The following is a 60,366-nucleotide window of genomic DNA, read 5'->3' as shown; positions in this document are numbered from 1 at the left end:
TGTGAATAATGTCGCAGAATATTATTATTATTATTATATATTACTATACTACCAAATAAAAGATAGCAACGTAATATTATATATGAAGCTTGCTTCATCCCTAAAAATACACGTGACTTTTATTATTCCATTATCACTTTTTAATGTTCCAACAGATTTGGATTTATGGGATCTATGGAATTTTACATCATTTCGAATGACAAAGCTATACAATTGTTTGTTTGCGATTCTGTTGGCGTATAACTACAAAAATTATAAGAGAACAACGTGAAGTGTTGTACTAGACTCCTTTAAATGCGTACGAATAACCGACAATATTAGCCATTTGGCTGATCGGCTGGCGTTTGTCGCTAATGACTTAAACACGAAAATCGACCACACTTTCGCAGAATACATTGGCATCGTAGTGGTAGCTTTATTTATAACCTACGTATAGGATTAGTTATTTATGCGCAATCTAATTAGCGTTCACAACAAAATCATGGAGTTGTTTTTATTAAATTTAATTTGAAAGTTTTAAACTATATACTGCTATAATCTAAAAATTATGAATGTAGTTATTTCATTATATAAGTTTTTGTTTCATTAAATGTTAAAAATGCAATAATTAAGTTTAATCAATTTTTATATAACCATTTTTTCATCATAGCGAATGTGTGGTAATTATATTCTTTACATTTATAATATTTTTACATGTATAATATCATCAATTAAAATTAAGCGTTGGCAACTTGGCAGTTGGCAACACTAATGGAAATATCTTTATGAGTTTCTGCTTTGTACTCATGTTCTGCAAGAAAAATGGAAGCCGTGAGTGTGGAAGCCGGTGGAACTAATCATTTAAACAATGTTTTATCTGAAAATGAAATCGCCGACATACCAAACAATGTTGCAGATAAAATTAATGCATATATTGATCAAAAGTTTGAAGAATATCTGACGTCCAAAGCTTTATGTGAAACAAGTAAATCACAAATAGGTAGGTGCCGGTCTATTGATGCATTATAAAATACCATTCGAATATTTACTAAGCTGTGAATTTACAATGGAAAGTTATCAAAATCGTATTCAGATTTAATGCGAATTTGGTTTCATTTTTTTATAGAAGGAAATAAAATCATTACATTTTTTTGGATATGTATGCAATTTAATGAAATCAATTAAAACATTAAAATCTATCGACATTTATATATGCAATAGTTTATTTTTGTATAAAAAAATTGCTGTACTTAAACATACCATTTTTTTAAACTACCTTACTCTTTACTTTTACCAATCTGAATAATACATATGTTGGTTACATATTATAAATTCTAATAATTTATATTAAAAATCAACATTTTAATTTTTATTAAGACCTTGGATTTGTTACAGCCATCATTATAAAATGGCAATAGTTACATTAGAGACTATTTTACATTTACCAATAAATAAATAATTTTAAGACTAAAAAATTAATTAATAAAACTTTTCCTGTACAGGATTACATAAATAACATACATTTTAAAAATAACTAAATCAATCCAATCCTTCTATAGCATTTTATTGCTATAGAAAGGTAAGTGAGTTTGAGCTCTTTCTTAAAGTCGTAGGTTAGATAAACTAATTGAGAACAACTGTTTTAATTTAAATGTAAGTCTAGTTATAATACAACACTATTTCACTTAATCACTTATATTCACTTCCATTTTACTTCCAAAGTTCCGATAACAATTTAGCCAACATTTAAAACACCATTTGTTTGCAAATCCATAATGGATATGATAGATTTTGTGTAAGATCTCGACCAATATCATGTCAAGTTCTGGCTGGTTTTTTTTTAATTCAAAATATCTGTTTATAGTAATACTAATGTAATTAGTTGTGCACAGCATATTGCAGTGCTTTTTTACATTTTGTGCAGTTGTAAAAAATTAATAGGTATTAGTCCTCTGTGATACTTACATTACAAATGATGTTAACTTATGTACATGATATCCTATAACAATTACGTCCACCACTGCTGTGCCCACCATGTTTATTCAAGGTATATATATAGGGTTATTAAAAAAACATTTTACTGACTACTACTATATATCTATGTACTATATATATAATACTAAGTATAAGAGTAACTGTTCTGTTTTGTTAAACTAAGGACTATTTCCTCTAACTTTCTACGGGTCCAGCTTAATTGACAACTAAATATAAAATATACCTACATTTTATTCCTTATAATGCTTAACAGTAACATATTGGATAAGTTTAATGATAGATTTAATATTTGATTAAAAACTGAACCTTTATTGGCTGCCTCTACTACCATTGACCAATGACCATTTAAATGAAAAATTAATCTGACTTTGTTTAGTGTTTGGAGATTAATCAACTATATCTGAGTTTTCTTTTACATGAGAGATGTATTATTTCTTTAAGAGATAATTTATATAGAAATAATTGTCAATAAAAATTGTTTTTATTTAAGAATGTATGTACAATATAATATCAAGGACTCAATAATATTACTAATATTATAAATATAAAAGTGAGTTTGGTTTTTAATTTGTTTTTTACACTTTCACAACTTCAGTCAACATAAAATATTTTTTCAAAATTATGAGGTACTTGGCCAGGTTAGAACCCTCAATCTTTAGTTAAGATGCACATGCTTTGACTGAATCTATAGTTTCTATGCTTTTTATCTCAACTTTACTTGTATAATCAGGATTTACTTGAGGATGATAGAGCTTTGGGCAAGAATATCTTTGTATATATTGTTCATCCACACATCAGATACCATCAAATAGCAATACTTAGTATTGTTGTAACCGTTTAAAGGGCGAATGAGGCAGTATAAGTAGAGGCCCAAAGGTCAGCGCTTATGGCACAATTACCCGTCTGTCTACCTATTATATCCTAAGATATTTTTTAATCAAAGTCATATAAAGTATAAACACTCGGGAAACAATCTATTCGCATGTAATTGCATTGTACAATATAGGTCTTGCATATTTTTTTACGCGTATATATATTTTGTAATGTTTTTAAAACTGCTATTTTTTAAAATTAATATGTTGTTAATGAAATATTTGTTTGCAGATGAAAAAATTGCAGTAGCCGGAACCACTATTCGTGAATACAAAACTCAATATGAAGATGCTGCTAAAAAACTCTTGGCGGCTGAAGAAACAATTGAACAACTTGAAAAACAAGTTGAATCTCTTAATAATGAATTGAAACAAGCTCAAGATAAAATTTGTCGTTTAGAAAATGAAGTCATAACATTTAAAAGCTCTAGAGATTCTGCTGTTGATGAACGAAATGATTTGACAAGAATATTACAACGGCGTGACGCTGAAATTGAAAGGCTCACTGCCACTGAAACATCATTATCTCAGCAACTTCGCGCTGCTATCGATTCCAAATGTGAAGCACTAGCATTAAATGATGAGATACAAAACAAAGAACTAACCTTACAATATCGAGAAAAACGGTTAGAACAAGAAAGGGTATTACTTAATTCTCAAATAACTGCATTAAGTGAAGAGGTCAATAGGCTAACTTCTGAATTACAAACAATGAGATTAAATAACACAAGCAGATTGGTAAGCTTAGAGACGCAACTTACTGAAAAACTCGAAGAATTAAATGTAGCAAATGAGACTATAGAACAATTAAACGAAATTCGAAAGAATTTAAACAATCGTGCTGAAAATCTGACACAACGTTTAATGGAACAGCGAGAGATAGAAAATAAAATGTCTGAAAACTACAAAAAAGAATTAGATGCAAAAACTAAATTGGCTGATTTGTTTAAAACTATGAATGATGATGCGGAGGCAAAAACTTCTGAATTAACTGAAGGTATTGCTGAATTACAAAAGTTATTAAATGAAGCTACAGAAAAATATGGAGAGTTAGAAACAAAATATAAACAGAGTGAAATGGACCATGAAGAAATTTTAGAAAAAAAAAATGAAATAATAGCTTCATTAAAGCATGAATTAGAAAATGCTAATGATCTCCTAAAGGCTGCTTCTGCTCAAAAATTGGAAACTGCTCTTAGTGATATTGCACCATCTGCAGCTATTGCAAGTAAACTATTGAAGTCAGGTATGTCTTTAACTCAAGTTTATTCACAGTTAGTAAAAGTGACAGAAGACTTGAATGAAGAAAAAGAGCATAATCAACGTCTTGATGCGACTATTAATAAAATAGTACAAGAACTAGAAGATAAAGTTCCCATGCTACATAAACAGAAAGCTGATTATGAAGTAGCAGTGGAGTCTAATACTGCCTTATCACAACAAATGGAAAATTTGGTATTTGAAAATAATAGATTGAGAGAAGATTATGAAGAAAGTTCTAAAATAGCTAACCATTTCACTAGGGAAAACAATAGATTAAAAGGTGAACTCGCTGATTTAGGACGGCAAGTCTGTTTCCTGTTAAAAGAGATAGAGCATAACCGAGGAGAACTTCTTAATGGAGATCATGACTTATCACACAATACATCAAATCCTGGGAATTCCTCTGATTTGAATTCTTCCCGAGTTATATCTAAAACTTTAGTAACATTTGGTGATATTCAAGAGCTGCAGAGCAATAATCAAAAATTGTTGAGAATGATTCGTGAATTAACAGATAAACAAGAAGAGCTAGAAAGACACAAAGAAGAATTTGAAAGTGGTGAAATGCAAAATAAAATTGAAACCTTGAAGCAGAGGGTTACAGAATTAACAGAGGCTCAGGAAAGGCAAACAAAAATGGTAAATGGGCTCATCAGACAACGCGATATGTTTAAAAAACTATACCATGACCATATGAAAGGTAAACGTCTTGAAACATCGTCTCTCTATGACACTTCTGACTTAGAAAAGGGCGAAACATACACCATGGATACAACACCAGACAATTCCCAAAAACCGTTGAATACAGATATTTCATCTTTTGAAGCAAAATATAGAGAGACAGAAAAGCAACTGGAATTATTAAAGGAAGAACATAAGACTTATAAAGAAGAGAAGCTTACTAATGAGAGAATGTTGTTTGAACAAATTGACAATATGAGACAAGAAATTGCTAAATTGACAGCTGCCAATAGTAAATGCGCTTCAACATCAGAATATAATAATGAAAGATTAAAAATATTACAAACAAATGTAACCACTTACAAAAAACAAATTTCCTCGCTAGAAGAGAAAAATAAAGCGTACAATGCTACCATTGCCAAACATGAAGTTTCTTTGCAACATTTAAGAGATGAAGTATTAAATTCACAAGGAAAGCTAGCAGCTGCAGAAATTCAACTTGACAACTTAAAGCTAGAAAACAAGTTATTAAAAGACACTGAGTTAAGGTTACAAACGGAAAAAGAGATATTTAACCGAGAGAGACAAGGACAATCATTACTTCTGAAAAATTTAGAATTAATAAAAGCGAGCTTAGAACGCGTTGAAGCAGAAAATCGTGCTAGAATAGAAACTAGATTAGATGAAGCGACTCGGGAATGTGCGGCTTTAAGGAGAAGGTTACAAGAAGAGCAGGATAGATTTAGAGAGCTAGCATCTCATCTAGAACTTCAAACTGAAACTGCTAAATCACGCATGCAAGAAGAGAAAGATGCTGCAGATGCAATGAGGAACGAAATTCAACAATTGAGGGAAGATTATGCTGAAAAAAGTAAGAGCAATGAAGAATTGCAGAAAAGACTCAAAGTAGCTCTCGATCCTAACACGGATGGATCACTAGATATTGTGAAAAAAGTAAAAGATTTAGAGCACAAATTAATCAACAAAGACATTGAGATAAAATCACTTATTGAACAACTGAATTCAGCTAAAGAACATATCAAGCAATATTGTGATATTTCTGAAAGTGCTGAAAAAGAATTAAGAATTCTTAATGATGAATATGAAAAATACAAAATGGAAACAGAACTGAAACTAACAGACAATAATAAAAAAATTCAACAACTTGAAGATAAATGTTCTGAATTAGAAGCGGAGTTATTATTACATGCAAATGGAGAGTATACTAATGCAAATATTTCTTTGAAAAATGAATTGATAGCTGCTCAAGAAGAATTAAAGAATGCATTAACTAGCTTTGATACTTGCAAAACTGAACTTGACGTTGCGAGATCTGAAATTACTAATTTATCGGCAGCTGTTCAAAAAGCAGAAGAAAAGTATACCCACGAAATGATATTACATTCTACCGATATTCAGACATTATCACATGTAAAAGATGAGTTATCCAAAGCACAAAATCAATTAAACGAAATTGTAGCTTTGAAAAATAGTACTATAGAAAAAATGGAAACGGAACGATTGTCATGGATAGAAAGAGAAAAACTTCTTACAAGTGAAAATGAGCAGCTCGTTCAGCGTTTTAAAGATTTAAATAGTCAAAACTCTTTATTACATGACCAAATTCAGGCACTAGGCACACAATTATCCGTGTCTCATGCCTCTAGATCTCGTTCCGAAAGTATGAATGAATCTGCCAATGATTCAAATATAAATATATCTGTCAGCGAGGAAGACGGTAAGTCCTCTGAACAACTGTTCCAAATAGTTAAATTTTTACGGAAGGAAAAAGATATCACCATTGCCAAATTCGATATTCTACAAGCTGAAACTATGAGATTGAGGTCCCAATTAGAAATTACTGAAAAACAATTGGATGATTGCAAATTAACTTTAGCTTCCGAAAGAGAAAAGTCTGAAGTAAGCATGGTAACTGTTAATAAACAATCCGATATTTTAAGAAAAATCGAGACATTAAATGCGCTGTTAGACAGTAATAAAATTTTGCGAGAAGAACGTGACACTTTAACTCAACGTGTTGAAGAATTAACAACTAATATTAAATCTTTGGAAGATCAACTATCTCCATTGCAGGATGTAATATCGGATATTACATCGAAAAATGAAACATTACAATCTGAGAATACTTCTTTAAAGGCTGATTGCGCAAGATGGAGAACAAGAGTCAATGCTTTAGTTGAACGTGCCAACAAAACTAGTCCTGAAGATTGGAAACGTCTACAAAATGAACGGGAAACTCTTGCCAAAATGTTAACAAACGAAAAAGAAAATCTTAGAAAAGTTAACGAAGAATTAGGTACTCTTAAAGTAGAAAAATCTAAATTGGAAGAGCAGTATAGTCTTCTTTCGCGACAACAGAACAACCTGATGGAGGAAAACAAAAAGTTGCAAGAAGAACTACAAGTACTTAAAGATGATATGGCTCGCCTGACAGAAGAATTAACAAAAGTTAAGTCCGAATACGGTTCCGCTACCGATATAAATACTAAGTTAACTGAAGAACTTTCTAATAAAGAAGTTTCTCTAAATGATATAAAGAATAAAGAGATGCAGATCCGAAAGATTGCTAAAAAATATAAGGCTCAGTATGAGGAATTAGTAAAAACGGTTGAAGATGAGAAGAAAAAGAATGAAGGCGAAGCAACTGCAGCTAGTGCATTATTAGTTGAAACTAATAAAAAAATTGAAGAACAGCTGAATGAACTTCAAGCGCAGCTAGCATTAGAAAAGGCTACTAATGAAAAACTAAAACAAGAACTTGAAACACTAAAAACCGCTAATACGGATAAAGAAGAAAAGGCAAAGCAAGTTTTAAAGCAAGCTAAAAGTAAAATAGTTCAATTGACGGAATTAAAGAATACACTTAGCCGAGAATTAGATGAATCACGAAACAAAATTGGGACTATTGAACAGAGCACTCGTGACGAACAAGACGCAAGGTTAGAACTTATAAAATCACAGTATGAAGGACGTCTGACACGCTTAGAGAAGGAGCGTGTAGAAGCCCAAACAGAACGAAATAGAGAGGTTGAATCTCTTATGCAGAAAGTTAACATACTACAAAGACAATTAGCTAATCAAGCATCAGCATCCAAGCAACAAGTCACAATTGAGAAAACTACTACAGATCCACCAACGGCAAATATTAAACCAATGGCCGGTAAGATCGTATTATATATTTAATATAAAGTAAATATTAAACAATTTATTTATTCAATTCTTATATGAACTTATAACACTTTAAGGTGTAGCACAGCAAAGTGTTTCGGCAAGTAGGCGCGGTGGCGAGACACCTTTAGCTTCAATACGACCTATGGCACAAGTGGGCCCTACCGCCCCACATGATGCACATAGTACAGAGTACATGCCAGCATCCTCGTCGCGACCTTTGCCAAGATCTGCCATAGCGTCTACCGCTTCCGCTGCCTCTGCCGCACCACCAGAGTCTACTCAGGTACAATATATTAATTAATTCTTGAAGGAATTTATAGTTCGATTAGAAGTCATTTCAACTTTCAAAGTAAGAAATAAGATTTTTTTGAATGACAGGATAAGTACACTATACTACACACACACACTAACAGCCTGTTAATGTCCCACTACTGGGCTAAGGCCTCCTCTCCCTTTTGAGGAGAAAGTTTGGATGGCTAATTCCACCACGCTTCTATAATACAGATGTGGCATAATTTCAATGAAAATAGACACATGCAGATTTCTTCACGATGTTTTCCTTCACCGTCAAGCACGAGATAAACACAAATTAAGCACATGAAAATTTAGTGGTACTTGCCCGGGTTTGAATCCACGATAATCGGTTAAGATTCACGCGTTCTCACCACTAGGCCATCTCGGCTATTACGGCTACAAGAAAACGCATTAAATAAAATTAAATATTTCAATTTACAATTGCTATTGTTATTATTTGTAAACAATTCAAATATATAATTCAAATCAATTATATATATTAAAGACCATTTATATATTACATTCTCCTACCTTCTGCTACTATACTTACTGACCCCTGACCTGACAATCAATTACAGTAGCGATCGTTATATTATACCTCAACGCTTAGACTGTTTTGTACCAAATTTTATCAAAATCGATTCAGTGGTTTAGCCTTGAAAGCGTAAGAAACACAAGACTTAAGTTACTTATGCATTTATAATATTATCAAGAAATAATCTATGTTGTTTACAAACACTCAAGGCCAAAAAACAAAACAAAATAGAATTGCAGTATTAATCATCTTTTTCTTCTACAGACCAATAATCTGACGGCAAATCTATGTTTTAACATATTAGTATTTTTAATGTCCTTCACCTATTCATCGAATTCATTGTTGAATGGGTTAAATATTACCAAAAATGCGTACATAAAAAAGAATAATGTATCCATTATTGTAATGGAAACTTACATAAAGCGTTTTGAACGTTTTGTTCGAACAGTTTGTGTATAATAAAGATCTCACTGTATCAGTCTCATAGCATTCCAATTCAAGCAACAACTTCCATATAATGATATATTAAATTGAAAAATATTAAGCTGTAGGTATATTATTTAAAATGCAAATTCAATCAGGTTTTTTCATTTATCTATAATTTTTGCCTCATTTACTGTATTGCCTAGTTAATTTTTTTTCACAATACAATGTGCATGACATTAAATTAATTAAACATCACCATCACATTTCCATACTATATTCAATATTCAAGAAAAATATTATATGATTTAAATGTTAAATTTGTTTACACTATTTTTCGAGTTTCTTGGTGACCCTTTGAAATATGTCTTATTTACATATAATAATTTAATAATTAGCGAAATGAAATATTACTTTTTGGAAGTATTTTGATTTACAACGAACCCACCAGCATTCGAGCAGTTGAAGTTTACACCTTCAACTTATTACCAAAAAAAAAAATTGGAATAATAACAGTGATTTTGTAAGTTGCAACATTGCCAAATAGTCTTTCAATAGCGAGCAAAATAGTCTATAAAATCAAGAAGTTCCAACTAAAACTGTTTCGCTAAGTAATATTTAGTTACTTTCTGAAAAAAGATATGTATTTGAAAACGAATAGTAATAGTGTTATTAAAAAAGAAAAAACGAAATTATTATTTATTACCTTTTACAGGACATGGATACAAGTGAAGTCGGAATGGGCAGTTCGGGGTCTAGTGATAGTACAGCACAGTCTTCTTCTCATTCCCAAGCACCACAACAGGTTCATATTATAAACATACCTTTGAAATATTTGATTTGATTTAAAATATTTGCCAAACATGTCATCAACATTATTATAATAATAAAAATAGCAATATTATGACAATGTATACATTTAAAATGTAGCATTTTAATCGTGATTAAAATGTTTAAATTCAAAGTAATTCAACTAATATACAAAAACATCGACTAGGCGGTGGCCCTAGTTATGCCTCGTATAGAGCAACCGACTGGTGCCAGCTCAGGCTCGGTCGTCGCTCCGTCAGCCAGCTCAGCAGTTCCCGGCGTCACCAGCGCCGCGCCACAACCGGCACCTGCACAGCAACTCACCGGTGGGTATTGATGTCATCTTTGATTAAAATATTTAAGTTACCGTTTGGTCTCATTTAGATGCCAAGAAGGTAGTCTTAATAAATAAAAATCAAGTATTCCGTTTCATAATAATACTAAATTTACTTAAAGTGCCTTATTTATTCTTTTTGTGAATAAATTGATTATATAATAATAACTCCTTATTTAAAACCATAATTTTAAATAAGGAGCTGTGAGTGCGAGCCCGACCTCCGCATCGACGGCAGGTGGTCAAACTTCGGGTGTGAGCACGTCGCACGCTGCGCCCTTAGTCAGTACGTCGCACGCAGCGCCCGGCGTGAGCACGTCGCAGACGGCCCCTGGCGTGACCACCACACACACGACTCCGGGCGTTAGCACGTCGCACGCGGCTCCCGGTGTGAGCACGTCGCACGCGGCGCCCGGCGTGAGCACGTCTCACGCGCTCCCTGGAGTTAGCACGTCTCACGCGCCGCCCGATGCCCGGCCACCGAAGCGCCGCCTGCAGCAGCGCCCCGTGACTGCAAAGCGAACGAGGGTACAGGTGTGAAATATATTTGTCAGATCCAGAGGTTTCTCGAAACTCAGAATCTCGGGTCGAATCAGTTTTACTGTCAATATAATTCTCAGTAGCACGTCAGATTAAAAACATTAAAGTTTTTTTACAGTATAATCGTTTTTATAACATAGTATAGGTTAGAAAATATTAGAAAGTCATAAATTTTTATCAATCATTATTAGGGATCCATCCTGATAATGACAGAATATAATACAAAAGCTTAGCAAAAACTAGATTTTAGGGCATTTAATACATTATTATATCAATTAACTGTAAAGAGATTTGTTAAACCAAAGACAAAAAAGCCGTAAGCCTAAGATGTAATTAGCAAAAAAATGGTAAATAAAAAAAGAAATATAATGTCGACATAAAATTAACATAATTATTTACTGTTGAGAATTTAGTAAGACTCACTAGCTAAAATAATAATTACTATTAAAATAGTTGGGCGTGGCTAAAATATCGTAATGTCGAAGTTCATTTGTATGCTCTGTGCGTCTTAATAGATAGAAGACGAAATTTACAAGTAAAGGCAAGCTGGTGGTATTAAGTACGCATTGCAAATTAACATAAACTTAAGTTAATTTTTTATGTTATCACTAGAATAGAATCAATCTCATGGAGCTATTATTTAAATTTACAGTAGGCATTAGGAAAATTAAAAGTATATCAATATAATATCTCTAAATGCTTAAAAATGCTCCAGTAATCATCATATATTTATTTAAATAAAACTTCGACAGGGCTTCGAGCGTTCGGTAGAGGTGGAATATCAAGTGCCAACTTCGTCGCGCTGCGATCAAGACGATGAAGGTGTCATTGTAGTAGATTCTGAGGAGGACGACGAGCGATGCACTGGCACTATGTATAGGGTAAATTAAATATCATCTTTTCTATTTAACTCATAAAGTTTTTTTGGCTTGGATATACTGACTAGGTGATTTAAATCTGCTTACATATTGGTTAGTGCACTTGTCCTTTTGTTCAGAAGTAAAAATATTTTTCATAAAAAGGGTATAATATAATGATATACGTATTAATTATATAATATATGTATACAAGGATATTTGTAAAACACTAATAACTTTGCAGGGCTATATCACTAACACCATAAACAAGAACATTTGGTCTATGACTTTCTACAAAACCTGATATTCCAAAAATAGCATTTCATTCTTTGATGCTCTTAAATGTCTGTATTTAGTAGTTACGTCACGCCTTTCGAGCCTTTTCAAAATAATAACTTGGAAACTACTTACATTAAGTATATCTGAAGGATATTTTTTTATAAATGAATTATTATCATGAATTTATCTGATTTTTTTACAATAAAGTGCCTGGAAAAACAAAATATTAACTATCTACTATTTTTTGTTAAAGAAAAATTATAACATGTTACCATTATTTGATAAGTCTAGCTAGGCTTGTAGATATACTGCATCCATAGTCACTTCTTACTTAACTAAATTTAGAGGCAGTCCTTAACCGTAGTACGTACCGAAAATCGGTACGAGTACGAAAAAGTCTCAATCGTTAGTAGTTAGAGAAATATATTTTGTCAAATAATATAAATAATACAAAAACAATGATTTGACGAATTATTAAAAGTCGAAGAACAAAGTTGTCGCTTATGTCAGTAATGTGGCCCTGTGAGGTAATTGATCTTTTACAAATAACCCTTATTATGAAACCAAAACATAAAGGCTTTTTTTTAGGAGGGAGAGGAAGACGAAGAAGATATGGAAGAAGAACAGGATGTAGAAGGTGAAGAGGAGGAAGAAGTTGAGGGTGACGACGGAGAAAATATCGTTCGCCAGGTATTCTTTAATTGTCCCGCTTTTGTTAAACTTTTTGTGAGTGTAATATAGTAGCACGCCTCCTATGCAACGGGAGAGCGACGAGCGTACAGATGTTATTGGAACTAAGCCTAGCATACAAACGTTTGGCCGGACCCTCAGGAGTCGCCAGCGCAGAGCCCTGAGGCGGGCGGTGTGGCGGACGACGGTGACGAGGGCGAGCTGGGCGACAGTGGCTCGCACGCCGCGCCCGAGCCCGACAGCGAGCCCGCGCCCGCGCACCAGCAGATGGAGGCCATCAGCAGCGGCACCGAGCGTGAGTTGCTTTATATTATCGCTTTCAAAATAAGTAAAATATTCGAATTGTCTGTCTAAAGCTTTATATAAATAAAACTGGTCTACACGCACTAGATAAGCAGTTGCGACATGGAGAAAATTTGTTTTCATTTAAGATGACCATGGCTCTCCTTCGACCCTCAGGGTCAAGACTCTCTTGGATTCCTTTTCAATATAATTTTAATTTTCAGCAAGTGGAGCTTTATCGCTAGGTGGGAACGGTGGTGACGATGGCGATGACGGCATTGTTCCTTCCACTCCTACGCTATACGTCCCTAGGCGAAATGACGGGTATGAACAAAGGCAAATATCTTAAATCTTAAATTAGTCGTCTTAAACTGATAAAAACTATTCGAATTAAAAGAAAACATCAACACTAAATGAAATACCATCCTAATGTTTTTTTTAGTTTATTAATTCCTAGTATAATATAGGTGAGTAAAACATAATATTTAGTAGTAGTTTATAGAAATTAGAAAGAGTGGATTGTCTAATGAGTTCGTGTGTTCGTTCGCGACAGGTTCGGCGAAGCGGTGGTGTCGCCGGTGGGCGGCGCGGGCGCGGAGGGCGCGGGCGCGGCGGGCGCGCGCTTCACGTTCGCGGAGGCGGGCGGCGCCGCGTCGCACCACGACACGCACGCCGACCTCGCCGCCGCGCTGCCGCCGCCGAACGCGCACCACGCGCGTACGTACCGAGCCTCCTTACTGTTCCTAAATAACGTGCAGCAACGTCCCGTGACACTTCTTACTGCTGTGAGCCGTGTTCATCGTTTCATCTGCCTTTTAAATATGAAAACAGTTGTTTAGTTTTCTGTTCACTCCAGCATAAGCGCCAATTCTACTCGTTAATCGGCTATCAAAAGCGTCATGATCAAAATCGAGACCCTCTTTACATCGTTGGTTACAGTGATTTGGCAGAACTAAAAGGTTATGTATATAAATACATCGTATTCTTCATAAAACTACGACAGCTGAAATATCTAATGAATAATTTGTAACTCGTTCAAATATAAGTTATTTATTTAATGTCTACATATTTTTGATTTTACTATGTGTTATATAATACAATGAAATATGGATTCGATGTTAAAGTGATAGATACATTAAAGTGTACTGATATACATTAAATACTCTTATGAAGCTTCAAAATTTAAGTTATCAATCTTATAAAGTACTCAAAGACATGTTGAATTGTAAAATTACATAACCCAATTCAAGCATTATAAGCTTAAAAATATCATGTATAATGAGTTCTGCGTTTTTGGAACTGAATCAAGCTCGCGTCTGCCGGGTAGCGGTAGGGTCGTAAATCTCGCGAGATGTTTGATGAATGAAACATTGATATATAAAAAATCCAAGGTACACAGTCAAGAACACAAGTAACACTCGAAACCGTCACCAAACACTCGGCAATTCTTTATATGTAGTTATAGTTACGCGCATTGCTTAAAATTGTTTTCACAAAGCAGTGTACAAAAAGCAATAAAGTTTTACAACCGAAATTAGCCGGTAGGACAAGGCATTTTTATACGACATTGAATTAGTTTTTAAGAGTTTGTTAAATTGTGTTCTAAACACGTATTTATACTTTTATCTCAGCGTAAAGACGTTTTGGATAGGATATGTGTATAAATCAATGAAACAAATATTTACTGGTAAAATTATTTATTTAATTTTTTGGTTCAAAAAGTATTAGTAGAACATTTAATCGAAACTAAGCAGGTATCTATTTAGTTTAAGGTGAGCGAGCTACCAGCCCGGAAAACTTTTTTCAAGTTTCAGGGTGTATCTACTAACGGATATCTACTAACTAAAAGGATCACTCTTAAAACTTTAAAAATATAATTATTTTTTAAACTGACATGGCAACAGCATGAATCACATTAATTTACTTGGAATAAATTTAGTCTATTGTAGAGTTGTCTTTTTGAATTCGATTTTAGGTTTTCTGTAGTTTTCTCTGCGATATAATGTAAACGAACATTTATAAGCTTCCTATAATCACTTTTATACGACTTATTTTTAAAATGTCTTAATTAAAAACTATATTATAATATGTAATGTATAAATATTTGTAAAAAAACTTTAATATAAAAAAGTTCAAAATCATTAATTAAAAAAAAAACATAATTAAAAAAATCGACTCCGTTCGAATCGTTAACTAAGACAAGGGTCATTTGTATTATATGACAAAAACTAAAAGCAGGTTGTTATACATAGTTCTTACACTGACAATGCGGTCATTGAAATTTGCCGTATTATACTTGGACCGATGAGTGAAGTTTTGAGACAAATTAAATCAAAATCACATATTGCGTTGTTATCTTAAACAAAATCAATAAACACTTTTACTTACCGTAAATACGATATCCCATTCCTTTTTAACGTTCTTTGGCATTTTTAACGAGCGTGCAGTGTGCAGTGGCGTTGCGAGTGTGTATCTTGAGTTTTTTATATATCAATGCTTCGAAATTAATCAGTAGATTATATGTTCAGATTTCATATAAATTAGCAGAAACATTCAACCATGCAGGGGAAAAACAGTGCTTTATTATTTGAGCAACTCTTAGAGGGTCCATATTTAATATAAAACCTTTAACACTACAAGTTGAAAAATAAAATTATTTCTAATAAAAATAAAGTTACTTTATAAGAGGCGATGCTAGCTAGAAAAGTATATATTGAGTTTTTAATTATTTACGAAGTAATTAGTTAAAGGATATTAAGACAACGGTTAATAAATAAAAATCATTTAAAAAATACCTAATCATACGAAATTATATGAACGAATGATAAATTATGTAAGGATATATTCGTTCGTCCGTTCAAACAAAGTCAGGTCGTAAAATAAAACTTGATAATTCCAAATAATCGTAGGAATAAATAGTACGAATGATACGAAAGATCAGAGACGAATGTTTTACTTTTGTATACATTTCAAAACTATAAATTCATTATTGCTATGCATAAAAGTAATCAATATTTTGAGATTTTAAAATTTTTATTTCTTTAAAATTAAATAATTCTTTTAATTTTTTTTTTTTCGTTACCTACTTTACTATATATTATAATTAATTTTTTATCGAATGTTAGGTAACTTTCTATATTTTTTACAAATATTTCATATTCCATATTATATACAAATTAATAAACAAATATATATATTAAAAAATCTAAAATTTTTGACAAAACTAAAATAATGTATTTTTTTCTGTAAAAAATCATTCTTCCTCCATTCGTTTAATTTAATAAGTTTAAAGAATTTATTTCTCATAAAGAATTACAGAAATTCACTTACATGAGAAAGTTACAAACTAATATAAAAATCTAAGCGTACAGTGTTACAAAAATTCATAAGAAAGAAGGTAGATGCAGAAATTTTTCGACGATCGACGAGCTTGTTAAACATATCGCCCGCCGTGTCACCTCAGGAATACAAAAGTATGGATGCGGCATATTTATTGAAATCTGTTCATCATTTTATTTGATTATTATTATTATTATTTTTATTAATATATATTTTCCTTTTTTTCCATTTTCTTTTCATTTTTTAGACAGTTTTTTTTTTTAGAATTATTGTTTTATCATTTATAAATATTTATTGTACTATGTTGTTTGTTATATAAAATCTTAGACGTCTTTTGAAACTTGCCATTGATGTGGGCTCTTTAATGTCTCTCGGTAACCCGTTGTACAGCTTAGCTCCCTCGAAAGTAATTTTTTTTTTCCGTAATTATTATTACTTTAATACCTCCTTAAAATCCAATATAGTTGTTGTTGTATTAGTCTCACGAGTGCAGTAGTCACGATTGATTTACTTTAAATTTGGATAGCATTCTCTCTTAAAGTAAGCTGATAATTACTAGCCGCAGCATTGGGTTTCAATAAGTCATAATTAAAGTCTCCAAAAATTAACATTCAACAACAACAAACAACATAACATGTAGTTGCAGTGAATACTCCTCGAGAAATTCACTTGAGTTTGTTCTGTCAGGTTTATATATGACACCTACATCCATACAATACTTGTCAATATGTACCCAAAGAAAGTGGTTATCATTGGTACAGCTTTCCTCTAGAAGATGGTGATTTAAGCTGTCATGGACAAACATTGACACGCCACCTCCCCTTGAATGTTGTCTAAAGTTGTAGTAGTGTGAGTATCCAGGTAATTGAAGTCTACTAGCTTCTTCCTTATCTTTTATCCACGTTTCGGATAGAGCAACAACCCCCCTTTTTCATATTTAATGCGTAAGTTACACTCTCCATTGGCAGTTCGGTGTTGGAGCTCTGTTTGTAGATTCTTTAAAAATTCTCTTTGATAGGGTGTCTGATCAGAAAATATCTTAACGTTACTTAGTCGTACAGTACTTTTATTACGGAGTAGTTGTTTCGTAATTTTTTCAGAAGAGAAGCAGACTTTTATAAGGCGAGTTTTAGTTGGTTGGTATCTGCCAAGTCTGTATATTTGTTGAGGGTCAGGACAGTCGTTGATAAGTAACTTAATTATTTTTGATACTTCTTGTATATCATGTTGTGCTCGGTCTGCACTATTGTCAGCACTGGATTCTGTTATACCAGCTAAGATGATGTTTTTGCTCCTTATATTACGTTCTTGACATTCATTTATTAATTTTTCATATGATTCACATGTTACTAACATTTTGTTGCTGTCTTGTGTTGCAGATAGTTTATGTAGGTCAATTTCAGATTCTAAAATCTTGACTCTTTTTTCCGTGTCTTGTGCAGATGTGACAAGTTGGTGCATGTTTTTCCGTAGTTTGTCTTGTTCTATGGTCATACTGGCCATGGTGTTGCTAATAGTATTGACCTGGTTTCTAATTGCGGTTACGTCCTGGCAAAGCTTATTAATGTTGTCGTTTTGAATGCTACTGGTTGAAGAAATGAGGGCCATCATATCTGCCATTTGTTTTTTTAACTCAGATAATTCATCCATGACACAGTCATTTTCACCGTGGAGTTTACGTTTGTTTCTGAAAGTAACTTGCGTAGTATCAGAAGCAGTACTCATGTTCAATTGGGAATCACTTCTTCCACGGCATATGCCACCTCCATTTGGTGAGCGCAGTAAACTATTCATAGTAGCTCCGTTTTCTTTGAGTCGTTTGATAGCAGATGTTGTTACACCGTACAAGCGCGCGGCAGACCAAAATGAATTCAGAGTACTTAGAACTAGGATTTACTTTTGTATATTACTGTAAATTAATTATTTTTAATACACAAACAATACGTCCACACTGTACGCTTGCGCAATGCGATACAATTGTCAGTTCATCTAAAAATGGCGTCTTGAATTTCGGCAAAACTGTTTTCGAAACTTTGGAAGTAAATTTAAAGTGGATTTAAGTAATTAACTGAAATATTGTTGTATTACAAATGAAGATATATTAATCAAGAACTGTTTGTAGTGCATAATATAGGGGAGTTATCAGCAAATAACTTTGAATATTGAAAATTACGGTCTGTTTTTATTTATTCCTCTTTTCATTGGAATAGAATATACGTCTTTAAGTGCATAGTATTTTTTTTTATATGCCCCGGGATGGCAAATGACTCTACTCCACCTGATGGTAAGTGGTAGTAGAGTCCAAACGCGACGACGGCCAGTACAGTCGGGAAGAATGTTCTGTACTAGCCGTCCCCGCCTTGCCGGCCTGCAAGATGCCTCTTCACGCCTCGTTTGAAGGAACCCGGGTTGTAAGAGGAGGGGAACACGTGAGCTGGTAAGGAATTCCATTTTTTGGTAGTACGACAAAGAAAAAAGTTGCCAAATTTCTTTGTGCGCGATGGAATTGATGTCACAGTTAGGCGGTGACATCGAGAACCAGCTCGCGTGGACTTAAGAAGGAAGGGAGAAGCAGGAATTAGAGAGAATAATTCCTCAGAGCACTCGCCGTGATACAGTCGATAGAAAGCGCTCAGTGCTGCTATCTCGCGACGCAATTGTAAAGGTTCAAGGGTGTTTGTGACCTTTACGTCGCCAATAATGCGTACTGCACGTCGCTGCAACCGGTCCAAGGCCTCCAGTAGGTACTTAGCGGAGCCATCCCAAAGGTGCGAGCAATATTCAACGCAAGACCGTACCTGTGTTTTGTATAACAGGCACAGTTGTTGTGGCGAGAAAAAACGCCGCACCTTGTTCAGAACTCCGAGTTTCCGTGAAGCTGTTTTTATAATAGCCTCGATGTAATCCCTTGGACTAAGGTCGCAGCGAACGTCCATCCCCAGCATGGCGATTTTGCTTTGTATCATCAGCGGTGTGCCACAGAGGGAGGGATGAGGATAAAATGGTGACTTTTTCGCTGTGAGAGCGCATACCTGTGTTTTCTTGGCATTAAACTCAACAAGATTATCAGAACCCCATTTGGCGATGAGCTCTAACGTCCTATCGAGTTCAATGACAAGATTCTCCCGCCTCTCCTCAGTTTCCGCCCGCCCAGCCACTGCGCGTCCGTGGCATCCACCATGCACTGTACTATCATCTGCATAGCAATGTATGTTCCCAAGAGAGAGCATATCATTGATATGCAAAAGAAAGAGTGTGGGAGATAGCACAGATCCCTGGGGGACGCCAGCATTCACTACATAGAATTGTGAAGCGCAACCATCTACTAAAACACGAAGGCTACGCTTGTGTAGGAAGCTGGCAATCCAGGTGCATAGCTGAGCAGGCAGACCATATGCCGGTAGCTTGGAGAGAAGACTTCTGTGCCAGACCCTGTCGAAAGCCTTGGAGATATCGAGGCTGACAGCCAACGATTCTCCATGCTTGTCGATAGCTTCACCCCAGAGGTGTGTTACGTACGCTAGAAGATGACCTGTGGACCGTTTTGGTCGAAACCCGTACGATTTACTAATAGTGTATTTCAGATGTAAATAAAAAAAAATCATTAGGTCTCATATTTTATTTGTATCCAGGAGGTGAAGGTGGCGAATCTCGTGAGTGGGAAGAATCCCGCGGAGAGGAAGAAGCCGCCGCTGTCAGTTCACAGGGAAGCGAACCATCATCGCCTCCTCAAGTAAAACTCGCTTTATCTTTACAATTTTACTGGGATTTACAACTTTATAGGCTAGCCTAGCTTAAATGTTCAAGTTTAAGTTGTAATAATAATAGCTTAACTTCATAATACAATATAACTATTTCTGCATTTACTAAAACAATACAAATCTTATTCACTGGTGGTAGGGCTTTGTGCAAGCTCGTCTAGGTAGGTACCACCCACTCATCAGCTTTTCTACAGCAGAACAGCAGTACTTGGTATTGTTGTGTTCGGGGTTGAAGGGTGAGTGAGCCAGTATAATTACAGCCACAAGGGACATAACATCTTAGTTTCCAAGGTTGGTGGCGCATTGGTGATGTAAGCGATAGTTAACATTTCTTACAATGCTGATGTCTATGAGCGTTGGTGACCACTTACCATCACGTGGCCCATAAGCTCGTCCGCCTAGCTATTCTAAAAAAGGTTGTTAAATTATAAGAATGAGGGAACAGAGTGTACAATGTTGTACATGTTTGCATACACAATTATACATATAAGTTCTGCGTAGTTAGCTTTTCAACTTTGAGAGAGACTACAGTGGCCGATATCGATCACGAACATCTTCACATTGTTATTATATTTTTGCATACTACACTTTCAGGACATTCCATTATGTAGTATACTCATTAAAACTTACTAAACTAACACAATACATGTATTATATATTTTTGTAATGGACTAATGGCACGAAATAAAAAGTTATTATTCTTATTTTTGTACTGGATTATACTTTAATATTTGAGTAAACATTTGTATTAACATTTTCAAATATTGACGTCATCTCTACTTCGAGCAAATAAAGTTGTTCTAAATGATAAATAAAATGCTCCTTTACAATAAACTTTCTTTTATAAAAATGATATTATATTTCTAATACAAAAACTAAATGACTTATCCATTATGACATAAAGATATAATGTTCTTACTTATGCATTAATAACCATAATTATTGGAGGACGACGTTCAGTTGAAAAACAATAATATATTGTGCCTCAGGTGGCAGAAGAAGGTCGCGAGGCGGAGGCGAGCGCCGCTCCGCGCCGCGCCGCGCCCGCTCCCGCTCCCGCGCCGCTGGTGCCGCACACGCCGCACTCGCCGCACCAGCGCTGGATGCGCGCCGCCGGTACACGAGCCCACATCATACATTATCTAAACTAAAAACACAATCATCAAGCCTTGAAACATGTGATGAGTCTGTGGTTTTAAAATCAGACTATTAGACTAAATTTACTATTCTTGTCGCTATTTCTAAATTGCTATCATTTCTGAAGTTAAATAATTTTCACGTTAAAATGTCTTTAAACAAACGAGGCTAATTAAGACATCAGTCCCACCTGGTCTAATTCCTATTCCTAGACAATACTAAATCGTAACTCCCAGTCGAAATAATGCCATTAAGTGTAAAATACATTAGGGTCTCGAAACATAATCATTAGTAAGAGCGAAGTCACAATATACTTTATTTGTTTATACTTACTATATATGTTTGCACTTTATATCGGACTTCAGAGGAGAAAGAACCTTCGATGTGAAAGAAATGTGTCTTAGGGGTAAGTTTTCTTAAGGCATTAGGTAACTAAATAAATACTGGAAGGCCTGGCGATTCGTTTATTATTGAAGAATCAAATAATAATTAACAACTTAGTGTCAAGGACTGATCTCAGCAATTCTACGTATATAACTGTGATTAGAAACCTCCCAATAACCGGCCGCGACTTAAAATGCCTTCAAAGTTAGACTCGCACCTGGATGATGCAGTGAGAGACTTCAAAAAGATAGTTATTAGTAATTTCCTTTTCGCCAAGTTGCGCAGTTACGTTCAAGTCTTACCCTGCGACCATACCAAGTGCGATGCAATATTTCCTTTATAACACAAAGGCAATATGCACTTGTTATGGTACATAATATGGCAAACTGAGAAAGTCGTAACGAATGTAAATAATTACTCCAGGCATTGTTTGAGAACATTATATCTCATTCCACCGAATGCAATTTATGTCAAAGTTGTCCTTCGGGAACACTTATTCCTATATGATAAAACTCCCGCAACTGCACAAGACATGGTATATAGAATAATTTGACAAAGCATCGATAAAAATACTAAAAATAAAAGTATATCTTTGTTTGTTGTGAACGCAAACACTGCCACTGCTTTTTATGTATATGCTCATAATCATACCTACAAAACATATTCTTATATTTTAAACACCCAATAACCTCAATTGCCAATACTAATATTGAATGTCTAAAGAAATAATGTTCATTAATATTCATCAGACAGCGAAAGCGGGACGCGAGGCCGCGGCATGCGAGCACGAGGTCGGCCGCCACGAAGATCACACAATTACTCTAGATTCTAAGCCAACGCGGTGTATTCGGTAGTATTATATTATATTATATTATATTATGTCTAGTTACATGTGCTAAGAATATTAAGACTTTTTTCATATTATCATATTAATGTCAACATTATAAAAACAGGCCATAAAAATCTGTCATGATTTCACAACTATTAAAATATCTTTCCATGTAATTATTGATAAGCGATTTATATGTAGTAATTTAGATATGTTATTTAGATGTCTTAAGGGCTGATTTTTTATCGCCTTAACTTTTATCAAAAGAATTCGTTTGACATCTTGACATAGAACTTGTGCATAGAAACTGTCAAAACATTAATTTTATTTGATATCTGATAAACGCGACTGGTAATTGAAAAATCAGCCATAAATAAAAAATAGAATCTTTTTCAAATACAATTATTTAGTTAAACGAAGAATTGTGGAAGAGTGGTAGAAAACTACTGTCAGTGTTTGTGTTGAATAAGTGTCTACTTAGTTCTTCGGCAACAATTCCATATTTTAATTATTAAAATTATATAATTGTCATTAATATAGATTTAATGAATAAAGTAAACAAATCTACAGGTGTTATTATTTATTAGAGATAAAGATTCTTCATAAATCAGTTGTCTGGTTTCCAAAGTACAAGCTTTGTACAAGCTTAATTTGGGATCAGATGGCCGTGTGTGAAAAATGTCCCAGGATATTATTAAAAGTAATATATTATTATTAAAAGTCATAAACAAATATAATACAATATTACTATCAGTAAAAAAATAATTGCAAAGTATATTTAAAAACATGAAGAAAAAAAGACTTAATTAAAACGCAAATATACATTGTAAACAAAGCCATTTCTTATCTTATCTCAATTAATGATGCGCAAACTAACCAGGATTATTCAGACAGTCACCTTCGAATTAGTTATAAAAAGTAAATAAGTGTTTTTTCTGCTCGTAAATATATAATCACTTGCTTAATTATATCCCTCATATAGGATTCACTACGAGGTCAACGTTTTATGTCGTATTTTGTTATTTTGGCTGTCATGATTATTGTTTATATCTCTTTGCAGCAATTTAAAGTATGTATTTTTTAATTGTTTTTAGAAAGAGTTTTAGATGAAGCTATAAAATATAAGCACTTAATACTAATATTTAAATAGAAAAGAATTATCATTGTTATTTAAAAATGAGATTAAACTTTTTGCTAATATTATGCCCATTAAAACAATCGCTATTTATAATTAGCGCCACTTAAATTCTGTCGCCAAATTAAATATATTTGCTAAAATTCTATTACATCATCAAAGGTCGTTATGTTTTCTTTAATTTCTTTGTAAGTTAAACGTTTATACTTTTAATGTCGTGTACATTAAAATCACATTAAAGTACATTATAAATTGATAGCACCATGCGGAAAGTTTCATAGCACAATTACTACTTATATGAACCAAGTCCAGTCTATCTCAATCTCAGATACATAATCGATTATTTGGTTGGTACCTACGCCGCATGCGTTAAATCTAAAAGATATCCATTTATTAAAAAAGGTGACTGTCTGACAATAGTTACTAATAAAGTATTTAGTTTTTAAATTATATTTTGATTCAAACAAAATGTTCTTGGAATTATTTTAACTTTATTTGTTTTTATAAAATTACACAATGTAATATCAGACATATGAATAAACTCATCTGTATTCTTAGTTACTTATTTACCTATGCGTTGTTGCCAAGGTCACACTCGTCGACAAAGTTTAATTTTATTTACCTGCCTACCTGGTGTAACTTAATCAGTAACAGGTTTTCCGATAAAACTCGACTGATAGTTTTGTAAAAAAACTGTTTTTTTATTTTATATAAATCCTGATTGAATTATAATGCATAATAAACAGAATATTCTGACAAAAAAAAGTTTAATTATTCATCAAGATACCTCGAGTACATCATAAAACAATTGGTATAGGATAGGAGTAATAATGAATACAAGAAATGTATTTTAAATAGATTTATTGTTTATTACATAAATGTTACACTCTTAACCAAACAAAGAAATTGGAATAATAGAATACTTTCGCCCATGTAAGTGTATTTTGCTAAAACTATAATAACATTGCATTTACAAAGATGAGAGAAATATTAAATCGCAAATTAAATCAATTATCACCTTTTAAAAACATAATACATCAATATTGCTAAAGCCTTATAATTAAGACAACCATATGGATAGAAAATTTTGCATATGGATGTTAAAGTGAATTTTAATTACAAGAAAAAATTAGCCGTACACATTTTCATCGGAAAATGCAATGTAAAGGAAAAAGTCTTCATCGTGATGTTCTTGATACAACGAGCCCATTGTTGCAGAAGTGGGAGGTATTACGTTGTTAACAAAAAAAAACAATGCATCTTCAGGACGTAGATGGATCCGTTTTCTGATCAAAAAGTAAAATTGGCCCACGGTTAAATCGGATGGCACCAAATACTTTTTTTTGTCGAGATCTCCCAGTCGAGCTTTGGGGGCTTTCTCCACAATTACTGGAACGCGATCTGGATATTTTCTGCGTATTTTTTCGCCCTCGGTCTTTCTCTTCTCAAAAGAATGTTCTTCTTTATATTGAAATTTCATTTTAACGTAATATGCTCACTGTAATTTGCAAAATGATGGTTACAAATTTAGATTAGATATTACGACTTGTTTTTTGTTTTTGCGTTATTGTTTTAAATGCAATGACGCAATCAGCTGATGTGACAAATAACAACAGATTATATACAAATACAGATTATATTGCTTACAGATTTTAAAGTTGTGTTTTATATTAAATTATACAATACCATTTATTTACTCTTCTTTAAGCTAGTTTGTAATAAAAAAGTATAAATTTTACTGTTCATATACATAATCATTGATAATTTGAAATGTACCTTACCTTCCACAATTAACTTTCAAGATCATTGATTGATATTTATTTTGAGTAAGTTAGATGGTCATCGTCTATATACCTTTTCAATACAGTAATTATTATAATAATTCCTATGGGCTTTTCATAAATTTATTATTATTAAATAGGTTTTCAAATTTTACTCAAGTAGCTAAAAATGGCTTCTTTAATAGTCGTATGCTCGAGTTCATTTTTCACACATTCGCTGAAATATTACAAGATTGTGTTAAGTGTATGAAACGTTAATAAAATAGTCAATTTATACAAAAAATATATTTAGTTTTAGTTTAAGTGTAAATAATAACAAAAAACAGTTCTGTTTAATTATTTTAAAAAGTAATCAAAAACATAAAATATAATAGATATATAGATAATAAATATATAGATAAAAATTGAGCTATACTTTTAAAAATGTTAATTTTAAAACACTGATAATACAGCTGACTGTTTTTTATACGTTATATTATTCTTAAAATGGAAGGTAAAGGTGAAGACTATATTATTTAGACAAGCTGAAATATATCCAGCAGTAAGCTGAAAGGAACAGTTGTCAAGTTTGACAGTTTGTGTGGTAATTGTGTTTATTGTTCAATTTTTGCTTATTTTTATGTTAGAAAACGATTCTAATCCAGTGAAAAGACAGAGAAACAATCCTTATATCATATCGAAGGTTCTACTATAGCGCATTATCGTATTTCGTAGTTTCTCAGTGATGTTTATTTATGCCATAGCATGACGGAACTTTATATTGCATTAAAATCCTGAAGATAATAGGATTTTCCAGTTTTTATCATTTATAACCTATAATTATTTATCATGAAGGGCTGCACTAATGTAGACAAATAAATACGAAGTCCAATAATAGCCTACAGTGCTTCGTTATATGTTATTTTAATTTATTCGTTCTCTTATTTATAATTTCCTAATGACAACATTATTATACATTCTTCGTGAATTAAACAATATTATTACATTCCGAGTTAAGAGGTTAATATAGAAATATATATGGCAACCATTCTTTATTGATGATTGGAATTGGATAGGAGAATGCTTATCCAGTAATATATAAAGATGCTGAAGTACTATTGATAACGGAAACAAAAACAAACAATGCAACGGGTTTAACGGGTGTAGTTGGAAAACAAAAAAATATTTTAATTAAAAAATGTATAATAAATATTAAAAAGCAAAATTTAATAACCTCATTTTGTTTTAAATAAATTCTGAAAATTATTTATCTCCCAAAACAGGGAATGCAGTTACTATAGCAACATTAATCGCACACATTAACAAACTATCTCTGTCTCAATCGCGGTTTCACGGCCCCTTGGTCTATTAGTTTATCTGTCTACGAGTTTTGTAAAGACATGACAGATTTGAAGAAGAAGAAAGATTGTGACAGGTGACAATTCTCACAAGAGCCGATGCCCAAGGAATCGAAACCACTATATGTCTTTTGTCTTGTTTGTTTAACTATCCATTATTAACGGTTATTTATTACAGTCTTAACTAATTTAGACCTTACTTACAACCTAAAGCTAGTCAGTTATCGTACCAGGGCCCTTAAAATTATCGTACAACAGGATATTGATTATAAAATACAATATATAGTATACAAAATCACAACAATAATTTATTAGAAATAATTTGTAATTACAGTTAAAATCAGCAGTACACTAAAAAAAAAGGTCATCCGCTCCAAGATATGAAGCGGCTGCCATTGTTCCGAAGAAAGAAATTAACCAATAGATGGTGGTGGTAGTAAAAACAATTTTCAAGTTCAAATTTGTGTAATTATCAAATATTACATCATAATGGAAATTATCGTACAATCTACGTACAATAGTAGTGTACTATCGTACATCGTACGTAGTTATGAAATTATCGTACTTGTACGATAATTATCGTACGGTTGTAAACCCTGCTCACAGGTAGCCTGGACGCTTGTCTAATCAAAAATGATACCATAGACAATTTAGTACTTTTTTAATTATTTGTTATTTCTAGCAATTTCCACGTCGTTTAAACTTAAATCAGCCCTTAAACTGATTAAACCTGGTTTCTTTCTGGTTAATTTATGAACTTTAGTTAGCTCAATGATCATTAGGTTAACGGAGAAGTTTCAGTCCATTAAAAAATAAGCTTTGCACTATGACATAGTTCTAAAATGTGTTTTTCAGACGAAGTCTTTAATGATTAATGATTGCTGTATATTTTAAACACTATCATACATTAAAATAATAGTAGAGTGATGTTTAAATATTATGAAAAATAAAAATTATTTAAGTATTGAATAGCACAAATTAACCACAAAAAAAATTGCGTAAAAGATTGTGCTATTATTTTATTTTTATTTATGTAAGCTTGAAACTTTGAAAACAAAACAGGCAATCATAGGGAATGCCGACAGAAGTGAAAACTTGAAACTGTTAAAAATATTTGTCCATTCTCTTGGCATTTCAAGTAATTATTCTATCCCTTTTTATATTATAGCTTTTTATTCATCAAAATGCGCAGTAAGTCACAAACTCAGTACAAAAACAGCTTAATTTAAATAGATAAAAATAACAGTTAAAATACACTTATATTATTTGTATCTACTGTTAGTATTTACATAAATTATAATTATCCTTGTGAATTTCCACAATGCTTCAATTATTTGTACTTTCAACGATTTCATTATATTAACTATCTTATCTAGTCTATCCCTTACGGTAAACTAGCACAACGCGCCTAAAGAAATTTTCACTTCAAATAAACTATTTCTTTACGCGTTAGAACGCAAAAAAACATCGAAGAAATATATCTTAAAAAAATATATATAGTATTACTAATCACTCTTTTGTCAATTATGTAAATCACTTGGAAGATTTTATTCGTAAGCCAATTAAACCATTTCGGATGTATTTAAAAGTAAAACACAAAAATACGAATAGTAGCGCACCAACAATGTTATATCACTGCCACGGCCCTATGATCTAATGATCATAAGGCCGTGATCTAATCCGATGATGATATGAGAGTTAATTTTTACTACTACATACATACTCTTTCATAAAACTGATTCAACCTCGAATTTTCTCTGTACTTTTACCAAATAGCAGGTTAATACTAGGCTTAGCTCATCCACTCGATTTTTTTTAATCTTCGTAAAGAAGCAGGTTTACTTTACCATGGAAAGATCAACAATACAATAGTGCTAATTTCTCAACTTTAATTTGGTGTTTTGACATTCATCAATAATTAAAGGCATGTTTCTGTTTAGTCCATATTCAGTGCACATTTTGAATCAATCATTCGGTCAGTTTTTTGAAAAAACTTTTATCCCTACATTAATGTATTCATACTTGTCTAATTCTAGTAGCTAGAGCCACTTTGGTGCATCTTATATTAATCTTTTTTAGTAGAAGTATAACTTCACACACTACTATTTAATATTAGTTACTATATGTTACTTGTAGCTCAAACGTGAAATTTGTTTTGTTATTAGTAAATATTAATATTATAAATTTTATAAAAATATTTTTATTGCAGTCCTACTCAGTACAAGATTATATAGACTGGATTAAAAGTAGCGAATTAGTATTAGTTTAACACAAGATTTATAGGTACATTAAATTGCATAATTAATATGATAATATGGTTGACTTTTAATAAATAATATGGTTGATTTTATAATTTAATTTTAATACAAGAGTAGCTATATCAATCTATATCAATTTTTTTTTGTAATTTGACGATTCAAATGATAATGATGATGAGAGACAACGCACATGAAGTACATTTATTTGAATAAACAAATTACCAATATGAATAAGCAATACACTTTTTATTATTTTATAAATGTAAATTATTGTATACGGATTTCTTACCTACGTTTTGGTTTTGCAAAAACTATAACAAAAGTTACTTTTTTTATTAGGTAAATATATAATTGGTTTTATTGCTATCTTCAAGCATTCATATAAATATTATTTTAATTAGGAAAATCATACTATAGGTCTGTATTTTGTACAAATAATCTACATTATTTTGTTTATTTCTAATATTTTTAACCAGCAAATAAAGAGTATCGCAAATTAATATAGAAATAATTTTGTTGATAAACATATAATAAAAACTAGCAAGTGGCAACATTTAATTGGCTTCTTGCTTTGCTCATGGATACAAGTAGAAGCGATTCATTGGTTTATTATTGTGGTTTTCGCGTTTTCGCATTAATATTGTTATTGTCTTCACTTGTAACTATATAATTTAATAAAAAATGCGTAAAAGAAAGTCACTTAAGAAAGCGGATGATGAATCTGATGCCTCTGAACCTGGGGCTGAACCAGAAGAATTCCAAGATTCGGGAGAGGATTGGACGCCGGATGCCGATTCGGTATGTTTAAAACTATGTGATTATTATTATGAAACATAACAAAAATCTACAATTAGTTACAAATAGATTTTATGCATGTATGTGTCAAAACTTAAATGGCGCGTGGTTTTGGAAATATTTTCTTAACATACTTTACGTTAGGTTAGGTGGCAGCGCTATTTAACATACGCTCGTATCTCTAAACATTCTCAACATTTCAGTTTTTAAATTTATCATATGTTGTTAAATTCTAATACAATTATGGTAACACTTCTACACTTTAGTACATTTTTATGTATGTACCTTCTTACAACTTTTGTTGAGATGTATAAATGTGTAAATGTGTAAATTATTTGATTGTATTAATCATTATGGAATTGCGACATTAAAATATGTAATCATTAAACACAACCTAATCGAAGATCAGATATATATTATTTTTTATATCTTGGAACAGGCATTATATTCTGGGTTTAAGATTGATAAGCTACTTTTACATTGAGTTTCCTTAACGGACAGATTGATATAAAGTAGAAATTCATAGAAATTAATGAATATTAGAGTCTACCAAAAAATAATAATTAATAAGTGTTGCTGCCAGGCCACTAACGAATCTATGTTCCAAAATGGGATCACTTTGGTATTGTTAATGCAGTGAAAACTGTTTTTGTACCTCGTAGTTTTTCTTTGCTCAAAATACTACAGATACTATCACTATTTGCTTTTATTTAATGTTATGTGCTTTTTTTGTAAAGGGATATAGCTTAAAATGTACTAATAATATATTATATTGCAGTTGAATTACATATTTATTAGGTGTATTTAAAAATTGTCGTAGAATGAACAACCTGCTCGTGGGGGCCGGAAACGTAAATCAAGAACGACTTTAAACAATTCTAAAAATAAACGTAAAAACTCATCATCAGAGGAAAGTGAAGGAGAGGGAGAAGAAGATGAAGAAGAAGATGAGGAAGGTGAACTAGATGAGGAAGAGGGTTCAGATGATGAAAAAAATGGCTCGGATGGAAACAAGTCTGATTCAAGTCAATCTAAAGATATACCAAAGCATTTTCATGTAAGAATCTTGCTATTAATAGATAAAACTAGTAATTGATTTTGTTACATTGAACATTATTCAGGAGTCTGGATCTTATTTGGCAATATTTGCTGTTGTTTGACTTAAACAGGCTCAGCATTTAGTTGCATAGCTTTGATAAAGTCAGTATAATCCAAATCAAATTTTAAAGCTTATAAATGTTATGGGCATCTGTTTCTTATTTAATTTATTTTTCAGTCTGGAAACTTTGTGTTGTTAAAATCTGATGTGAAATGGGATGGTGATACAGTAATTTCAAAATTGGATGAATTGAATCTATGGAAAATAGATGGAAAAGCTTTATTACAAAAATTCATTCCAATGGAATCAAATGGAAAAATTTTACACAAATGCACATGTGTGGTTAGTATTTTTTAAAATGTTTTATATTTATATATGTACATGTTTTAATATTTTTAAAACTGTATTAATGTTTATAAATTATTCTTCTCCAGTATTCAGGATGGAATGTAGACAACCGTGACAATTACTTCCCTATTACTGAAATTTTGGACCGAAATCCACGTACAGACTCTAAGGAAATATGTGTAGCTTTAGATCTCAATGATCTTATCAAAGTAAGAGACAAGTAACATGTGCAGTTTTTTACTTAATTCAACTAGATAAGTCTAAACCAATGTAACAAATAAAATCTTTTTTTGGCACTCCATTCCAATTTACTTTGTGTAATTCATTTCTAAAATGGGAATTAAATGTTCATTAAATTTAACTGGGGTTTAATTTAAATACTGTATTTATTTTAATTTATATGGTTTTAATGTGGTAGTAGAAAAAGCTAATGCAATGTGAGGAAAGAAATCCTTGTGTCAAATTTAATAAATAACTAGAGTATTTGTTATTTTCTTATATTATACTTCCTTTTTTCAATTTTAATTTCAACAGAAGAAAGTAGGTTAAGAATTCATTTTAAATACTCATTTTTTATATAATTTAGTAATTTATGTGCATATACAGATGTATGTTTATAGAGTATTTACCCTATTTGTATGGTACAGTTACATTATATAATTAAAAATAGTTTCATCAATTATATTTCAAACTATTCAAAAAAATTCATAATTCTTTTACAGTAAAATGTGTATAATGATGGTAAATAAACATGTAACTTTGAAATCATTAGCATCCTTTTAATATCAATCTTTTCATGATTCTAATTGTACTTATTGTTAGATAAAATTTATAAGAATCAAAAATTACAATTTGGCTTTTTAAAAATATTTTAAGACATGGAAATGGTTTAAAAATAAGTAAGAATATTACAATTCGTAACAATAAATTCACACATACTTCCGTTGCTGTATCGCTAGGTCGTTGTTATAATTCAACTATTCACTTACATGAAGTGACAATATGTTGAAGAAACTTTCAAGTTATTAATAAAACATGATTTAAGGCCCTAAAAGGTAGTATGGCGTAAAATTCAATATTATATATAATCTGTCGTCCCTGAATTCTTCGAAATGTGTTTTAGACTGCCTGCTGTACTTTCGTATCTTACAATCATTATTCATATATGGGGCTTTGTTTTTGAGTGTCAATGGTAACAGTACCCATCTAGATGGGTACTGTTACCATTGTGACAAATTGGGACTTCTGGAGAGTAATGAAAAAAATCGCTTATCGAACTTTTTATTTGTTTAACCTATTCAACGCCAGGGACCCACTACGTGGGCTTATTATAAAAGTAAGTTTCTCTTCGTAAAAATGCCATAATAAAATTCGACAATAAAATTGTATGGCCATATTAACAAGACCTTCTTAGTATACGTTTTGGTTTTTATGTTCAGACATTTATTTTTTCAATACATTTTATCTTCTTCCTATCTTATGCCAAAGACCCACGTTGTGGGTTGTTTTGCAGGTTACATTAGAAAACGTTGAAAGAAATAAAAGGAAAAACTTTATGAAGGTAGAAATGAAATATAAAAAATGTACACTCTTGTTTTGTTTGCTTTGGTGCGAAATATTTTGTTATTTCTTGAATATTTAATTTGTTTGGCTTTTGGAATATGCCATAGTTTTTAAATAAAATGCGCGCAAATTTAAAACCGCCATTTTGTTAATGCATAAAAAGTTACAGTTATTTATGCATTATTGGCGCGACTTGTGATTTGTCAATGTATTCAAATGTGTTTAGATTTTTGAGATTAATTAAGTGAGTTATTTACATCAATTTATATCATTTCGAGTTCGAGATTTTTATAAAATCAAAATCTTGATGCTAAATATTTATAGTGTGTACATAGAGAACTGGGAGCCAATTCGACTAATCTATGACAATTAAGATTCGTTCCCGATTCAAGTCAACTTTGACTATTTTATATTTATTCGAATCGGATTAAAGTGTTATGATGGTAAATTATACCGTTAGATTAAAACTAAATTTAAGAGTTAACTTTTACACTAGTAATAATAGTCCTCCAGACCGATTTCGGCCAAGTGCACAAGTGTGTGTGCAAACACAAGTGCACTCTCTATTCCCTAACTCATAATCCGATGGGATGACAATCCGACACGACCGAAAAGAGTTCAGGAACAGGACCAATGGCTTTACGTGCTTTTCAACAAAAATATAATCGTAAAATACTCTAAAATGCATTTTAAGACAATGTTTAATGAATCAATTATTATTAGCAAACAGCATGAAAACTACAAAAAGGCTGAAGACCAATGTTACAGGATCGGAGCGAGTGAAATAACTTTTTGTTAACTTACTCATTTTTCATTGAATGCAAGTTTTCACTATCACTAAACACGGGAACGCCTCTAAAGATACTCTTTATAGCAAAACGACCCAAAAAATATCCAAATTAATAACTATACTCTAGCGTTTTTATCACGAGTTCTTACCGTATACCAACAACCCACGACGTGGGTTCAAGGTTATTATTATATGTATTGCCGAGGACCCCACTAGCGGTTACGCTAATAGAATGTTTGATGGCATTGCGTATAAGGATATGAAAAGTGTGGAGGATGCGAATGTGTTAAAAAGGTAGACAGACTGACAATTAAATGGGTCAGTTGATGTTATGTGGTCACAACCGCCCATAAACATTGGCATTATAAGCAATATTAAACATTCCTTGTATCGCCAATACGAATCTTTCAAACCTTGGGAATCAAAATTTTATATCTCTCTTGTGCTTGTTAGTAAGTGTGTGAATAAAGTAAGTGCCTTGGAACAATCATACGCGCCTTCTACATATAATCGTTAATAATTAATCTGATTACATTTTTGCTCAAGTCTGAACAACAAATACTGACAGTAATGCTTTTATTGTTTGGCGATAGAACATGTGATTAACTCACTATATGTCCCTAGAAAGGCTATAAGCTTACTTTTGCTTAAGAGTAGGCTCCGAATAAAGTAAGCTCCTAATCGATATTCCTGGTAAATGAAGTTTGTTTAATATATCGTCTCAGTTAGATTAAGACAGTTTGATGGTTCAATGGAAATGGACAACAACTAGATCCATTGAGATTATTACGTAGACATAGAGCACTTCAGGTCTGTCGGTTCCTCTAGATAGTAAGCAATAACTTCGATGCTTAAGTTAAAAAATGATGTCGGACTGTCTAATTTTAGGCCTCTACTGCTTGATGTTCCAAAGCTCGATCTGGTATTCAATATTAAAATATCGCGCCAGAAGGATAATTTAAGTGACGTGAAGAGAAAATCTTTTCATTTGGGGAAAGAAAGAAGCGCATATGTTTGGCTGCTCATATATCAACAAATTAGTTTTATGAACTAACGAATAACTTTAATATGTAGTCGAGTATGGAAAGTTCGTAAAAAGCAATAACTCGACAACTATTTAATTCTATCGAAGCAGTATCAATATATTTTTTAATTATTATGCGTTTTATTTTTATCATTAAAATATAATAGAATCATGGAACATATTTTATTTAAGTTACAGACACAGGGACCTCGTAAAATAAATTTAATTCAATAGTAAATGAAAATATACCGAGGCAGAGCAAAAATATTTTGCATCTGTGAAACTTTAAGTCTGTCTTCTACGTAGGACCGTGGACAGAGTTTCTCTCTTCTCATTTCTGACAAAAAACGTACCTACCTCGTAGACAGAGACAGTTAAGTTTCTCTGTCTACGGCCTACCCATTTTATTATATACTCTGTGACTTCTGAGTTATGCTCTCTGAGTAAAATTGTTCTGACTTCTTTGGTCATGCTCCAACTATCAGTCTGTCAGAAAATAAGAAATTGTGGTAAATAAACTTAACATAACAACAAATTATAATGTTTATAATCGTTTACATAATCTTAGTTCAATAACAGCTTGAAATTGACCTGTCTAATACAATGTAACAATTAAATATTTAGTAATTTGTAGAATTTACAAATTTATGATTTATTTACATGTATAAGTGCAACGTTATAAGTTGCAAATAACGGTAAGAAAGGCTAAATTTAAAGTTCTGTGTTTGATATAATTACAGAAGCGTATGTACTTTCGAAAATGGATAAAGATAGCCAAGGTAATAAAAGATCTAAAAATCTTTTCGTAATAACAAATTTTGTACATCTCTATTACATTTAAATTTTATATTACAGAACAAGATTGTGCTATTTGCTTACAAAAATATCATCACCCAACACGATTACCCTGTGGCCATATCTTCTGTTTTCTCTGTGTTAAAGTGAGTACATACATTCAGACTTATTATTTTTTTACATAATTGTGTAATTTAAAAAATATTTTATTTTATTTATAGGGCATTGCAATACAGAGCAAAAAATGTGCCATGTGTCGTATGGAAATACCACATGATTATTTTGACCATCCAGATTTGATAGAAAAGTTGGGTCTTGAAGAAATAGCTTCTGAAGGTGATACTGAAAAATATCAGTGGTACTATGAAGGGCGAAATGGTATATCCTCTTTTTTTAATAGCATACATTTTGTCCATTCCTTTGAATCTGCCAACACAAATTTCTGGTGTAAGTAGTTTTCAGACTATATTCGGTGCAATTATTTATCTTATTTAGTAAGCATTCAAAATTTCTATTGTAAATTTGCATTATTTGGTCTGCAAAAATTATAAAAAACATTTAATATATATACACAACATATTATATGTATAGTAAATACTTTCATTTATATTATTTTAGGATGGTGGAAATATGATGAGAGAAGTAATATGGATTTAGAAAATATGTATAGCTCTGGTGAGACTGAATGCTTATTATTGCTAGCAGGCACAATATACTGTGTTGATTTTCATAACATGATACAAATACGTCGCAGTGACCCTACTAAACGCCGCAGAGTAAAAAGAGATATACCAACCTTGCCCTCCAAAGGTGTGAAACATAATAAACAACTTTATTTTTATTTATTATTAATAATAGTTCCAGCTATGTAGCTTTATAATACTATTTCATAAATTTAATGTAAAGCTACAGACCTCAAATATGTGTATATCATGTAATATCCATGTGAAACTTAAGTAACTAATATACTAAGAAATATTTAAGTATGTAATAATTTCATTATTTTTAGGTATTGCAGGGATAAAAAAAGTTGAGCTAAGTCACACAGAAGTATTAGATTCTAATCATGAAAATTCAGAGAGTAATGAAAATGAAGAAGGTATTCAAGTTGGAAGTCCCAATTTAGTTCCTGGTAACTACAGTACAAATACACCAACTTCACCCATATCAGTTGATGATCTTATTGACAATCTAAGGTAAGTAGAGACTTAGTTTAAACTAATATAGCCAAAAAATATAAATTGTTAACTTATTGGGACATTCATTTAATATTTTCTATATTTAATTAATCTTTTCCAGGCAGATTGATTTACATCCAGATGATCCTTTGAGTACAGAACAAGATGTGACACAAAACTCAGCAGACACTTGACTAATATAAAAGAGTATCTATATAAAATAATGATGTTAATATAAATTGGTTAAACTTGTTTTGAGATTGAACCCGTAAATGTATACAGTATCAACATCCTAAAAAATTAACACAGATGTTTTTATTTCATTAATAGCTTATTATTGGCTAACTGATTTATATGAATATATGTTGTTTAACAAATAATTAGCAAGTTATGCAAATGTAGTACTATATTTATAATGTTATTTATGTATGATGTCCAACTATAATGGCTAAAAGAAAGAAAAAATATTTTTTTATAGATGGAAGTTTTCATATTAATATTGAAAATTAATTATCCAGTATATCTATTTATTTAGATTGTGAGTTTTATATTTTAATTTAGATGAATCAAATAAAATATATCGAGCTATATATAAAATATTACTGATTCCAGTACATGCAAGTAATTAGATCAGTATGTAGTAATATTATAATGTAATATAGCACTTAAATTTTAGTTACAAATAAACTGTTACAAAATTGTTGTTGTTTTAATAATATTGAAGTTGTTGACATAAAAAAATGTTTAATTTATAATATGTAAATTATAGCACATACCTTCATTTTATAAAATTAAGACACCAAGTCAGCTACAAATTAAATTACATGAAATTTCAGGTAATTTTAATGCAACCAGACTGACAAATGCTCGTTTATATAATCCCCAAAATAATCATTAACAAAAAACATATTACTTGTACTTATTTTTGTTTAAAAATATATAATCCACTGTTTTGTATTCATACGTTTGTCAACTTGTTATAGTTTAACAGGTTTTTTTTTCATTTTCTATATCTAGAAAATATGGTAAAATAAAAAAAAATGTTTTAACGTGTAATTATAAGTACCAAAATCTCCAGAAATATGACAGAACTTACTTAATGTTTTTAGATATGTAAAGAATTACTTTAAACAATAATCTCAGTATAGTGGACGAGCACATGAGCCACCTGATGGTAAGTGGTCACCAACACCCATAGACATTGGCATTGTAAGAAATGTTAACCATGACTTACATCACTAATGTGCCACAAACCTTGGGAAATAAGATGTTAAGTTGCTTGTGCCTGTAATTACACTAGCTCACTCACCTTTCAAACCGGAACACAACAATACCAAGTACTGCTGTTTTTCGGTAGAATATCTGATGAGTGGGTGGTACCTACCCAGACGAGCTTACACAAAGCTCTACCACCAGTTACTTTTTAGTGTCCAACTTTTACCGAAAAATTTAAATATTTGTTAAAAAAGATAATTTCTTTGAATGAAACATTGTGCAGATTTACATTAAAACAAGTATGTTTTTATAGTTGTTTATTTACTAAGCATTTCCATTTATATATTTTTAACACCTATTTTAATCTATATAATATATATTTTACTTTATCACCATGGCCTTACTTTACTTTGGCTAGCATGAGTTAATATCCAAGTATTTAGTGGTTTTGGTTTTCTAGCCATCTGTTTATGCCTGGGATGTGCTGGACAAATAATATAGAGTCTTTCTTGTCTTGATACAAAGTAGCAGGATTTACATCGCCGTCTAACAAGACCCTTTACTTTAAAGCCACAAACTTGATTTATTAGTGGCAGATTTGTAGGTAGTAGTTTTTCTTTTGTTACATTTTGGAATATGCTTGAATTAGCAGCGAATATATTAAAACTTCTTGGTATTTCATTCGTTATTACCGTTTTGGCTAATGAAATAATTCTCTGCATGTTTCCTAAAAAAAATGTTTTTATTTTTAATGTGTTTGGTTATAAATCATTAAAGAAATAACCTAAATATAATTTCCTCTAAGTTATAAAGAAATTAATTACGCAATAAAAAATAATATACTTTTATAATTTAAATACTAATTTCTATCAATGAATTATTAAATGCAATAAATAAAATTTTTAGAAAAAATGACAGTTACTTTCTGTAAGTTGATATTTGACACTTCTTCTTGATCACATCACAGATGAGGCGAAACGCGATTGTCTTCAATCATATTTTTTTGAAAAAGGTATTATGCTATACTGCCTTGATATTACTAGAAACAAAATATTAAGTCCTTACATATGAAATTAGCGTTTTGTCGTACTGACCACTTTGATCTGAAATATCTCCTCTTTGGTTAAGAATTCCAAACTCAAATTTATAAATTAATTTAGCTGGTACATTTGAGTTTTGAAAACAGTCATTCATTTGTTTTTTCCTCATTATTTTTTTCTTTGGCGTCACGGCGTTGTTACGGCACAATGGAAAACATGAAATATCGGTATATTTACGAGTACGAGTTCTACCGTGGCACCAATGCTGCAAAAACAGCTCGAAGGATTAATGATGTGTACGGACTGGTGTCGTAAAAGAAAACAAGGTACATTTTTGGTTTCAACGTTTTCGTTCTGGAAATTTCGACCTTCAGAATCAACCACGTGGACGGCCGGAGACCAAAGTGAAAAATGAAGAATTAAAGGCTATTGTGGAAGCGGATCCATCACAAAGCACTTCAGAGATAGCTGCAGGCTTCGGGGTAAGTGATAAAACTGTATTAATCCACTTGAAGCAAATCGGGAAAGTAAAAAAGCCTTGAACGATGGGTACCTCATGAATTGAGTGAATTGAACTTGCAAACACGCGTCGACTGCTGTGTTACTTTGCTGAACCGACACAATAATGAAGGGATTTTAAATCGAATCATTACTTGTGATGAAAAGTGGATACTGTACGATAATCGGAAGCGCTCGTCGCAATAGCTGAACTCTGGAGACCCAGCCAAATCCTACCCTAAACGAAAATTGAGTCAGAAAAAGTTACTTGTGGGTGTTTGGTGGACTAGCGCCGGTGTCGTTCACTACAGCTTTCTAAAATTTAGCCAAACGATTACGGCAGATATCTTTTGTCAGCAACTGCAAACTATGAAGGTACAACTAGCTGCTAAACAACCGAGATTGGTCAATCGCTCTAGTCCACTGCTGCTTCACGACAACTCAAGACCACACACTGCACAACAAACAACCACTAAGTTAGATGAGCTACAATTGGAATGTCTGCGACATCCACCGTACTCCCCGGACCTTGCTTCAACAGATTACCATTTTTTCGGAATTTGGGCAACTTCTTACAAGGAAAAAAATTCAACTCCGATGCGGCAGTCCAAACCGCAAAAAGAGTTTATTGATTCTCGCCCCCATGGTTTTTCTAGTAAAGGGATCAATGAACTACCTATGAGATGGGAAAAGTACATAGATAACAACGGTGCATACTTTGATTAATTAAATATATTTTACAAAAAAAATATTGACTTTATATTCCTCCCGTACAAAACGCCAATTTCATATGTCTGGATTGGACATAAGCAAAAGAAACCCGAATAGAAGACAATAGAATATACAGAACAACTGGCTTGAAAATTAAAAAATGAATGTTGCTAGAATTAAATCTTTATTTTCATTTACCAATAGAAAATATATACAGACTTCGAAATTCAGTCTAAAAACTAATATTATATATATAATTATATCCTTAACTACAAAAGTAGCTTAACAATGTTGTCTACATTATGTCATAAAACTCTACTTTTACTCGAATATAGTATTCTGTACGGTGGCGTAGTGCACCAGGGCCCCGGAGCTCAGGGGGCCCTCTAACCTCAGCTTTGAAAAGATAGGAGCATAAAAGAAAAAAACAAAGCAGGCGCGAGCCTGCTCACAAGATTTTTTTTTCTTTTTCTTATGTTTTTAAATGAACATCAACAATTATAGAACTCCTGATTTAAGATTTTTAGCGCATGCGCCAAGAGTCCTCGATAAGCATGTGCGGTTTTTTATCGTTATTTCAATTATTTGGTAGTCAGGATAAGTACGCCCGCCCGTAGCACATTAGATCAGCGATAAGCTCACGTGCTTGACGGTCTTGAGATCAATTCGACATTCCATCCATCAACTTTTTAGTCAAGTTTTCATTCGCCCTCGACTTGCATCAGTTCTCATTCATGATAATTGTAATGTTTTCAACTTTCTGGCGTCTCAGATGCATTATAATAGTTGACGCTAGGTGTGTCGCTGACTGTTGTAATTATATATATAGAAACTGTAGAAATTGTAATCTTATATTAATTTTTTTTGTATATCACGTTGTACTTTCACGACTTTTTTGAATCGGCTTTAATAAGTACTCCGACCCGGTCCCCGGGAAAAAGAGCATTTAAACCCCCATCTAGTTTTTTAATGTTTAAAGAATAAAGTTTTTTTTTATTATCTAATTACTAATGTAATAATGATAAGAAAAAGTAATACATATATATACATTAACATGAAACTTACCTAACTATTGTTATTATTATTATTATTTTTAAATGTGCATCTTTTTTGTTTTATTGTTTCTTTTTTCTTTATATTTAATTTTTTTTTCATATTTTCAATAATGAATTTTTAAAGTAAAAAATGATGTATAATAGAATTTGGACATATGATTATTGTCTGTAGGTGAGTGTATTAGAGTAAATTATACAAAATCTATTAGCAGCTTTAGTGAGGTTGTTGAATGCTGTTAGATGGAAGACTTTTGTTCTCACTGTTACTAGTCTGCGTGCTTGTTACAAATATTGTGTCCCCAAGAACTTTGCTGATTATTGTGTTTGAGTGGAGTGATGCTTGTGTTTGGAGGATATTGATATTAACGTTGTCGTAGTAACTCTTTAGATTCTTTGTCACTACTCCTGTGGCGCCCACTACTATCGGGATCGTTGTGACTGTGCTTTTCCACAGTCTAGAGAGTTCGACTTTCAGCGGATGGTATTTGCTGTTTTTTTCTATTTCCTTTGCTCCAATATTATAGTCGGATGGTACCGAAATATCAATAAGGTAAGTTTTATTGTTGATTTTATCTATGTTTATAAGGTATATTGTTTATAGGTCTATTGTGAGTTGTTGTGACATCGGCTTGTATGGGAATTTCCCACATTAATTTGGCTATATTATTTTCCTTTACAGTGGGTTGTTTAAGTTCTTCTTTCCACTCTGTTAACTTCTATTTTGCTTTTTCTTGCTAAGCACCAGAATATATACTGTACCAAATTGTTATGTCTTTTAATATAATATGTTCCAGCTAGTTTTTCGCATCCTGCGAGGAGGTGTTGCATCTTTAGATACGCACAAGCGGCATTTTCCGTCGACGCTTCGTTTCAATATGTCGCGTTCGTGCTGACATGTTAGCACCGCTTGGTCTTCGTCAGTTAGTCCTACTGTGTACTAGTCAGTTAATCCTACTGAAAATTATTATTTAAAAATATTTAAAAATGAAGTAAGGAACCTAAACATAAAATATATATTATAATACACTATTAGCTAAGACAGGTGATTTATTTACTCGCCCGTATATAACTACAATTATACCGCACAACCATTTTTTAACATGCATTTATTAAAATATTTTATAATATCTCTGAAAGTTGAAATTGTAAAGCGTGAATACTAATAGCGATAATGATATATACTATTATTTTATATATTTTGATAAGGATTAAAACTGCGTGACAAGTAGATACTTTATAATAATCTCACAGCATCTTTCCTGCCGAAAACTATAACCCATAACACTGTGAAAATTCTATATTGTATGGATTTGAAGATTTTGCGTGAATCTATATATATACACATCCTAAAACACTTTTGGCGTCAGACACGTTATGCAACGTTATGACGTCCCCTGGTTCTGATATTTTTATTATAACCTTGAAGTGAATACTGCTAAGTTTTTCGATTTCCTACCCAATGATATATTTCTCATTCCTTTAACTGTGTTTTCCACGATATTTATCTTGCAGTCGGGGCCAAACATTTTCGAACCCCGAAGCATGTTGATGAAGTTTTGCCTTCCGAGTATATATATATATATATATATATATATATATATATATATATATATTGTCTACAAATTACCTACTGCGCCGACTTTTTCATTTCCAGTACATAAATGCGGCGTTGCCAAAATTAAATTGTAAGAAAGAGATACAAAGACAGTTTCTTCTCTTTCTTACACTGGTTAAATAATTTATACTTAAACTAATTTTCGTCCGCAGCGTGTGACATAGGACATGGGAGACCTTGTTAGGTTTCTTTTATGCTTTGTTATTATTAAAAACCATATGTCCTTTTATGTACCCCTGACAATACGTATGTAATATTATGATGATCGATTAATATCGATTCAGAATATATAGAAGTATATTGTTATTAGACGTCCTTGTATTTTGAATTGCGTCCATATTTTTAAGTCTTATCAATAAATCAATAAACTAGACAGTAGTCAAGTAGGAAGCACAGTCATAACTGCGGTGTTTATAAAGTAGCCGTAGCCACAACAATAATAAAAATAAGGAATGTGCTTATTTCCGTATTGTTTATAAAATATAAATATATCTTATTATTTTGTAACCTATAAACGCGGTTCCCTATTTAAAAGTAAGACTTATAGCTAAACTGAACGCATCCCTATCCTATTTATATACCTCTTATAAGCTTTACTTAAATCTATAACTCCATAGTGAATACAAAACTTAACGTCAGCCTACAGCAAGCAACGCACCTATTGGTCGATTACCTAGACCAGAACACCCAGAAACCCAGATCATTATTTGCATATTGTAAACTACATAAATGAGATATATGCAGGCTGCACTTTTTATCGCTATTATGTTGACTCATGTAGAAAAATATAACTAAATGACCCTATTACTATGACATGCTATAATCTCGCTTGAGATATCCCTACACTAAGCTATGGGGACGTCCCTAATAAGGACGAGTCATTTTACTACAAACGACTCTTCTCGCATAAAACGATAAGTGCGTCATGCCAGCCTGGATGAAATCCATTGATTGATATTGTTCTTCACTGCATGAACGTATCAGTATAGTAGTATTACTGTCTCCTCAACGTACTGCAACATTCGGTTATGATACCGGTACTACCGATCAACGAGAGATATCATTAACGACATAATAACGTTAACCACATAGTAAATACACTACTCCAGCAACCCGGCAAGATAGAGTGGGGGACCTTACCGTATCGCCGAAGACGTTATACGGTAACATCAAACCCCACAACTGCATCACCTAAGCAAATACAAGAAGACATCGCCATGAGGGACACTAATGCAGCGACCGAGATCAAGCCACATAGCCCCCCGCCCCATGTCGAATTATCAAGTATCCGCTAGAGTATATTCAGTACAGTACTCGCACTACACAGTAACATTTTTTTGAATAACATTATGAGTACTCGGTAATGTAAAAGCACTTCTTGAGATCATTTCTTATGTACTTAGTACAATAATTGTTATTTAACAATAATAATAATCTTTAAACATATTAATCGTCACCCGGTTTTAGAGTGATCGTACCAACAGCCTCCATTTTTAATTGGTTGCTGATAAAAGTCGTTATAAGAGTTTTTTAAATGACCGCTTTACGAACTTGCGTCCGTCGATCGACACAGTTTTAGATATTGTTACAGGAACTTGCTTAACTGACGATTCACAAGAATCTGCAACATGTAAGATAAGGTTAATAAGCATTATGCTTATTTATTACGCCCGTCATTATTATTGAAGAAGCACTTCAATCATTATATATATATATATATTTATGTTTTTCGTATATATTTTTGTTTTAATTTATATATTTAATAGTCATCGATATGACTTTTGAACATCAGTATGTATCGCCCACAATACATATGTTTTTATAATTAGTAACTTTTATTTACAAGCCGTACCCAACCGTAATTATATTGTATTAATTCCTATTATACGGTTATCAAGGTAAACCCTGGCCATAAATTATATTGTTTTTATAAATTATATTTTTATATATAATATATATAATGTCTCATTGAGAACATTTATTCACGGCCCCACATACAGTCTTTTATAATAATCATTTATATAAATTTAGTGCATAACGCACATTTCATGTATTTATTCATTTTGCCATGCAAAATTATTATTTTATTATTCTTATATAATTTTAAGGATTAACACCAGAGCTAGCAGCCTCGCGGTGTCACACGTCCAGCTGCACCGCCCGGTGTCATTCTTCAATATGTAACTGATAAAGATCAAGCGGGCGGCCGCGCGACGGCGCCATCGCACGTCCTCGTCGCCAAATATAATACCAATACATATCCGGGTGCCTGGTAGGTACCAGCTATATATACCATATAGTATGTATCATCAGGTGATGATACATACTATATGGAGTATATGGAGTCGCCGAGCACCATGCCCCTATATATGCCTGGCGATGATTATGACAGCACGGGGTAACCTGTTTTTGATTACATGAACATTCCCGGCGCGAGGTAACCTGTTTTGATTACATGAACGTTTCCGACAAGGGGTAGTTCGATTACACGAACGTTTCCTACATAAATGTATATATGTTTTAACATTCTTGTCCTTGTATGTATGTATGTATATTATATATTTGTATGTACGTTTGTATATGTGTATATATATTTATTATAGGTATAGATTCAGTTCGTTACAAACTGTTCAATCGCTCAACAGTCTAAATTAACTATATTAAATAAAATAGATTTATTGTTAAACATATATATAAATGTGTTGAAATATTTTACATTCGTCCGCCCAGCCACTGCGCGTCCGTGGTATCCACCATGCACTGTACTATCATCTGCATAGCAATGTATGTTCCCAAGAGAGAGCATATCATTGATATGCAAAAGAAAGAGCGTGGGAGATAGCACAGATCCCTGGAGGACCCCTGCATTCAGTACATAGAATTGTGAACATCAACCATAAACTAAAACACGAAGGCTACGCTTGTGTGGGAAGCTGGCAATCCAGGTGCAAAGTTGAGCAGGCAGATCATATGCCGACAGCTTGGAGAGAAGACTTCTGTGCCAGACCCTGTCGAAAGCCTTGGAGATATCGAGGCTGACAGCCAACGATTCCCCATGCTTGTCGATAGCTTCACCCCAGAGGTGTGTTACGTACGCAAAGATCGCCTGTAGACCGATTTGGTCGAAATCCGTACTGACGATCATTAATTAGACAGTGATCTTCTAGGTAATGGATCAGTTGGTTGTTTAGAATCCGTTCCATCACCTTACAAAGTACTGAAGTGATAGATATAGGCGATAGTTTGCCGGGTCAGACCGATCCCCTTTTTTGGGAACCGCTTGCACATTAGCTCTTCTCCAAGCCTCCGGCACACATCCCGAAGAGAGAGAAAGTTGGAACAGGCGCGTTAACACAGGAGACAGCTCCGCCGCGCACTTCTTCAGCACTATGGCTGGTATTCCATCGGGACCGCTAGCTTTCCGTACATCAAGTGATTGCAGCTCTTGGAATTTTTATTGTAGTTTGCTTTCAGTGTGTCAATGTTAGATGCCCCGCTAACGCAGCCGCCAACGAAAATTTACGTTTATTAACACATATATGTGTAAATAGGTACCTGCTTTTTAAGGACAATTATTATATATATACCCGAAATGTACTTACATAATTACCTAGAAATCAAACAACAATATTATCTCGAAATATAAAATGTGTTAAAGGCCACGCCACCTTAACTCGTTTTTTAAAATATATCTCGTTTTTTAATTATTCTTGTTTAAAAGTGTGTCCATATCTAGCAGCAAAGATAACCATTTAAAAAAAAAACCATAAATCTATATCGAATAGGTATCTAACTATAGTGTAAGTTGGCAGTTATAGAAAATCAAACTAATCTGAACTAAAATTATTTTCTACTATTTTAAAAATGTTTCTACTGCGAGGTCTTTAACATATTTTTAATAAAATATTTTGATTTTTTCCGAATTCGAAGTATGGCTAATTACTATGGTTTTTTGAATTTTTAAACCGAATTATTAATGAATGAAGCGAGTTGGCAACGTCGCAACTCAAAGTAGTATTTGGACGCCAAATAAGCGGATATTTCGTTATTGCTGAGAAGCGAAGAATACGCGGCATTAATATACGCGCTGCAGCGCCACAGCTCGGCCGTGAAATCTTCCGGAACTTTTGATTATATATTTACAATCTTATGTATATATATAAAACAAAACTTACCTTTTTTAAGTATTAATGACAAGTATGTTAATCACTTATCATTCAAGTTTTGTCAGTGACAAAATACTTTATTTACATATGTGTATTTTTTTTTCATTTAACCTATTATTCTGTTATCAAGTGTATAAAATTCATTGTGAACTTTTGACCTTACATTACTTGATATACATATTTTATACTTCACTCAGAAGCGCCGGTGAACACTCAATCAAGCATTCTATCTATAATAAACATGTCTAAGGCAAATACCGAATCCAAAACCAACGATGGAAAGGTAACGAAAACTATTGTCTCGTCACCGCATATTTACAAGCCCGTAGGACCTTACAGGTATGTTTTTTATAACTATCCGTCATGTAAGTTCACTTGTATTTTTTAAATCTAAGTCTTTTCTATTATGTAGTAAAAACGTAATATGCAATAATGGAATTACAATTATTACATTAAACCTAATATGAATAGCCTATTTCGGCGAACTTGTTATTTTGTTTCTATTTAGGTACTTCAACTATTACTGAGTATTATGAATTTTAAATGTCATACTCACTTAGAAGTTATAATAGTAATTACTTTCTGAATATATTATCAAGTAGATTATAAAACGATAAAATGGAATAAAATTACTAAAGATCTATTGATTTGTTTATATTGGCTATTGGCTAATAATAAGCGCCCGATATTAGAAACCTAGGTCCTGAGTTTAAATCCATCGTCGGGCCAATAAAAGGTTATCGTATTTTTCTGCCATCAAATTTTCAGTAGCAGCCCGGTGTTAGGCAGTTGGCAGCATTTATACATCCACACTTTAGAAAATATGTAGTAACCGTTGGATTGCAACTGAAATCTATTTGTTTGTTGACTCGCAATGTTTTGGTCGGAATTGGTCGGGAAAATCAGAGAATTATAATATTATCACCATATTCGTTGTACATGTATATTTTATCATGTAGAATAGGTAGATGTTGAAATATATATATATATTTACGAGTATATATGGGAGAACTTGGCGACCTACTTCAACAGAATAAACCTTGATTCACCGAAATCGGTCTAGCTGTTATCGAATCATCGGTAAAAATACTGACAATTTGTATGTGTATTGTTTTCCATATTTTCCCCAGTTTTCCCATATTAATAATTTGTTTATGTACATGAATACTTTTTTTTAGCCAAGCAATTCTAGCAGACAAGACTCTCTATGTTTCCGGAGTACTGGGCTTAGATCATCAGGCGCAGCTAGTGTGTGGTGGCGCTGAAAGTCAAACTAGACAAGCATTGGACAATTTGAAGCACGTCTTAGAAGCTGGTGGCTCCTCTCTCGCGGGGGTTGTAAAAACTACCATTCTACTGAGCAACATGGATGATTTCCAAGTTGTTAATCAAATTTATGCACATTGTTAGTATTAATATTTTAATATAAAATATTTAATTTATCCAGTAGCCCGTCAGAGGCTCAGTGATCAGAAGATTCGAGTTAACAAAAAGTACAAATGATTATTATAAATATGTAGTATTCAGTCTATTCCAATGGCAATTGGTCGAAATCTAAAAAGTCAATGGTATTCATAATGGATTTGAGAAAAATTGGCATATTAAATATTGGAAAGTTGTTATCATAACATTGGAAGTAAAATTATAGTAGATATATATACTTAAGTAGCAAAGTGTATTATAAATAAAAATATATTAATTGTTAGAAATATGTTAAATCATTAAAAATACTAAATTGTCTATAGTTTTATCCTAATACCTCTGTTTAGATAAACACCATAAGGCTGTATGTGAGTAGGGTATATGCTGGATAACTCTATTATAATTAACACGTAAATAGTGGATATTTAAATAAACAAGACAAAGGACATATACCTAGTGGAAATAATACATTAATCAAGAACTGTTTATAGTGTATGTATGGTTATAGTGTAGTGACTGTTTATATAATATAGCAGAGCAAATTGCAAGAAGTATGGTAAATCCAAGTGTTGTTTATCTGCACTTCTTCTGTCATTGGAATAGACTTAAATTTTTTAATTAGTTGTCGGTGAACTTAATTTAAATCGAAATTTATTTATTTCCATATAGCTTATACATATTGCAGGTTTTAATCTGGGTTAACATCACTGAGTTTTTATGAGTGTGTTTATAATTCATCTTTTGATACTCAGATTTTGAGAGTCATAAAACAAGCTTAACACTTGCATTATATGTAGTATATTATTAAGTAGATACTCTTGTTTATAATATATAAAGTATACTTGCTTTGCCAAGCCGTTCCTAATCACTTGTGTGGTTAATATGTAATTTCAGATTTTCCAAAAGACTTCCCGGCACGTGCTACGTACCAAGTAGCTAAATTGCCTCTCGGCGCAGCGATTGAGATTGAAGCAATTGCTTTGAGTGGAGACCTCGTCATAGCTGAAGCAGGTCCATGTCCCTGTTCCCGCATCTAACGCCCCAGCCCCCAGCCCCATCTACATTTGGAACAAATATCAAACATAACATAAATAAATAAATGATGAACTGGCATTTAAATTAAAAATACCACATTCGATTTATTTTATTTTCGTTTTTTCTATGTTATACTAGCTAGTATTGTCTATATATCCTTATCCACCCCAACTATGCATGATTTTAAACTTCTGACACTTCTGACTGTTTTTTTTGTTTTGTTGCTATTGAAAGCTTGTTAAATATTCATATATATTTTCTCTAATTTTCAATATGATTACGTTAACCGTAATTCACCTCGGTATGACAACTAATTTTATAAAATAGATACATAAAAATATATAACTCATTCCATATCGTACCTTATTTTTTCACCTGACCAGGTACGTCCTTCTCAACTCAACTCATTGTAGTAAATAAAAAAAGATAACATAGAGCAATGGAGAAAAACACATTTAAAATAAAAACGTTCCACAATAAAACAATTCAGAGACATGCACTTTAAAATGCAGATGATTTGGTCACAGTTAGAATGTCTGAAAAAGGTAGACTAGGTTCGCAATATCGAGTTCTATTTTTATTATTAAAATATGTAAGTATCTTGTTTAAGTTCAATTATTTAATATAGTGGCTCTATCGACTCTGCCAGAACAACAAACACGGTTTCTTGATTTGATTAATATAGATTTTGACCTACGGGTAAATCAACTTGAATTACCGCTTGAAAACAGCTTGAAAACCGGAGTAAAACAGTGTGTTAGCAAAAACACGCACGCCGCACCGTCGTAAAATAACCTTAGAAGTGTCATGCCATTTCGTTTATTATTATTTTCTTACTAATTAGTTCACTGTTCATTGTTTGTTTTGGTTGATCCATTGTTGTTTATATTAAAATTATTAATTTGATTTGAACTACCCGGAATTGAATAGTAACAATGAATGATTCTTTAATGCTATAATTATAGAGGAATGAAAAAATTTATTCTTTTTCTATATGATATTAAAGAGGGAACTAAATTTTATGGTAGAGATGAGGCTTTAAATACAATATCAGAACGAATTATCCTTGACATAAATAATTTGTCGGATGAATGAAAGCGAGGATGAGGTTGACTACGAAATGTAGTAGAAGAAATTCATCAATAAAAATGACTTTTAACATATGTCATTTTAAGTATTTATACTTTTATTGTACACTAAAAAATACAAAACATGGATGCATCGTAATTATGAATAGCATACAAATTTGGCAACCAAACGGTGTAAAGAATTACTCATAGGATATGAGGTAGGTGGTACATGTAATAATAATAAATAAAATGACATAAATCTATAACAAAAACAAACTTATAAATAAATATCAATAAAAATATAAAATACACATATATCATTAAAAAAAATTTATTATTAAGACATACTAAAATTACAAGTCTACATACAATATGAATACAATATACAATAAATGCGATAAAAAGTACGATAGTACTTCCTAGAGTATTTGTTTATTTATTATGCTGACTGACTGCTCAATTTTTTATAAGTAAGATATATAGCGATTAATTTTTTTACTAGTTCACGTGTAGTGTAGTGTAGTGTGGAGGTATAGGTGTTAGGTACTCTATACCCTATACCATCAAAGAAGAAGTAAAGATAAACAACAAACCTTCGATTTATGTACCTATTATATATTTATGATAAAGAAGTATAAATTGTAGATATTTTATTAATTCTAGGGCAAAGCGAAATACAAACACAAGAAAGTAATAATTAATTACCAAGTGGAGCGTTAATGCCCAATAACCGCAGGGTGTTGTGGGGAATTTCACAGCTAGCACTCAGCGACAACACATCGATGTTGGTTCTGAACCTTATTTTATTTTATGTAGAGTAAGTAATTTCTTTATTATATGTTATGATTATATTATACTGTTTGCATATTTACTCTTCGTACTGTTTTGAGTGATCATTGTGATTAGGTTACTTATAAAGACTACTAATACTACTTACCTTATATATATATATATATATATATATATATATTTTTCATTTTTGTATATTTCATTGAATTGATTTATTATCAAATAATAAATCTAACTTTGTCTTTATGTTGTAATTCAGTACCAAAGGTTAAAGGTTAAATAAACCAAAATCCGACTTATAGCAATACCTATTTGTAATATAATCGTAATTAGTGTTTACTCTACTCTACTAAGACTAATAAATTAATATTCAAATATAAGTTATTTGAATATTAATTTATTATTAAAACGTCGTGTGTTGTATTTATATATATATAATTAACTGTATTGCAATTGGAGTGGGAATGAAGGTAAACAAACTTTAGATTTACAATTTGCATGCGATTTTCTAATTGTTCTGCTGTATTATACGCTAAAAATAATTCTTGATTAATTTACCTTTATTTATAATATAACACTATTCCACTTAACTAGTTATAACCACATTAATTTAACTTTCGAAGTTCTGATTACAACTTCGCGTACATTGACAACGCCATTTTTTCGCGAATCCTTAGTGAATAACATAGATTATTGCGTCAATTGATATTGGTGTCATAGTCGTTTATTTGGGTTTATTCCTGTTGTGGTTGGAATAAGCTATACCTGCTAGTGTGTTGAACTCAATTTAAATCTTAATAGGAAAATTAAAAAATCGTTCGTATCGAATATATATATTATTTACTTTTATTTTGATTATTTTCTAATATTAAGGTGTTTTACGTTTCAGAATGACACTTGAAGGTGTATAAAGTCATCGGAAAAGACTAGCGTCTGAGACACAGGCTCGGCCTGGTTAAGCGCTTGTACCTATTGAATATGTACTTACCTACCTACCTACTATACGTAATTGTAATGTATTAAGCTATGGACACTAAATGTATATTTTATTGTCTGTTAAATAAGTAAATATTATATATATTTTTAAATATTTTCTTTGTAATACTTTGTTTAGTTAAAGTCCTTTTCTAAACTTAGGTAACGATTTTTATAAAGGTAGTAAAAAAGGATTTTGTGAATATATAATTGGTAAAAAAGGGAAAAAGATTGGTTCATAGCGCAATATTTATTTCTTGTTTACTTTGGACGCAATTTTTTAAAGATTGCAGATTATTGTATTTTTTCTCCTTTTTTTTAACTAAGGATGTCCTTTTCGATAGCATGTCCAATTTTCTTTAACATTCCAAATTGATGTTTTTTAAATATTGCTTAGATTTTTTTTTAGTTTAATTAATTATGATTATGATTTAATAAATTAAAGAAGTATTGTGTTATTTGGTAGTAGAATGTGACAAGATTGAAAGTAAGTAAAGTAAGGCTAAGTTCTATTACAACTTGGTACATATTATTATATATGAATACTCTTACATCTCATTCTCTCTTACATCAGATAATATGTGTGTTTCGTGACTATACACATAATAGTAGTAATTTAATTCCTAAAGCCCTTTGTCGCCAAAAGTCTAGTAAATCAATTACAAACATAAAAAAAATGGTAAGGCACGACATCAACAAAATCATAGCAGACGTTGGGCGTATGTTAAAAGTAATCTTACATTTTCTACGGTTACCAAATTTAGGTACGATCTCAATCACGCAAGCCTTAGTTCTAATATGACGAGGACTTTGCCCTCTATATATATATTAATAGACTGTTAATAACGTTTAGTCGTTATCTTATTTATGTGACTAACATTTTATTGGTACAAAAGAAAACATAACTACATAAAAAAATTGTCGTTAAAAATAAAAACGTTCAAGGTATAAGTACAATAATTGCGTCAAAGTGGAAGAATGCTTTACACTCGTTTAATTTGAAAAACGCGAAGGGGGTGCGAGGTCAACTGAGTGGGCAACCTCCTCCCATAATACTCGTAGTTGCGAACGATACAATCTTGTAGGTGCGCAGTCGAGTTTAGTTCTTGTAGCCGAATAGTCAAAGGCTTGTCATTGTTGTATTACAACAGGTCCCTAACAAACGCATGGCTGACATTTAGTATATAGACGTACATCATGGGCTGCACCAGCAGCGCTCCAAACATGGCAGACATACATTCAAATAGCGCAGGTAGGTATACTAAGCACGTTTAAACTAAAATCTCTTTTAATACGCATTTTATCAATATTTTAAATAAAGACAATATTAAAATGTTGGACTTATTAAGTTATATTTTCTTTAGAAAATTATATTGTTCACAGTATTCAGACATAATTGGTGTTTAACGTTCTTTGTTGTTTCATTAGCCGTGCGAAATCGTGATCGTAAATGCCTGTCTCAGGGTTGAACGTTTGCTTAGTAGTTAGAGGTCAATGCTAAAAGTAGAATTAGAGCTACTTTATTTATTTTTGTCATATCCTAATTTGTAGCAACTTATGACCATTTATATATTTTTTTAAATCCACATGATCCAATCACAGATGAATAAGTAGGTTTACTTTGCGACCGGCCCAGAATACATGTATGTATCCACGTTCTGCATTTAGGTACACCTACCTACCTACCTATGTAATATATAATATGTAAATTATTTTACAGCTATAACCAAACAAATTTTTAATAACGTATTAAGTACTCTATCTTATTAACGACAACTGTTTTCCTTGGTCATATCAAAAATCTTTAATTATTCTAAAGTAGGTATCAGAATTGTGGGAATAATAAAGCTTCAAATTCTAATAATTAATAAGTAAATTTAGTAAGATTTTCAGTATTTTGCTTTCTTCTTTGTTACTTGAATTGGTAGTTTTTATTATTGTTGAAGCAAAATTGTCAACATTTAGTTTTACATCGATATATTATAAATAATCACCTCGCTCAGACATTGTCTTGAGGATAAATTACACCACCTCAAAATTTCAACAATATTCTAACTTTGCGTTTTAAGTAATTCCGAAGGAAAATGAACTAAATAGTTTCTCTTTTTTTATCTAATAATATTAATATGATTACAATAGCTGGAATTAACTATAATAATAATAAATTATATATTTATATTATTGCAGTTTAAAGCGGGATTGAGACTTTAATTTGATTTATTTGATATAAGTGTATTAGAATCCACAAACTAAAAAGATACGAACAAAACGGAAATAATGTGTCTATAAAAATGTTAATAGGTAAATGTGAAATTATTTTCGATTCGTGTTATCTGGCTTGTTTAATAAACAATATTAAGCGTAAAAAATCGCAATTATTTAAATGTTATTTCATTATTTAAGAAATTTTATGTAAATACTATGTGTAAGCCCGTCTGGGTAAGTACCACCTTACCTAACTAGTTATGATATCTACCTAATAGAAATAAAAAAAAAACCTTATTAACACTTTTAATTCAGCAAAAAGACTACTTCAGTTAAGAACGATAAATGATAACCTAACCTAACCGGTGACAGTCATGATACAGATAATATAATTAATAATAATTGGAATCGACTTCTATAAAAAGGAGATTATCTCTATGTGCATGATTTTTCTATCACTTGAACATATACATATATGTATTGTATACTAATGCAAAAAAATATATTAAGGTCACATTATTATGTAAATGTAGACAATTACATATTTAATACTTGTGGTTAGTTATTTTCTTTTTATACATAATAAGTTTTTTATTATTGTTTTTATCGTTTATGAGGATTTAATTGTATAATTAAATAAAGTTACATGTCTGATTTTATCAAATATAAACAGACGAAGTAAAGATTGTATACAACCAAACCATACTATATAAAAAAATTTTGGGAAATAATTTTAGTTTTATTTATATATAATACATTATTGAATTGCATATATCAGTGAAGTATCAACTTAAAAATATATATAATAAAATATGTTTATAAAAACTTTCTTAAAACAATATATGGATGAAGACAGATATCAGCGATAGAAACAGCATATTAGTATATGTTACATTAACTTGCATTACATTACAAATTTATACAGAAACGTACGTAATATTTATTCATCGTCATCATCATATTCAAAAAAGTAATCAAAGGCTAACGTATCTTCTCCTTATTACTTACTATACGCTGGTCCAAATCGGGTTGGTGGATACACATGTGGTAGATTCTTATCCAACCCATGTGGGATTCGTCGAAAGATTTTTGTTTTGCATGATACATGAAAGTGCTTGTACAGATTTAAATTCGCAATAATCGGCAATTAATACATTTTAACCACTACGCACTCTTGTGCGTAACTTCAAACGTAGCTTAATACCTTTTTTTTTTTTATAGAATAGGAAGGTGGACGAGCATATGGGCCACTTGATGGTAAGTGGTCACCAAACGCCCTTAGACATTGGCATTCTAAGAAATGTCCACCATCGCTTATAGACAATGCGCCACCAACCTTGGGAACTAAGATTTTATGTCCCTTGTGCCTGTAATTACACTGGCTCACTCACCCTTCAAACCGGAACACAACAATATCAAGTATTGCTGTTTTGCGGTAGAATATCTGATGAGTGGGTGGTACCTACCCAGACGAGCTTGAACAAAGCCCTACCACCAGTGACTATCCCTAACCTATCTCCGAGAGTAAAGTTCGAGGTCGACTTCCTAGAAAAAACATTTTTAAAATCTTTAACAATCTCATAATTGGCTTAAGTATTGCCAGTGTAACTGAACAGATGTGAAATATAAAAATTTATAAACGTAGTTTGTGGAATACCATGGAAAGTATCATAAATTGTGTAAATAATTACGTGTTCAAGGAATAAGAAAACTTTTTGATGAATCATGTTTTGCTCATTGTGTATATTTTTAAATTGTTTTAGAAAATGTGAAAGAAGAAAAAACCTTAGAGACATACCCTGAGACAAAAAGCGATGAACTGGAACGTAACATTGTTGATAATGAACAAAGTAAAATTGTGCTTCCTTTGTGTGATAATTTAGAAGACAATATACAATTATCTAGAAATAGTTCTTTCATAAAAACATCAGCCATCCATCAAGTGGAAAATGGTACGTACACATTAAAGTATCTAGGTTTTTGTAGTTGTGCGTTTGATTTGTTATTTTGTTATGAATGGAATGTAACTATTGCAACTTAATTATAGTTTAAAGGTGTTTCACAAATTAATTATTTTTATGCATTCCTAAGCCTTCAATGTCTGCACAATTGTCAGCGCATCTTTATGTTATTAATTTCAATTACTTCAAAACAACATTTTAATATGATGCACGTGAATTTATAAATTGAAATATAGAATAAAAACGTTTGTTCCGATAACAGTTAAAAAGCGAAAAATGGCTTAGGCTGACATTTAAATACCTACTTACCTATGTAAATATGCAAGTGTACCGTCGCCATTACCGCCTTAATCGTGCTTTTAAAAATGTCCCTCAAGCGGTAGGACTACATAAGTCTTTTTAAACAACATGTTTATTATGATATTAAAAAAAAGTTTATTATTTCTTGTTCAACAAAACTAAATATACTTTTACTTATATCTAAATAAAATAATAAAATGTTAAAAAAAATCTATTTCATGTGATTTTTGTCTGAAAATATTTTACTCAAACTCTTTTTTAACTCTTTTTGAATTTAGAAACAAATAAGTCGTTGGGTGATAAGGCTAGACTATAAGGTGGGTTTAACCCATATATGTGTAGAACCATCACAAAACTATTGTGAACCGGTTTCTTGCAAAAGCGACACACTGAATATTTTTCTTCGTCCTTTTTAAGTCTTCTTTCAGTGTCATTAATATAGGAACGAACAGACTTTCGGTGATTATAATGTCCTCCAAACCGATTTCTTACACGGCGGCCAATTTCAGGAGAAATTAGCCAACTACGCATTAGATATTATAGTGCACAAGTGTGTGCACAAACACAAGTGCACTCTCTATACCCTAACTCTCATAATCCGATGGGATGGTAATCCGAAACGACCGGAAAGAGTTCAGGCGCATGACCAATGGCTTTATGTGCTTTCGGGGGCACGGGAGTGTACGCAGTTCCTACTTCCAGACTTCGGGCTGCTACTGAGAATTTTTTGACAGAAAAACCCAATAACTTTTTAGTGGCCCGACCTGGGAATTGAACCCAGGACCTCCGGGTCTGCGGCCTTACATCAAGCCACTAAACCAACGAGACAGTTCGGTGATTTTTTCCCCCTTTTCAATAAAATCATATCTTAAAAGTCCTTTACAGTTTCATATATTATTTTCGGGTATTCACCGCTATATTATGCTATTTTAAATTTTGCCTAACGTTTTGACAGATTTCTCCCTGTCGTTTCGCGTGGTGGATGGGCTTTGTGCAAGCCCGTCTGTTTATGTACAGCCCACTCATCATATATTTTTATTCCAAGAGCAATACTAAGTAATGTCGTGTTCTGGTTTGAAGGTTAAGTGAGCCAGTGTAACTACAGGCACAAGGGACATAACAACTTAGTTCCCAAAATGAGTAGAGCATCGCTGATGTAAAGATTGTTTAATACTTATTTTAGTATATAATAATATGAACATGCCAGTCTGCCTGCTTATATAATAAAAAAGTCACTAACTGACTGTCCTTCGATGTTCAAAATATACAATTGGTAGTTATTATATTTCTGGTTAAGGCTGATCTGATAGTAGTTTCCAATTATGATTGTACCGAGTAAGCATCAGTGTCCCCACTCCTTCCTCCATTGATCATCAGAATCAGATATTACATAAGAGCTACTATTTCCTTTTTACAATCTTGTAATTTTACATCTCAATAAAAGAAAGAAATTTCCTTTTTACATGAACGTTAATGGCATAATGTACCAACATGCTAATTAAAAAAAGACATATGTTGTCCTAGTCAATAAACTGTGTTTATATTTTTAGTCGTGTTTGGGCACCTTCCTTAATAGAAGGTATGTTTGAAGAGAATTAACTATACAAATTTTAAAAATCATTTTGCACAATTCGCTATGTAAACTTCTCTCTATCACTTAATCACCAATCTGCACTTGTGGTTTATTTAGGTGAACTGCACGTTAGGTCAGAATCTACATCTGTCGTGGAATAAGATGGCTATCTGTTATACAATAACACAAGCATACCTTTCGAACACTCGATGGTAAGTCAAAACCACTATTAATATATCATTTAATTGAATATGAACTGCTACTATTATTTATAACATATAATTTTAAGCAAACTTGTAACTTATTTTCTTTTTATCTAAAATTCGGTTATAAAATTCGATAGACAACATACGTACGTACTTATACGAACAAAGACATATTTTACGAATTTTGCAAGATAAGGAAATATGATTTGATGTCAAAAAAAGAAAACAAAATAACATTCTCAAGTTCTAGTGCCTTATCCCGTTTTAATTCTTATTTCACTGCATATGCGATAGACATATTACGATGTAAACGTTTTATGTATACTCTTCTTCTTTCCGTTAAAAGCTAATGATTAGCTGTACTAGCTATAGTTTACCTTCGATTATAATTACCACTTCGGCTTATTTTCTAACCAGTACTTAATTGGACAATTATAATAGATTGAATTTCCTACGTAGTAAACAATTATTGCCTACTATATTTTGGTCCTGGTAAACAATGCCTTGATGTTCATAAGAAATAAATAATAATATAAGGAACCAGCGTCGTTACAGACATTCGTAACCCCAAAGCGGCTACAACAAAGAAATTCGTCTTTACAGCACCAGGGTCGGATTATTCATTAGGTGGTAGACCGATAATTGGGAAATAATTTTTTAAAATTCATTGCCAATGAAATTGTTTAATCCAAAAATAAATAGAAGTTACAAAAGAGTAAACGAGCTACAACATGGCTAATCCGACTCTGTACAACACAAAACATGACATAACTATAATTCCTTTTAATTTTTTAAAAATATATTTGGTTTTATATAATCAGATTTATTTCAGTTGATCATGTTAAAAACATCGTAGAACAGCATGAAAACTCAGAACCTCATGCAGACCTCTCAACCCAAAATGAACTACCAGCATTAAAAGAAGTAGTGAATCAAGTTTTATCAGAAAATATATTTCAAAGTATAGAAAATATATCAACACTTCCCGACAATGAGAGCGGTAGTGATGAAAATGTATCGATTCATGAAAAAAGTATCGAGCCGCACGATACATGTGAGATCAACGAGGACTTAAAAGAAAATGAGTGAGTAAGCAATAACAAACTCAATTCATAGTATTTACCTGAAAGATTTGTTACGACCGACTACTTGTTGGCTCCTAACAGTTTGAATAAATAATAACATATCTTTTCATTTGTCTATAGCGAACAAGAAAAAATTTTGGAAGAATCAATAAGTCCTAGTCAATCAGAATGTAGTCGAGCAACAAGATGGGAAGCGCTCGCCGACATAGCTGCAGAACTGCCGCCAACTCTCGCAGTCGATCCTTTAACTGGGCAAATTTACTCGCTTGCTAAATAAATTAAATAAGAGTTGAAATATTTATCAATCTCTATATTTTTTAACTTTTATCAATTTGAAACAGTCGCATTTTTTAATTGTCAACGTTAGACGTAAAATTATGATTAAAACAAAAACCCTACCTGGGTATACTATACTAACTACGTAGGTTTTGTTCTTGAAATCAAAATATTTTGCAAGATAAGCTGCACCTGACCTTACTGTATTTTGCATGCAGGTATGTGAAATGCTTTTAAATCTACATAATGTCAACATAATTTATACGCGTTTAAAATAAAAACGTGCTATTTGCTTACTTTGCTGCTGCTCTAGCTGTTATAAAGGTTAGTAATTTACATCAAATGGAATACGCAATTGTAGCTTTTTTAATTATTCTCCACTATTAATTACATGTAACTTTTAAAATATAAATTTACATTTATATCATACTTTTATATGATCTGTGTTTATATATAATTGTACTTATATATGTCTATAATCTATATCTATATATAATATAATATAATAATTATAAATCGTTTAAGGCAAAGTTGCTACCAGTTTCACCAGTAACTCCTACTAAACGATGTAACTGATTTTAATAATTAAA

At 32.0% G+C, this 60,366-nt stretch overlaps 7 protein-coding genes across 12 annotated transcripts; 5 read left to right on the top strand and 2 right to left on the bottom strand.

The window, feature by feature from the left end:
- The first annotated feature begins 766 nt into the window (after positions 1 to 766).
- On the top strand, positions 767 to 23,043 carry LOC126774138 (nucleoprotein TPR-like). 4 transcript variants are annotated; one of them, XM_050495483.1, is made up of 14 exons: positions 767 to 979; positions 3,079 to 7,971; positions 8,057 to 8,265; positions 9,950 to 10,039; positions 10,232 to 10,370; positions 10,581 to 10,912; positions 11,671 to 11,799; positions 12,643 to 12,744; positions 12,886 to 13,039; positions 13,251 to 13,350; positions 13,580 to 13,743; positions 19,998 to 20,098; positions 21,116 to 21,242; positions 22,397 to 23,043. In XM_050495483.1, the coding sequence occupies exons 1-14, from the start codon at positions 802 to 804 to the stop codon at positions 22,477 to 22,479; spliced, it is 6,801 nt and encodes a 2,266-aa protein (XP_050351440.1). In that variant the 5' UTR covers positions 767 to 801; the 3' UTR covers positions 22,480 to 23,043. The 4 variants fall into 4 exon arrangements, with proteins under 4 accessions (XP_050351440.1, XP_050351441.1, XP_050351439.1 ...); XM_050495484.1 differs by having other exon boundaries at positions 10,578 to 10,906; XM_050495482.1 differs by having other exon boundaries at positions 10,578 to 10,912; positions 20,001 to 20,098.
- A 1,412-nt stretch (positions 23,044 to 24,455) lies between these two features.
- Positions 24,456 to 25,220, bottom strand: LOC126774445 (gamma-aminobutyric acid receptor-associated protein). The gene has a single exon (XM_050495978.1). It carries the CDS (start codon positions 25,089 to 25,091, stop codon positions 24,741 to 24,743), a length of 351 nt encoding a protein of 116 aa, XP_050351935.1. The 5' UTR covers positions 25,092 to 25,220; the 3' UTR covers positions 24,456 to 24,740.
- A 4,313-nt stretch (positions 25,221 to 29,533) lies between these two features.
- Positions 29,534 to 31,590, top strand: LOC126774141 (uncharacterized). Its single transcript, XM_050495488.1, has 4 exons — positions 29,534 to 29,785; positions 30,603 to 30,839; positions 31,059 to 31,223; positions 31,316 to 31,590. The coding sequence occupies exons 1-4, from the start codon at positions 29,669 to 29,671 to the stop codon at positions 31,451 to 31,453; spliced, it is 657 nt and encodes a 218-aa protein (XP_050351445.1). The 5' UTR covers positions 29,534 to 29,668; the 3' UTR covers positions 31,454 to 31,590.
- A 3,399-nt stretch (positions 31,591 to 34,989) lies between these two features.
- LOC126774147 (E3 ubiquitin-protein ligase RNF146-B) lies at positions 34,990 to 36,789 on the top strand. Its single transcript, XM_050495495.1, has 7 exons — positions 34,990 to 35,115; positions 35,347 to 35,385; positions 35,462 to 35,547; positions 35,623 to 35,779; positions 36,020 to 36,211; positions 36,411 to 36,597; positions 36,701 to 36,789. Exons 1-7 carry the CDS (start codon positions 35,076 to 35,078, stop codon positions 36,771 to 36,773), a joined length of 774 nt encoding a protein of 257 aa, XP_050351452.1. The 5' UTR covers positions 34,990 to 35,075; the 3' UTR covers positions 36,774 to 36,789.
- Positions 36,790 to 38,096: 1,307 nt separating this feature from the next.
- LOC126774272 (uncharacterized) lies at positions 38,097 to 38,854 on the bottom strand. 2 transcript variants are annotated; one of them, XM_050495708.1, is made up of 2 exons: positions 38,717 to 38,854; positions 38,097 to 38,521 (listed from the first exon to the last, which is right to left on the bottom strand). In XM_050495708.1, the coding sequence occupies exon 2, from the start codon at positions 38,514 to 38,516 to the stop codon at positions 38,184 to 38,186; it is 333 nt and encodes a 110-aa protein (XP_050351665.1). In that variant the 5' UTR covers positions 38,517 to 38,521; positions 38,717 to 38,854; the 3' UTR covers positions 38,097 to 38,183. The 2 variants fall into 2 exon arrangements, with proteins under 2 accessions (XP_050351665.1, XP_050351666.1); XM_050495709.1 differs by lacking the exon at positions 38,717 to 38,854 and adding an exon at positions 38,638 to 38,699.
- Positions 38,855 to 46,999: 8,145 nt separating this feature from the next.
- Positions 47,000 to 49,432, top strand: LOC126774271 (2-iminobutanoate/2-iminopropanoate deaminase). Its single transcript, XM_050495707.1, has 3 exons — positions 47,000 to 47,218; positions 48,058 to 48,284; positions 49,196 to 49,432. Exons 1-3 carry the CDS (start codon positions 47,121 to 47,123, stop codon positions 49,336 to 49,338), a joined length of 468 nt encoding a protein of 155 aa, XP_050351664.1. The 5' UTR covers positions 47,000 to 47,120; the 3' UTR covers positions 49,339 to 49,432.
- Positions 49,433 to 53,158: 3,726 nt separating this feature from the next.
- Positions 53,159 to 60,138, top strand: LOC126774279 (uncharacterized). 2 transcript variants are annotated; one of them, XR_007669797.1, is made up of 5 exons: positions 53,159 to 53,422; positions 56,139 to 56,327; positions 58,327 to 58,421; positions 59,248 to 59,500; positions 59,621 to 60,138. XR_007669797.1 is itself a non-coding variant. In XM_050495716.1 (4 exons), exons 1-4 carry the CDS (start codon positions 53,368 to 53,370, stop codon positions 59,775 to 59,777), a joined length of 654 nt encoding a protein of 217 aa, XP_050351673.1. In that variant the 5' UTR covers positions 53,161 to 53,367; the 3' UTR covers positions 59,778 to 60,138. The 2 variants fall into 2 exon arrangements, 1 of the variants encoding a protein (XP_050351673.1); XM_050495716.1 differs by lacking the exon at positions 58,327 to 58,421 and having other exon boundaries at positions 53,161 to 53,422.
- Positions 60,139 to 60,366: the final 228 nt, after the last annotated feature.

This window comes from Nymphalis io, chromosome 16, assembly GCF_905147045.1.
Source record: "Nymphalis io chromosome 16, ilAglIoxx1.1, whole genome shotgun sequence".
NCBI classification, from domain to species: domain Eukaryota; kingdom Metazoa; phylum Arthropoda; class Insecta; order Lepidoptera; family Nymphalidae; genus Nymphalis; species Nymphalis io.
Note: the sequence above shows the minus strand (reverse complement) of the source record. Positions and strands in the feature narration are given on the sequence as shown.

Bases quoted from the DNA above. Each gene is read 5' to 3' on its own strand.
- LOC126774138 (XM_050495481.1), top strand. From the start codon at position 802: ATGGAAGCCGTGAGTGTGGAAGCCGGTGGAACTAATCATTTAAACAAT. The intron at 12,745-12,885 runs GTATTCTTTAAT...CCGGACCCTCAG, and splicing joins GAGAAAATATCGTTCGCCAG to GAGTCGCCAGCGCAGAGCCC. The intron at 13,351-13,579 runs GTATGAACAAAG...CGTTCGCGACAG, and splicing joins GTCCCTAGGCGAAATGACGG to GTTCGGCGAAGCGGTGGTGT.
- LOC126774445 (XM_050495978.1), bottom strand. From the start codon at position 25,091: ATGAAATTTCAATATAAAGAAGAACATTCTTTTGAGAAGAGAAAGACC.
- LOC126774141 (XM_050495488.1), top strand. From the start codon at position 29,669: ATGCGTAAAAGAAAGTCACTTAAGAAAGCGGATGATGAATCTGATGCC. The intron at 29,786-30,602 runs GTATGTTTAAAA...AAATTGTCGTAG, and splicing joins GGACGCCGGATGCCGATTCG to AATGAACAACCTGCTCGTGG. The intron at 30,840-31,058 runs GTAAGAATCTTG...TTTATTTTTCAG, and splicing joins ATATACCAAAGCATTTTCAT to TCTGGAAACTTTGTGTTGTT.
- LOC126774147 (XM_050495495.1), top strand. From the start codon at position 35,076: ATGCTCCAACTATCAGTCTGTCAGAAAATAAGAAATTGTG. The intron at 35,386-35,461 runs GTAATAAAAGAT...TTTATATTACAG, and splicing joins AATGGATAAAGATAGCCAAG to AACAAGATTGTGCTATTTGC. The intron at 35,780-36,019 runs GTATATCCTCTT...ATATTATTTTAG, and splicing joins GTACTATGAAGGGCGAAATG to GATGGTGGAAATATGATGAG.
- LOC126774272 (XM_050495708.1), bottom strand. From the start codon at position 38,516: ATGCAGAGAATTATTTCATTAGCCAAAACGGTAATAACGAATGAAATA.
- LOC126774271 (XM_050495707.1), top strand. From the start codon at position 47,121: ATGTCTAAGGCAAATACCGAATCCAAAACCAACGATGGAAAGGTAACG. The intron at 47,219-48,057 runs GTATGTTTTTTA...ACTTTTTTTTAG, and splicing joins AAGCCCGTAGGACCTTACAG to CCAAGCAATTCTAGCAGACA. The intron at 48,285-49,195 runs GTTAGTATTAAT...ATGTAATTTCAG, and splicing joins TAATCAAATTTATGCACATT to ATTTTCCAAAAGACTTCCCG.
- LOC126774279 (XM_050495716.1), top strand. From the start codon at position 53,368: ATGGGCTGCACCAGCAGCGCTCCAAACATGGCAGACATACATTCAAAT. The intron at 53,423-56,138 runs GTAGGTATACTA...AAATTGTTTTAG, and splicing joins CATACATTCAAATAGCGCAG to AAAATGTGAAAGAAGAAAAA. The intron at 59,501-59,620 runs GTGAGTAAGCAA...ATTTGTCTATAG, and splicing joins GAGGACTTAAAAGAAAATGA to CGAACAAGAAAAAATTTTGG.